At 45.0% G+C, this 72,089-nt stretch overlaps 1 protein-coding gene across 1 annotated transcript; it reads right to left on the bottom strand.

The window, feature by feature from the left end:
- Positions 1-35,461: 35,461 nt before the first annotated feature.
- Positions 35,462-41,610, bottom strand: LOC149278084 (uncharacterized). The gene is made up of 2 exons (XM_089502439.1): positions 41,562-41,610; positions 35,462-36,622 (listed from the first exon to the last, which is right to left on the bottom strand). Exons 1-2 carry the CDS (start codon positions 41,593-41,595, stop codon positions 35,805-35,807), a joined length of 852 nt encoding a protein of 283 aa, XP_089358565.1. The 5' UTR covers positions 41,596-41,610; the 3' UTR covers positions 35,462-35,804.
- Between the last annotated feature and the right edge of the window lie 30,479 nt (positions 41,611-72,089).

Raw genomic sequence — 72,089 nt, 5'->3', positions numbered from 1 at the left:
AAGGAAGCCAGCCCTACTCAAGCCTGCTGACATACCCTTTTTTGCAACCCAGATACCTCATCCCAAGCCGCCTTCTTCTCAGCCTTTCCAAACCAGAAGAAACAGAGTGCGTCACCCCAAAACGACAACTCTCTATTCTGGGCCAGCTTTGACCATGGAGAAGATTTGGAGGCCTACCTGCAGATCTTCCTCACCCCCAGCCAGAAGAAGTGACCTTCTCCCTGTTGACCCTCCTCCATCTCCCCCCTAGAAAGGGGACACCTTCATCCCATGGAGGACACCCCCTCCTGACCTGGAGGTCTCCAAGCCCATCACGGAGGAGCAGTGGCCCAACCGAGAGAAGATGAAGCACCAGGCCCAGAGGGAGAGGGCAGAGGCGGCCTGCTGGACCAAGCTGGGCAGTGACAGGTTTAGGGAAAGGGAGAAAGAAATGGCGATTGCCGACCACTACGGCTACCCTTAGGCTGAGGACTCTTAAAACTAAAAGAACTCTATTTAGGCACTGAATAGCTTCCCACTCTACAATTAGGGAGACATTAGTTCATTTGTGGTCAACTGTCATCAAGTCAACTTCGACTTATGGGGACCCTATAAATGACAGACCTCCAAATCTCACCTTCTTTATCAATCACCTTGCTTAGGTCCTGCAGGCTCAGGGCAACCGTGATTGAGTCTATCCTTTCATTCATAATCTTGGGAAATTATCCTGCCTTTAGTTTCATTAGTATTCTTAAAACATATTCTTATTTATTTATTTATTTATTTCCAATAAAATATATATTTTCCTATTTTTTATTTGTTGCCTTGATTGTTACCTTTAAGGTTACTTCCCATTGGAATGATAGTACCAGGGAATGTCTGAATTCGTGGCTGAGGTTGCAATCCAGGGCTTGCTTAAGTAGGAGTAGGTCCCATTGGCCTTACAAGAACTGATATCCATTATATCAGTGCTTCCCAAACCTTGGCCCTCCTAGTGTTTTGGACTTCAGCTTCCAGAAGCACCCACCAATTTGGTCCAAAGTCAGGAATTCTGGGAGCTGAAGTCCAAAACATCTGGAGGAACAAAGTTTGGGAACCACTGCATTATAGGATGGCTCAGTAAAGGTTCATTACAGTGTGCAGGGATGGGAGGTGAATTTTGATCACTTGCCTTCAGTAGTGGGTTTCAAAAAATTATATTATTTCATATATATATATATATATATATATATATATATATATATATTGCACTGTTGAACATTTCCTCTGGTTCTGATGCTCATTTGTCACATAACTGGGTTCAATTGTACTTTTACCTTTAGCTGCTAGATAGTTAATAGTACAGTAGTGGAAATCAGGAAATGTATTAAACGTCATCTCATGGTATGTAAGAATATGGAACTTTGCTCTATTGGAAAAGTTAACACAAACAGTCAAGGAACTGAATGAAAAGTACATTTTCTGCAGAGGGAGTTTGAATAGATGCAATTTTGCATGGAGGGCTTTAAAGGTTATAACCAACACCTTGTACTGGAACTTGGTGAAAAATAACACTTGAGATCTGTGTAAGTATGTGAATATCTGAATATATAAAATTATGTTGTGATAGATAAGATTTAAAAGGTATACAAAGAAAGATATGCAAAATAAATTAAATAACAAGAAATGTTAATGGTGAAGTAATTTAGGGGGTTAGATAGACTGAGATAATGTAATACGATAGACTGCGATATAGATTTCGACTTCAGATACATACATACATATATATGATCAAGGATAAGGACATAGAAGTATAGATTAATATGTATGTATATAAGGAAATAAAGGAATAATAGATATAAAATAAAGTAAGGAAATATAAAAACCACCTTTTTAAGACATATATATGCAAAACAAATTTTTTATTATGAATAAGGTTTATATAAAAGCCAGTATACATAAATATAAGAACCAACAGAGAGGAGTGGAAGTGATATATTTCCATGGTATTAGTGTGTTTTATTTGTATGTTTGTTGTCTGATGAGTTCAGTTTTATGTTTATTGTTTCTGACTTTTAATAAAAAATATATTTTTTAAAAATACTGATGTTCCATAATTAATGCTGTCTTTCACAGATTCAAGATATGAAACGAAGAATGAGAATGCTTCAGTTAATGCAAAGGTTTATTGAATGTCCCTATAAGGGCAATACTTTTAAACCAACAATTTTGTAGCAGAAGTAGTATAAATGAAGATTGCAATAGACCTTTACAAAATACAACAAAATATATGAAGGCTGCTTCTCCAAAAAAGTATTTTCAACCACTAACATTTGCACACTTTGTCCCTAATGTGGATTTTTGCATGCCTCTAAAAGTGTAACTTCTGAGAAAAACTTTTTCCACAGTCTTTCTTTTCTATAGCTTCTCTTCTATATGAATGCTATGGTGGTGTGTAAGGTTGGTACCTGAATCAAAACACTTGGCACACTCCTGGCATTTGGATGGTTTCTCTCCTGTGTGGTGGACCCTTTGATGTCTCAAAAGGTCTGACTTCTAAGCAAAGCATTTTCCACACTGCTGGCATTTGTAAAGTTTCTCTTCTGTGTGGACTCTCTGATGTTCCATAAGGTGAGTTCTGAGGAAATCATTTCCCACACTCCTGGCATTTGGATGGTTTCTCTCCTGTGTGGACTCTTTGATGCCTGAAAAGTGTTGACTTGCAAGCAAAGCATTTTCCACACAGCTGGCATTTGTGTGGTTTCTTTCCTTTGTGGACTCTCTGATGTAAAACAAGGTGAAACCTCCAAGCTATTCATTTTCCACACTGCTGGCATTTGTATGGTTTCTCCAGAATGTCGATTCTCTGGTGAGCCACAACTTCTTCTACAAAGAAGAGGAAAGACAGAAAATACTCATCTCAGCATCATGAGAGGAGAGGTCTCTGGAATCTACAATGGATCTAAGCAAGCTCTACTATGAAAAGAAACAAGAGAGATAACGGATATTTTGTGTTCCCTTTCCCTGCCCTCATAGATATGAGTCATAATTGCTACATGGAATACCTTAAAATGTCTCAAAACAAGGATTTGAGCTGGTTCCCACCAGTTTACTTGTTTAGTTGTTAGTTTTTCAGATTCATGGCTGCCTGACAATACTCTTGTAGCTGTTTTATGGACACCTCTTCTGGCTCTATTGAGGGCTTTCCCTGAGTTACTTTCCTGTCCAAACAGAGCTAGACTTTGGCCTTCTTCCCAAGAGGATACTGGAGGCCTCTCCAGAACATAGAAACACTGAAACACAGATCAAAAAGGCCTCAAACCTTGCTAAGGGATGTAATGAAGAGCATTTGGGGCCAAAAGATATCAAGTGCCATGGTTCTTTCCTAGGATATCCTAGGATTTGCAGTTTAGCAAAGGGCATTTACAATGATAACTAGAGAGCTCTATTGGCTCCGTAAAGTAAAGTACAAATCCCAAGATTCCCAGGATGTTGATTTGACCATTAAAGTGGAACCATAGAGCCATGTATGTAACATTCAAGGCCCCCTGTTCTGAAGGAAGAGCAATGGATCCACGTTCCTTTCCCAGAGAGGAGACATTTCCATAGGTTTCCATCATCACCTCATTGTACAGAAACTTCTGCTCTGGACTCAAGAGTGGCCCTTCCTCCTCAGAGAAGAAGCCTTCCACGTCTGGAAAGGAGATCTGCAACAGAAGATAGCCCTCATCCAGAGACTGACTGAGCAAAAGGGGAGGAAGAACACAGAGCATCCCAAATATGATTGATCCCTTCAGAATATCAACAGAGTGGGATATATTTTGATATCCTCCCTTCCCTTTTCCTTGGCTCCTTGGATCTTCATGAATGGTGAGAGAGGGGAAGACAAGGCTGCAATCTTGGTCCCTGATCCTCTAGATTTCTCCTTGATGGAGACTGTGTTTAGCAATGGAGGTTCTTCCCTGGAGGTCTTCCCAATCTGCTTCACTGAACTGACAGAAGTCTAGGGCAGCCTTTATTATCCATTGATTTATGTCTGTGTTTGATTTCTATTCTGTCTGGAGGTCAAGTTCTCCTTGGATCCAAGGCAGAGAGCACTCCAGGGCCCTCTTCCCTTCCCTGGGAATAGAAATAGGAAGACCACTATTCAGTCATTAGGAATGGCTTCCTTTCATCATGGCTCCAAAACCAGGAGCCTCACTGCATCAAAATGGAGGACCAGCCCTGTCTCAAAGCCATGGCTTCAATGCTGTTCTAGGAAGTCCTCCTGAGGACACTCTGAGGGCTGCCATTGGCTGGAATCCCAGTCCCTCCCACCATCCCTGGCCCTGATTGGCTGGAATCCCACATCCAACACAGAATGACATCACTGCTACGGAAGGCTCTCTTGACCAATCAGAGAGCAAGATAAAGGTCCTTCTGGAAGCTTCCGTGAGAAGGAGATATAAGGCCTGAGAGACCAAGAGACAGTTGGGGGAATTGTGTCGGTTGGAGATCGAGAGAGAGAGAGTTAAAGAGCGGATCTTGGAAGTTAGTCTCAGAATTGGACACTTAGGTTTATTTATTTTTAATAGCTTGTATGAACTGAACATTATATATTTACAAATATTGTACCTGAAAGATTCTTAGTATCTTGTAGGACTTATATTTCAGTTATATTTTGTTATTTATAATAATCATCTCCTTAGAGTATCTACTACTCAGGCAGAGGCTGCCATTTTGTGTTCTGGCGGCCATTTTGTGCTGCTTGTGACTGTTGGGAACAATGTTCCAGAACCTTCTCTGAGGCTTCAGTTGAACCAAGGCTCCTCTTTCTCTCCTGAGGCTCCAGAGAGAGAAGGAGGCCAGGCTCCTTGGACCAAAAGGGAGGAAGTGTGTCTCTTTGTGCCTCTGGCCCTCCATTTTGGAGTGAATGAAGGAAGGGCGGAAGGAAGGAAGGAAGGAAGGAAGGAAGGAAGGAAGGAAGGAAGGAAGGAATTAGGCCTGTGGGGTCTGAGGAAGGGAGGCAGGGGACCCAGGGCCAGTGGGGAGCCTGGGCTTTGGGGGCTGGGAGAGAGGTGGGAAAAAGACCCTCCCTTTGGGCCCTAGCTGGGGAGGGTCCCACCGGTCCTTGCCTCCCCCTTTGCGAAAGGGGACCCCCTCAGCCCCCTGGACTAACTCCTGCCACTCATTCCTAGAATGGCTGGAACTCAGAGGAGTTTCCTAGGCATTGTCACCTTCTGCCCTCCATGGCCATTGGCACTGACCTTTCCCCATTGCCTTCCCTCCCTCAGCCCTGTGGACCTCCTCCTCCTTCGCACTCAGAGCAACCCTTCTCTACGGCTGAGGAAACGGACTCTGACCCAGGGAAGCTACGGCCATAAAGGACTGCAGAAGAGCCCTTCCTAGGGCTGCAGGAATCAGGGTCTTTGTACTGAAGGTAGGCCTTTATTCATGGAGAAGGAAGAGGACCTTTGTTTAAAGGTTTCAGTCCAGGATTGTGTGGAAAGGTTGCAGCTGAGAGACTGAGCCCATGCTTTGCAGGCATAAAGCCCCAAATTGAATGTCTAGCAGCATTGTCTTCCCAGAAGGTGGAAGTGAGATTTCCAGACCCAGACACACAGTGCACCAGTGAGTCCTTTTTATGGGGACTGTGTGTATGTGTTGTTTACTAGAGATTTGTGAGATATTTGTTTCACTGTGTTTACAAAATGAATTTACATAGCTCTTCACTTCCAAAAAATGAGCATAATCCAGGCTGCAATCTTCACTTATAAACCTATACATTTATAGATTTTTGTTGTATAAGTGCAACATATTCAGCAGTGTAAATATACAAAGAAAAGTGAAGATATTGTGATATTGACAATAGATCCATTCAGAAAGAATGCACACAAATGTACATGCCTCAATTTCTGTGTGGCTTTAGCAAGCAGAGGGAGGAGGTACATACCTCATGCTCCTGCTATGACTGACACACACATATTTTGTAATTATCAATTTGTAAACTGCTTTGATCTTTTTGGAAAGGTGGTATATACATAAATTTTTATTATTATTATGTTATTATTATATTATAAACACAGCAGTTAAGCTCAGAGATTTGTCTCATTTGGAAAAATGAAATGATTATTTTCACCAGTGTCTAAATGGGGAAGGGGGCGTAATGAGGGGAGGCCATTGGTCAGATCATTGAAGTAATACAGGTTTTATCCAGCCAAGGGGCCGGAGTTTCTCCATCTGGGAGATAAATCATAGAATCATACAGTTGGAGGAGACCTCAAGAGCCATCCAGTCCAATCCCATTCTGCCATGCAGGAACTCTCAATCAAAGCATCCCTGACAGATGGCCATCCAGCCTCTGCTTAAAGACCTCAAAGGAAGGAGACTCCACTATACTCCGAGGAAGGAGTCTGTTCCACTGTCAAACAGACCTTACTGTCAGGAAGTTCCTGCTAATGTTGAGCTGGAATTCCCTTCATCTATCAGGGTCATCTATAGAGATTAGATTTGTCTGGCATGACTTGTTTCTCTGAAAACCATGTTGACTTTTTGTGATGGTGGCATTGCCTTCTAGATGTTCACAGACTCTCTTTTTAATGATCTGGTATAGAAGCTTTCCATAAAGAAGGTGGTCTTCCACCTCCTCCTCCTCCTCCTCCTGCTCTACATGAAAAGAAATCAGATTATCATCAGTGATGATGACATAGCATGGAAAAATTAACACTCCTGCATTTAAAGTTTTTTTAAAAAATATTTTTTATTGAAACTAAAGTCCATACAATGAATTTTATACAATGCATAATTACATTCTATTGCAACTTATCTGAATATAAAGTCTGAGGAGGCCTGAATCCTGTTGGTTAACCCTAGCATAGACCCACTGAACCCATAATTGACTGGTGAGTCAATCTATAGGTAAATCCAAGAGACTGAGTGATTCTACTCTGATCGGGACTAAGTATAGGATAGGATACAGGCTAAGATTTAGTCCTACGTGTGGCTAGAACAGGACATTCCCAAGGCAAGATGGCCAGGCAACAGTGTGGAAAATAGGCACTCTCCACATGGGCAGAGACACTGTCAGAATTGTGACTTCTCTGCATGCAGAAGGTTGCCATGGGAATTGGTTGTTCCCTTCCCATCAGCTCAATCCTCTGGTGCCCCCCGCTCCCTGATCCTGGGAGGAGGGCTGGATCCCATGGAAGGGGGGCAACCAGAGAAGATAGAGCTCCTTTCCTGCCCTGCTTGACTGGGGAACTCCCTGGGGGATGGAGGGCAACTGCTTTGGCCAATGGGAGAATGGGAGGCCACAAGACCAGAAAGCCTGACCCAGCAGAACCCTCTATGCTCCAGTGTTGTTCCATGTGGAATCGGGCTAGGAAGCAAATGCCCTCCTCTGCATTGGCCCAATGAAGGCATATGTCATCTGCGTGTGTCACCAGCAGGATGCTGTTCTCTGTCTCTGAGTGCTGTAGGGTTTCTTGCCAAGCCAATCCTAACCTTGGGCCCTTTTCTCAGGACCTTCTTCTCAGCCTACTTGTACACAGCTTTGGGGCCTCTCTTTCTGGAAGTGACCAAAGTTCAGGACCACCAGGACCCCCTGCTCACCTGATGGCCAACACAGAGGCCAACCGGAGGGAGTTGGGCTCCAAGAGAAGGAGGCTGCCGAGGTACAACAACTCTTTGGTGAGTCACTATTCTATTAGCTTCATCTGGGTCACTGCTGGGCCAGTTTATGAAAGGAAGCAAATAAAGTACTGTCCAAGTTTGGCAGAGACAGTCCTGGTTAATCCTCTGTCATCCCAATATTTCGAGGGCTTTTAAAATGTCCTGGTTTCTCTCTTCTCCTCCCACTTTCCCAATTCTTCAGCTCATTTCAATTTCTGCATAATGATTGCCAAGGAGTTTGCAGCCCATCAACTCAAAAGTGGGGGTTGGAGAAGAAAGAAGGGGGCAGGGACTTGCCCTTGCTAGGAGTCTGAGGCAAAAACAAACTGTTGTGCCCTTTCCCACTTCTGTGATCTTCTTCATAAACAACATTGTCCATCTTCACCACTTTCTGCTGTTGCTTTTTAAAAATGACATTCGCCTCTGAAATTTGGCAACAAATGGCTAAATGCACTATAATCTTTGGAGGCTAAATGTACTATACGCATCGGGATAGTCAGTATTCTAATCTATCATTAATATCCCAGCCATGGCCTAAATTATATTGTATATTACATTGAAAGAATTCGAGACAAACTGGATCTCAAAGGCAGTAGCTTTTTTCTTGCTAACAGCAATTAAAGTTTATTTTCTGGACTAAATTCTGAGGACATCAAATAATTTTTGGGATGCATCATGTGCTTCTCCCTCCCTTTTTATTAGTCATTCTCTGGATGAGGGCTATTTTCTATTGCAGGTGACCTTTGCAGAAGTGGCGGTATATTTCACTGTGGAGGAATGGAAACTGCTGACGAAGAAGCAGAGACTTATGTACAATGATGTGATGATGGAGAATTACGAGAATGTGGCCTCTGTGGGTAAGGAAGCTGAATTCATTGCCCTTACTATGAAGACTGAGGGCCCTTTCATTCTACATTATCATGGCACTATGATTCCACTTTAGAATTATAGAATCGAAGACTTTAAACAGATAACAAGGACCATCTAGTTCAACCCCTTGCCATGCAGGAAACACATTGAAAGCTTCACCAGCAGATGGCCACCTAGCCTTTGTTTAAAGACCTTTAAGGACCTTTAAAGACCTTCAAAGAAGGAGCGCTTTAGAAATTAATAATAATAATAATAACAACAACAATAACAATAACAACAACAACCATAATAAGATTCTACTATGCTCTGAGGGAGTATATTCCACTGCTGAATAGCTCTTACTGTCAGGAAGTTCCTCCTAATGTTTAGGTAGAACCTCTTTTCTTGTGGCTTGCGTCCATTGTTCTGTGTCCTTTGCTCTAGAGCAGCAGAAAGGAAGCTTGCTCCATCCTCAGTATCTCTTCAAATATTTGAACAGGGCTATCATATCCACTCTTAACCTTCTCTTCTCCAGGCTAAACATTCCCAGATCCCTAAACCAATCCTCATAGGCCTTGATGTTTTCCAGACCCTTCACCATTTTCATTGCTCTCCTTTGGACACACTCCAGATTCTCAACATCCACTTTGAATTGTGGTGACCAGAAGTGGACACAGTATTCCAAGTGAAGGCCTGACCAAAGCAGAATAGAGTTCTTCTCTTAATCTATAACAGAATAGAGTACTTCCCTTAATCTATAAAATGGAATCATAAAGTTGAAAGAAACTAAAAGAGCCATCCAGTCCAACCCTCTGGCAGAATACTATACTCGCATTCATGAAGCCTAGAATCACATTGGCCTTTATAGTGGCTGCATCACACAGTTGGCCCATGTTCACCTTGTGGTCTACTAGGAGTCCTAGATCCCTTTCAAGCATAGTTTAATTGCGATAGCAACATCCTGTAGAATATTTGAATTTGTAGTTTAGTGAGGCACTATTGCTCTCCATTTTCAAAGGATTCTAAATATCATATTTTAAAACTGTCAATTCTAGGATTTTGTGGGAAGGAACCATGGAGAAAAATGTTTTTTTGGCTCCAAATGCTCCTCAGCCCATCCCTGACCAATTTTGCTCCCTTTTTTGGCCCCTCCTTCAGCGTTTTGAGACTCTGGAGAGGCTTCTTGTGTAAAATGGCTCCCTTGTCCCTGCAATGGCTCAGAGAAGAGGGGCAAAAGGGATGCTGTCAGATATTGAGGGGCAAAAAATTATTTATCCATCCTCAATGGATGGATAATTGCAGGTGACCTTTGCGGATGTGGGGCAATGTGACCCCCCAATCCCCAAGAGTAGTCCATCCCTTTCCTAGAGATGTCTAGGCTGTTTTAAGGGTGGTCTCCGATCCTAGATCCCCACCAAAATTGGAGTCCAGGTTCCAATCCCCCTTGCTCTGCCTTTCCCAATGAGTTAAGTGTATATTGATTATCCTGCTTTTCTCAACAAATGGGCCTCAAAGTGTCCCTTTTATGCCTCACACACACTCTGTGTTTGTGATAGAGAGATGGAAGGAATGTGAAAAACAGAAAGGCCGGGAAGAGATGCTGAAGGTGAAATGGTAAAGCTGTGCAGATGGCCAAGAGGGAAGGTTGGAGAGCAGAAGGAGAAAGGGAAGGGGATGAGGCCTCGGGAGCCAGGAGGGGAAGGCAGGAGCAAAGCCAGGATGCCTAGCTCTGTGCGGAGAGGAAGGCACCTTGGGAAGGGCCAGGAGAGGGGCCCTGGGGATTGTGAGGCAGCCACCAACCTGACAGATTTTAAGAACTGGACTGAGTGAACTGGTGAGAACACGGGTCAGGCACTTGTTTTCAGACATATTTAGGGGTTCCATTTACCAATTATGTATAATATCTATGAAGGTAGGAATGGAGACACAAAACCTGCTTGTTCTCTAATGTTTCTTTTCCTACCTGAACTTGCTTAGTTTCATGGTTGATTCCAGAGGCCCTTTGTTATCCAAAATGCTGGAGTCTGGGGAGGATACCTGCTAGTGCTATGCTTTTAGGGGAATTTAATATTTAGCTGAAAAGAGATATATAGTTTGGTTGGGGCAAGAGAGACCTCGGTATTCAGCCCAACTATGCCAGGTCCGGAAGCACACAGAACTCCAAACGCATTTGAAATAGGTTTTATGTTTTATTTAGGGCAAAAGCAAAATACACACATGCACGCGCACACACACACACACACACACACACGTTCACATACATGCACAAGAACTTGAAGGTGGGATAACAGATGGGAGTGGTCAAGAGATGTAAGACCTTCATAATGGTAATACTTTACCTAGGCAGATCTGGATTCCAATTGCTGAGGGTTCAAAATGGGAAGAGAAGTCAGGAGCTCCTGTGAGAAGTGGGGTTGGTGAGTGCATTGAGGTGCTTAGCCATGTAAACAAATAGACTGTCTGTCTCTAATTGGACTGACATCAAAGTACAGCCAGCCAGGGCAGATATTTATCCTATAATTGTTGCTTGGGGGCAAGAAACATAGAGTTGGAAGAGACCGCAAGGGCCATTCAGTCCAACCTCCTACCATGCAGGAAATCCAAATCAAAGCATCCCTGATAGATGGTCATCCAGCCTCTGTTTAAAGGCCTCGAAGGAGGAAGATTCCACTACAATCCGAGAGAGTGTGTTTCACTGTCAATTGAGGAGGAATCTCTAATGTTGAGGTGGAATCTCCTTTCCTGGAGCTTGCATTCATTGCTCCAGGTCCTAGTCTCTGGAGCAGTAGAAAACAAGCTAGCTCCCTCCTCAATATGACATCCCTTTGAATATTTAAACAGGGCTATCACATCACCTCTTAACTTTCACTTCTCCAGGCTAAACATACCCAGCTCCCTAAGTCATTCCTCATAGGACATGGCTTCTAGACCCTTCACCATTTTGGTCCCCCTCCTTTGGACCCACTCCAGTTTCTCAACATCCTTTTTAGATTGTGGTACCCAGAACTGGACACAATATTCCAGGTGGGATCTGACCAAAGCAGAATAGAGTGGCACTATTGCTTCCCTTGATCTGGACACTATACTTCTATTGATGCAGCCTAAAATCGCATTGGCCTTTTTACCTGCTGCATCACACTGTTGGCTCATGTTCAACTTGTGGTCTACTTGGACTCCTAGATCCCTTTCACATGTAGTCTCGTTCAGCCGGGTGTCACCCATCTGATATCTGTGCATTTCATTTTTCCGCCCTCAGTGTAGTACCTTACATTTCTCTGTTATGAAATTCACTTTCTAATCTATTAAGGTCATTCTGAAGTTTGATCCAGTTCTAAGGGGTATTAGCTACTCCTTCTAATTTGGTGTCATCTGCAAATTTGATAAGTATACTCCCAATTCTGTCATCCAGGTCATTGATAAAGATGTTGAACAGCACTGGGCCCAGTACAAAACCCTGTGGGACCCCACTGGTCACTTCTCTCCAGGATGAAAAGGAGCCATTATTTTATTTATTTATTTAGGTATTTATATCCCACCCTTCAGCCCTAATGGCTCTCAGGGCGGCTTACAATTATTATTTTTAATCAGACAGTTCCCCGCCCTCAGGCTTACAATCTAAAAGACACGAAACAAAAGGAGAAGGGAATGATGGAGGGAAAGGGGATGAGGTCCAGTAGTTCTTCTCTCCCTCTGAGGCCTGGACCGAGGCAGATGGATTGGAGGGAGGGCTTATTGAGCACCCTTTGGGTTCAGCCAGTCAACCACTTACAAATCCATGTAACCGAGTGTTCAAAAAGGTTTAAATCACTTTAGAATGTTTCCTGTGGGAGAAAAATGGTCTGAAACCAAATTGAATGCAATGGGTCCTTCGTGCAAAAATCTCAGACAAAAATGATTAGCACACTGGCTCTCGGGTCCTTCTTGGCTCTAAATTTTGATTGCGTTCAAAAGCCAGTACACACTGAGGGTGACACTCCCAGATGCAGATCAGCAATAGCATAGTAGAATAAGGAAGCAAATATCCAGATATATAGATATCGGCAATGCACTGACCACTTTTCACACTTAAAAATAAGACACAAACACAGTTGATTTCATCGAAATCATTGGAGATTCTCTATCTTGAGTTGCAAAATAATACAAATATTTGCAAGCTCTCCTCTCCGACTTCCATCAACTTCACCTTTCCTTGTACACATAACTCCAATCCAATCCACACTAATACGCATGCAAGCTGTATACTGTATTGGTTGTGAGTCATCTCCTGGAGTTAGCTTGCATCATGCCTTGGGCTCTGACTCAGCACTCTGTGGCAGTCTCACAGGATATGATGACACCTGTCAATCAAAGTATTTTTGCACATGGTTAATAGAATATCCTTCGTCTCACTGATTCCCTCAGGGCAGTCCCCATTCTTTGCTAGCTCCTATAAGTAAGGATACGATTGTTCCATTGATTTAGGGGCATAAGCAGCAGGGTCATGCTTGGGTTACTCACAGAATTTTTCTTAATTTAATCCCTAATAAGGAGGGGTTAATGAGGGCTAAATCATGGGGCAATACCCTCCTCTCTTAACTCTGATTTTCAGTCTCATCTGTCATTGTCCTTCTTTACAGAAAAACATCTGAGTCATGAGAGAGTCCAAACAGGAAAGAAATCACATAAATGTCAGCATTGTGGGAAATATTTCTCTTTGAAGTCACACTTAGTGATACATCAGAGAGTCCACACAGGAGAGAAGCCATACAAATGCCAGCATTGTGGGAAATGTTTTTCTGGGAAGGCAGACCTAGTGAGACATCAGAGAGTCCACACAGGAGAGAAGCCATACAAATGCCAGCATTGTGGGAAATGTTTTGCCTACAAGTCAGTCCTTGTCATGCATCGAAGAGTCCACACTGGACAGAAGCCACACAACTGCCAGCATTGTGGGAAATGTTTTCCTCAGAAGTCACACCTAGTGAGACATCAGAGAGTCCACACTGGAGAGAAGCCATACAAATGCCAGCATTGTGGGAAATGTTTTTCTCAGAAGTCAGACCTAGTGACACATCAGAGAGTCCACACAGGAGAGAAGCCATACAAATGCCGGCATTGTGGAAAATGTTTTTCTTTGAAGGGAGACTTATTGAGACACCAGAGAATCCACACAGGAGAGAAGCCATACAAATGCCAGCATTGTGGGAAATGTTTTTCTGGGAAGTCAGACCTAGTGAGACATCAGAGAGTCCACACAGGAGAGAAGCCACACAAATCCTAGTAGTGATCTAATATTTTTTTGTCAATTAGTAATACAAAAATTATATTTTCCATCCAGTCGTGCTAAGAAAAGGTCCTTGTGATTTTGCTTGTAAGGTTTGTCTGTCCATATGTCTGTTTATGTTTTAAGGCTGTATTTTGTTAAATTTAGGTTTTCATTGCTAATTGTATAGCTAATCACTTTCGGTTGTCTATTTGGCTGACGATTGTGGGTTGTGGTATAGGTTAGGTAGACGGGGGGTTGGGATTTGTTGCAGCTGGCTTTATTAGTTATGGGAATGATAGCTTTTGCAATGTGTGGGATGTTGGCTGAAGAAAGTTGGAGGCCGTATTAACAAAAAGAGCTAGTTTGTGGGAATGGCAAAGGGGGTCTTGTTTCTTGTGGGGCATAGACTGTGGGAATTGGAGGTGGGGGCTAGATTTGGAAGAGGGTGGAGTTTTAGGTTTTGGGGTTTTAATGTATTGTTTGGAGTGGGCAGTTCTGGCTTAAACATTGAATTTCTATGTGTTCTCAATAAAGTTCTTTGCTGTTTCAACACACTGGACTCTTTGATGCACAGAAGTTCTGAATTTGCCCAAAACTGACCCTTTCTTCTCTCCTCAGTCCTCAGCTCCATTCCCAGCCATAAGAAAAGCAGAGGCAAACACACACACATACACACACACAAACATACAGGATACACAGAGACAGCTATATTTCCAAACTAGAACCTTCCTTTCCTGCCTTTCCCTCCTGAGTCCAGCTCTGCACCTTGGGCTCCATTGCGGTCTCCTCAAAGGAAGAAAGGAGGGAAGGAGAGGCCACTGAACCCCCAGCACATACTTTACTTTCCCGCAAAGTCCACCAGCAGAATAAGCAGCAGCAGCTAGGCCCTGTCAATTCCTGTGCATGATGAGGAGGGGCCTTGGGGGCATCTGTGCATGCACAGTCTCAACCCCTGAAGCCATGGCTGCCTTCACAGTCTATTCTGAGGGAGGGATGGAAGTGGGAGAGCCCTTGTTCATTCAGATTAATGGCTGGAGGGTCTTCTGGGGGCCCTTGGGGGGTTATAAGAAGGAATGAAGCCCCTCTTCTCCGCCCAAGGAAAGGCAGGGGGCCTGCCAGGCCTCCTCTCCCTCTTTCCTTCCCTGACCCCTCCTCGGGGGAGTTCTTGGGGCCCAGGTACATGGGGGTTATTATGAGAAGAGAGGGCAGGGGGGACCCTTGGAGAGAGGGTCCCCATCCAGAACTGGCTGATATAACTCCATTCCCGGATTAGGGCTCCCTATTACAAGTTCCTCCGTTTACCTGAATTCAATTTGAGTTTGTTTTCCCTCATCCAGTCCATTACTGCATTAAGATAGCCATTCAGAGGAGAGACGCCATCCTTAGTCACTGCATCAGTTTGAGACATAGAGAAATATGTTTGGGTGTTATCAGCATATTGATAACATCCCACCCTATGTCTCCAGATGATCTCACCCAGCAGCTTCAGGTAAATGTTGAATAGCATTGGGGTCAGAATCACGCCTTAAGGGACGCCTTACTTGAGCTCCCTCTTGGACGAACAACTGTCCCCAAGCGACAGCATCTGGAATCTGCCGCAGATGTAGGACCTGAACCATTGGAAAGCAGTGCCCCTAAAACCCAACTCTCCCAGGCGTTCCAGAAGGATACCGTGGTCAATGGTATCGAAGGCCTGTGAGCACCAGCAGGATCCCACTTCCCCCTATCAAAGAGCTATCGACGCCCAAATGGAGATTATCGACTGAGGCGACCATGGCGGTCTCAACTCTGTAACCTGCCTTAAATCCGGTTTGAAATGGATCTAGAAAATCCGTTTCTTCCAAGACTGCTTGGAGTTGAATGGCGACTGCCCTCTCGATTCCCTTGCCTAAGAATGGTAAGAGCCAAACTGGCCTGTAATTGTTTCTGTCCAGGGGGTCAAGGGAAGGCTTTTTTAGAAGTGGTTTAACCACTGCCTCTTTGAGGCAAGATGGAAGACAGCCTTCCCTGAAAGTGCATAAATTATATTTCTTAAGTAGCATCTTGATGGTATCTCCCCCCTGGACAGCCAGCCAAGACAGGCAAGGATCGCGAGAGCAAGTCGTCTTTTTCATACTCCTGAGGAGCTTGTCCACATCCTCTGTACTAACTCAAACTGATCCAGAAGAACAGTATAGGCAGAGGCCCTGGATACCTCTCCTGTCGCCTCTGTCATAAAGCCAGCATCCAAATCGGCTCTTATCTGAGAGATTTTGTCTGCGAAGTAGTTATTAAAAGCATCAGAGCAGGCTTTTGTAGGTTCTAATAAAGAGTTATAATAAAGGGGGACATTTGAGTCAAGTTCCTTACCACCCTGAATAGCTCTGCAGGACAAGACTTTGCAGACACAATAGATGCAGAGTACAAGGACTTCTTAGCTGCATCTATTGCCACTGCATAGGATTTAAAAAAAACCCTTATCAGGTATGAGTCGATATTTCTGCCAGTGGCGCTCTAGCCATTGTCCCTTCATCATTTTGAGATCTTTAGTATACCATGAATTGCGATTGAAGTGGGTTGGAAGGGGCGTTTGGGAGCGATAGTGTCTATAGCTCTGGTCAGACCATTGTTCCAAGTATTGACCAGAGCTTCAACAGAATCGCCGGCATTACCAGCCATCAATCCCTCTAAGGCCTCTGGGAACCTAGTGGGTTCCATCAACCTTCGAGGGTGGACCATTTTAATAGGTCCTCCACCCCCGACGGGGGAAATAGTGGCCTTCAGCTGGGCCTTGACCAGGAAATGATCCACGGATGTGCCTGTTCTGTACAGAAGATCACATCGAGAGTATGACCTGCACAGTGCCTGGGCTCAGAGACTATCTGGGAAAGGCCCATGTTTGTCATGCTGACCATGGACTCCCGATCTGCACCAGGTACGTTCGTTAAACCGGCCTTGAGGGGGATGTTGAAGTCGCCCAGGACTAAAAGCCTAGGCGACTCCAGCAGCAGCTTCAAGACCAGTTGTGTCTGCTCCGCTAGGGAGTCTGTTAAGCAACGGGGTGGACATTAAACCAACAGAATCCCCAGACTTTCCCTAGTCTTTAAGCTGAGGCAAATACATTCGATGTGCTCCATTGTCTTTAGGGACCAATGTGACGTCCCATTACCTGCTCACTGAGGGAGAACCTGGCTGGTAAGGCCTGAGCCCAGGTGGCTGAGCTCTCATCACCCAGCCAGGTCTCCGTGAAACAAGCCAGGTCAGCCTCTTCGTCCAGTAGGAGATCATGGACTATCTGCGTTGCATTTTTGACTGACCTGGCATTACACAAGAGCAGGAAAAGGTTCTGTGGTTGGTTTGGTATGCTCTCCAGCTCTTTTGGGATAGCAGGGTGAATGGAAGGGGAGACAGATATTAAACATCAATCTCTCCTTCCGCCGTGAAGACATTTCACCCCGTTAGCGACCATGCACTCCTTGTATAGCCGCTCCACAGTCAATATCTCTCCCCCCCAAATCCGCCACCTCAATCATATTCTCCTTGCCCATGCCCATCTCCCTCCAAGTGTCCCACCACAAATGTGTCCAAGTACATATGAAATAAAAGTACACAAGGAAAAAAGTACCAGCCAGTTGGCATCATCTGTCCTCGGACGGGTGAGGGTTGTTCCCAGGGCAGACTGAAGGGACTCTTTAAAGTGGCACCCACAGCCTCACCCTCCATTCACCACTGCGTCCCTGACACTGGGAGCCAGGGATGTTAAGGGAGAAGGCTGTCTCCTGGCTGGCGTCCTCTGGATCCGGGAGGGATCTAAAGTCCTGGCCATTCCCCTCTCACTGCTGCCTTGCCTCTGCTGCCTTCCTTGGCACCTGGAGGAATTGGGGGAGCGAAAGGGTTGCTTCTGGCTTAGCTCAGTCTCTGCCTGGTTGGCTGGAGGTGAAAGGAAGGAAGGAAGGAAGGAAGGAAGGAAGGAAGGAAGGAGTGAAAGTGCCAAGTGAAGAGAAGCATAATGGGACTATTGGAGCGAGGTGGGGGTATCTTGGACCAGACTGATGTACCCACCCCCCAGGACCCATTGTAAGAGCTGTCACAGCTCACTGTGATGCTTTAAATCAGGGTTCTCAAACTCCAGCCCTCCAGGTGTTTTGGACTTCATCTCCCAGAAGCCTCAGCCAATCACTATCCACATGCAAATTTCCTTCCTACCTCAGTAGTCTACAGTCAATCTGAATAGACTTACAGAGCCCCACAAAGGCTTCTCCTTCCTCTTTGTCCCTCAGGCAATCACCATCCACATGCAAATTTCCTTCCTACCTCATAATGCCCTCCCTGACAGCTTGGCCAATGATTTGAGATTCTGGGAATTGGGGATTGGGGGCAATACGTTGCGGTGGTTCTGGTCCTATCTCTCAAGCAGATTCCAGATGGAGATGCTTGGGGACAGTTGCTCCAATAAAAGGGGGCTTAAATCTGGCGTTCCTCGGGGCGTCATCCTGTCACTAATGCTGTTTTTTCTTAAACCTTAAAAACCAGCTTCAAAACTTCAAGGTCACATGGGATGTAAAAGGTCAACATTACATAAAAACAGGGATGGACTCAGAAGACAGAGATACCTTCTTTGCACCAATTCAGACATCGAAAGGGAATCAGATTACAAAGGCCCTCTTCTGCTCCAGTGTTGTTGAGATCAGATATAAGTGGGACCATCGTTCTTCAAAAGGCAGAGGAAGATTCCACCCCAAAACCTTCTAGATTGATCAGTGAGCTTTTCCATAAACCAAAAATCCCCAAATGGAGACCACTAATCAGTCATATTGACCTTTCCAGTTTTCCCAGCCCTGGCAATTTCAGTCCTAGCCAATGCCAACAAAAATGCAACAATATCTTTATTGTGTAATGTCTTGTTTTCATTAATAAACACTGAAAGCAATAAAAGTTCTGGAGAAGGGACAATCTTTTGATCACTGATTTCTGAAACTAAGTTAACTACTGAATGCCAAAATGCAAATACACTTGGACAATCGGACCACATGTGCAGGAAGGTACCTCTAGTATTACATCCTCTCCAACAGCATAGGTGGGGCTCTTAGTAAGGCCTGCAAGTTGTATGGTGTGAGGTACCATCTATGCACAACTTCAAGAATGCTTTCTTTCAATGCTGTTTAACATCTACATGAAACCGCTGCGAGAGATCATCCAGAGGCATGGGGCGGGTGCTATCAGTATCCTCATGACACCCAGAGATATCTCAGCGTCAACTAAGGAAGGCATCTCCCCTCTGAATGAATGTCTTGGGGCAGTAATGGGCTGGATGAGGAAAAACCGATTGAAACTGAATCCAGATAAAACGGAAGTGCTGATTGTTTGAGGTCCTAATCCAGGTATGGAGGTTTGCCAACCGGTCCTAAACTGAGGTGGAATGTACACTAAGGCAAGTTGTCCAAAAACCCTTAAGTACTTTAGGTTCGGTGCTCGACCATAAAACAAAAAATAAGGAGTTTGGTTTATCACACTGCACCATGACCTGTTCATAATGTGACAAGCAGTTCTTGTGGCTTCTCCCCACAAATTTGCTGGTGCTCCAGAATCCTCCAACATACAATCCCTTATTTGATTTAACATACCAATCCTGCATTGAGCCAAACCATCTTCCACAGGACATCCGGGATTTGTAGTTTTGTGTTGGATTCCTTTCTGCCCAAACCACTGCTGCAAGTTATTACAAAGAAATTCCCCACCTCTGTCTGTCACAATAGTGCCAATCTTGTAGGGAAACTTTTTTTCAACAGAATTAACCCATCTTTTGATCATGTCAGCAGCCTCATTTTTGGTTTTGAGCATCATCGCAAATGTAAATCAGGTATGCCTGTCTACCATTAGTAGGGTAAACTTGCATCCTCCTAAACTCTTTACTTGATGTGGCCCTGATAAGTCTGCATGTGCCACCTGAAAAGGCTTCTGGGTAATGCATTTACTCACCTTCGCCACGGGGTAAGCCTTGACTTTGACCCTTTTGCACAAAGCACAGTCAAGGTAACTATTACAGCCCTCTACTCTGAACTCTGGGCAAATCTCTTCTAGATTTTTCAAACCCTTGAAGCTTATGTGGCCCATAACTCTATGGAAGTCATGAGCACACCCATCATTCAGTGATTTGTTTAACTCTATGGAAGTCATGAGCACACCCATCATTCAGTGATTTGTTTGTTACTTTCCCTCATTGCACCTGTTTCACCATGTGGTAAGTGTGATTTTTCTTTAAGGCTTTACCACACATTGCTCCTTCCTTGGATATAATCCCCAAATCTTTTCTGAAAACGATTTCATATCCATCATCAGTAAGAGATGCCACACTTACAAGGTTATTTAGCAGTTTTGGTGCACACAGTACATTATGAAAAACCTTTTTTTCAAACCTGGGATTAACACAGACCCTTGTACTTCCACATTGCCAGAGTCACCATCTGCAAACACAGCAGTGTCCACTGGTGCTGGCCTTGGGCTCTGTAGTTCATCCCTGTTAGGGGTCATGTGGTGAGAACACCCACTGTCCAAAATCCAGACAGACTGGTCCTTTTTCCCACTCCCTCCACAGAAGCAGCAAACCCCCTCCCATCCTGGGGCTTCTTCTTATGTGACGTTTGTCCTTTCTTTGCCGCAGAGACCTTTGGACAGTTCTTTCTCAGATGCCCGGTCTCTCCACAGGAATAACATCTCCGTGTCCTGCAGACGGCAGCACTCCCCTCCTTGGGCAAGGACGTAGTTTGGTTGGTTGGTTGTTGTCTCCAGCTGGTCGCTCCCTTGAAGCTCTCCTCAGAGTCTCTCCATTGTACTTCTTCCAGTATTCTGGATGCCACAAGACCCACAGTTAAATCAGCTTCAGCTACTCCCTGGAGATTGCACATCAAAAACTCCCAGTCACTGCTTAAACTACTAAGTAGTATATGGGCCTTCTGGGTTTCCTCAATCTGGATGCCACACTCACTGCACTCTGCAAAGTTTTCTTGCATCCTTTTTAAGTGTATAATTACAGATTCACCTTCCTGCTGTGTACAACAATATAGCCTTCTGCTGCACAGCATTTTAGACAAGGCTCCAGCTGGATGGTTAACTGCCTCAAGAGCTTTCCAAGCTTCAAACACTGACCTCTTATTTCTAATATGATTTAGCTGGCTTGACTCTATAGCTAAAACAATTGTTGCTCTAGTTTTTTCTTCACCAGCTAGCTGGTCTTCATCAGTAGCATCTGGCTGTTTCTTTATATAGTCCCATAAGTCCTACTTTACCAGTAAAGCTTGCATATAAATTTTCCATGAAGTATAATTCTTCTCGGACAGTTTCTCAAACTTGACAGCCGCTTCCATGTTTACACTGAGTCTGCGACTTAAACAGCTGCAAACAAACACTCTGATATTGATAACAGTCTGGGCAGGTTGCCAGACAAGAATTAGCTTTCAAAAACAAACTGATAACGACAGACTTTTCTCTTCAGCCCTCTAGTAATCCAAACACAGCTCACCAATTGGAGAACTAGATCTCCCACAGCTTCTTTAGCGTTGTCCACGCGGCCACTGGGCCCATAACCCTTGTTGGAGCATAGAAAGATGCGCTGTGTCCACCACGACCACCTGCAGAGTTGAACCACGTTGACAGGACGCCAGGGAGAAGGAATCTGAAGAGATGTCTACAAAGGTATTCAGGCCAAGAAGGAAAATATTTCTTCACCACTGCAAACGGCTTGAGAAATAACGACAAGGGCACTTCAAGCTTTCACTCTACACAAGGGCTTTAATAAATAAGTTACTTTACCAACTAAACAACCATAACAACAAAACAGAGAGGCAGTTACTCTAACACCAACTGTCATAACCGACACTCTCTCTCAGAAGGAGTGACTGCATCAACATTCCATAATACAAGTGTCAGCTGTCAAATCTCACTGGAACTTTAATAGGTCCGCTACAGCTCCATCTTGTGGTCACATACATGTCATTTCCTAACAACTCCCTCCGCCGCTGACCTAAGCTTGTCAGTCTCAACCCATCTGTATGATTCACAGAGACCACGGAGAAGAAGGACAGGTTGCTTGCCTGTAATGGTATTTCTTTGAGTGGTCATCTGCGAATACATACAAATCCCGCCCATCCTCTCCTCAGTGTCCTGCTCTTCATTGGCTCATTCTCATGTCAATCTCGGAACTGGGGAAAGAGCTGGAACGCAGGGGCTTTATAAGGGATGGGCGGAGCTACCACCAAACAGTTGCTAAAAGTTGCAAAGTAAATTTTGCCCAGTGATTCCAGAAGGTTCCAGACAGCACTGAGCAGGCGCAGTACAACCCATTTGTATGTATTCACAGATGACCACTCGAAAAAATACAGTTACAGGTAAGCAACCTGTCCATATTTATGTGTGTGTATGACCCCATTAATCCCAATCTAATATGATACCATGTGAACATATAATAAGCATAAACCCATTAACAACATAATACAATATAAAAATATCAATGACTCTCTATTTTCCCCTCCTTTTACAAAGACCAGTCTTTTAAACTCAATCCTCTGTTAGAAGGGTGATTCCCACACATTCCAATCCTAGCAAACAAGGGCATTCTTTAGCCATGATCTTTCTACCTCTTTCTAGTATCTACTATTAAAGCACATATTAAAACATATTAATTTAACCCACTATAATTCCCATCTATCTTAACTCTAACCTAAACCTATAACCCATATGGCATGAATCCCTAAATGAATAGATGCATGAATAAAGGGATTCATGACATATTGTGACTTCAGGATGATGCTCCTTGCCTGAAGCATTCAGACTGGCCCAATTTGAACTCAGGCTCATGCTCCTTTCCTGATGGATTGATACTGGCCCATTGTGACTACAGGCTGATGCTCCTTACCTGAAAGACTGAGACTGTCTCATTGGGACTTTATGCTGATGTTACTTGCCTGAAAGATTGAGATGGGAGAATTGTCACTTCAGACTGGTGCTGTATACCTGAAGGATAGAGAATGGCCCATTGCATGTCAGAACTAGTGTATAAGAGTTCTGTCATAAAGGGTAAAAATATTAGGGTTTGGTTAGTAAAGTAGGAGTTATAGTTGTAATTCAAAGTAGGTAGTGTAGAGTGATGGGTTATAGAAAGCACTAATGGAAAATGATAGAAAGACAGATGGAGTGGCTTTTAGATGAGGGAGGGTGTTTGGAGAGGGGATGGGGTTGCAGCTGTAGATGGTTATCAAGGAGGAGTGAAGCTGGCTTGGGAACAGCGCTCTTCAAGGTGAGGCTGTCTGGGAGAAGGGAAGGGAAGTATAGACAACCTTGGTATCTATGCACCCTCCGCTTGTGTTGCTTTAGCTTGGGAATTGGGGGCTGGCTTAGGGAGGGATTGAGCAAGTTCCTTTGGACTTCAGACTTTGCAAGAAGGTGTTAATGAGTGTTTCTGCCTGAATTCATCAATAAAGCTTATTTTGTTTCAAATGAGTTTTATTTTTTGAGCACAGGACTGACTCCAGATCTCACCGTTTGCAAAGTCTCACAGTTTTAACTCCAATGGAGACCCAGGAACAAGAAGAGTTCTTGGGGAACCCGGTGGTTCTGGAGATCCCGGTGGTGGAGGAGCAGGTGCCTTCTTCAGAGGAACTAGGGCCAAGCCCAAGACTGGGAAACCTCCTGAAGCTCACACCATCCAGGCCACCACTGGAGGATTTGGGTTTCCGGCCCCAGACTGGGGAAAGGAAGGCCGTCGGGGGCAGAGTGACAGCCTGGGACCTGGCAGTGGGGGAGTCGCTTGATAGCCGCCCCAGGACAGAAGAACCCCAGGTAGACATTTATCGAATGGAGGATGACATAAAGGAATTAAAGGACCTTATGAAGTGGATGGTGTTCAAGTTAAAGATGTGGAGGAGGAAGATGTCAGAGGCGAAGCGAGGGCAGCTGATGCTCCTTGCCTGAAGCATTGAGACTGTCCCTTTCTGGTTTCCAAATCTTTCTCCATTTTAGTTGCCTTACTTTGGACATGCTCCAGTTTCCCAACATCCTTTTTGAATTGTGGGGCTCAGAACTGGACACAATTTTTCAGGTGGGACCTGACCAGAGCAGAACAGAGTGGCACTATTACTTCCCTTGATCTAGACACTATACTTCTATTGATACAGCCTACAATCGAATTCGCCTTTTTAGCTGCCGCATCACACTATTGACTCATGTTCAACTTGTGATCTACTTGGACTCCTAGATCCCTTTCATTCATCCAGGTGACCCCCATCCTATATCTGTGCATTTCATTTTTCTGCCCTAAATGCAGTACCTTACATTTCTCCATGTTGAATTTCATTTTGTTAGCTTTGACCCAGCTTTCTAGTCTATTCAGGTCATTTTGAATTTTGATCCTGTCCTCTGGGGTATTATCTACTCCTCCTAATTTAGTGTCATCTGCAAATTTGATAAGTACACTCCCAAATCTGTCATCCAAGTCATTGATAAAGATGTTGAATAATATTGGGCCCTGGAGAGAACCCTGTTGAACACCCCATTTGGTCACTTCTCTCCAGGATGAAAAGGAGTCATTGTTGAGCGCCCTTTCTTTTTGGCCGGTCAACCAATTACAAATCCATGTAACAGTTTCCTTGTCTAGCTTGTTTCATGTTTTTGTTTTATATACTGTTTAATTTGGTTAACCTCTATTAGACAATTGCCAAGAGTGGCCACCAGATGGCACTCCAGGATAGAACTTGGTGAGAAGCCCAAGGAGGCTGCAGTGCCCTGAGTATCCACCAGAGGGCAGCGTTGTATTAGGAATGTTCTTCATTGATAAAACCAAAGTCTATGGGGACTAATGTGATTTTCCCATTGGCTCCCCATTCCTGAGGGGGCGTGGCCTCCTTCCCTTTACCTGGACCTTCCTCTGCTCCCATTGGCTCCCTATTCCCCCCCCCTCGGTTGCCCTGAAAGCAAAAGAACCACCGGAAGGAAATGGGGGGAATTGCAGCGCTGCATCATGGGAAATTTGCAACCGGGGGTTTTGCGGTGTTGAAGCAGAAGCAAAGCTGCATTCCACATCAGACCAATTCGGAGTGGAATCGGAGTGAGCTTGTTACCGATTTCGCCAAAATGAGGGGTCACTTTGGAATCACTGCGGAAGCCCCACGGAAGGAGCCCCCATGGAAAGGAATGGTGTGAGATAACACTCACGTTTTCGCCTGAATTCGCATCGTTGGCCCACAGTGGCTTCGGATCTGAGTTGCAAAGAGCTGCAAAAACCTCCGTGTGATAAACACAGTCTTTGAGATTTCACAAGACTCTGTGGTTTTGGGAACAAGACACTAATTATCATAATTGTTCTTGATAATAATAATAATAATAATATCCCTTTCTCCCTCATAAAGGGACACAACTGAAATTACAAGTTTAAGACAATAAACTCTCTTTCCCTGGAGTTTGCACCCATTGCTCCGTCTCCCTCCCTCCTCCGCTGGGAGGAGGGAGGGCGTGGAATTCTGGGAAAGGCTGGCAGTTGGCTTGGAGCCTGAATAGGGTTCTAGAAGGCTGGTGGCTTTGACCGTTGGCTGCTTAGGAAGAAGAAGCGCTCCTTCTGGGATTCCTTGGCAGGGAAGGCAAGGTGGGGGCCTCGAGATGGCGATGGGAGACCCCCAAATTTGGTTCCTCTGTGAGAAGGATGGCTGAGGGGAAGAGCCCCCATTTTGGAGCCAAGGGTGGGGGTCTGGAGGGTCTTCTGAAGGGAGGCAGCTTTGGGGGCTGGAAGCAAGGATGCCCCCTCCTCCTCCCCTCTTCTCCGGCTGCCAGGCCTCCTCTCCTCTCTTGGGAGTCTCTGTGGGGCCATGAGATTTTGGAGAGGGATCCAAGAGAATCAAAGGGAGGCTGGGACCAAGGAACCTCAGAATATGATCAAGATTGTAAGGTTCTTTCTGAGGAAGGAGAGGCAAACTAGGAGAGGCTGCAGCTGTTTGCTTTTGCCTGAGCCTCTGGGAAGGGCCCCTCTTCTCCTTTCTCCTTGGCTGTCTTCATGGAGGGCAGACTCATTTTGCCCTTTAGACTCAGTTTGCAGCAGTGGCAGTGAGCTCAAGGGAAGGGGAGAAATGTCAGGAGGAGGAGGAAACTGTGGCCTTTAAAGAGCAGCTGAAAAGGTGGGAGGGCAGAGGATGAACCAGGGGAGGGTCCCTGACAAACTGGGAGAGTTGGAGGGCATTCAGAAGGAGCTGGGCCTGGAATTGGAGGAGGAGAAGGGGACTTCTAAAATGACCTCCGTGGATGAGGAAGCTGGGCCAAGTCCATGACATACAATGGCCCAGTGAGACGATGTCCATCTTGTAGGAGCCAGTGTGGCCTAGTGGTTTGAGCATAGTGGAACTATGACTCTGGAGATCAGTGTTTGAATCCCAGCTCCAGCATAGAAACTCACTGGGTGACTGGGCAAGTCACACTCTCTCAGCCTTAGGGGAAGGCATTGGGGAACATTAAATATAGACATTTAAATATTGCAGTTGCTATGGTTGTTGTTATTGGGTTATCGTTGTTGTTATTGCTGCCTATCTATACATTATGATTTTATGTAGATTATTGCAAGAAAAAATAGACCCATTAAAATCAATCAGACCCATGAGTCCTACCCAGCCCTCCTCCTATTGACATCTTTGGAGTGATGAAGCCTGGGGCCAACACTAGGACTCCAATCCTAGCCCCATTTTCTGGAAATTAAGGGGATGTACAGGCCACCCCTTTTAGCGCCAGATCAGGGCCATGGCAAACACACTGCTTTTTGCAGCTCCTTTTTGCACTATGATAAGGCTACGCTGTCGCCCTGATATGGCTTTTCCGTAGTACAAAAAGGAGCTCCTTTCTGCACTGGGGAAAAAGTGCCATATCCGCCAACAATGCGGCTTTTTTGCACTCCTTTGGCACTGCGTCATCTGGATGTAGCGCCAGAGGAATGCCGTGTCATCACATGCGATGTGGTGCAATGAGCAGCATCACACCGGCATGCGGGAAGAGTCAGGGAGTGTGCTGTGCAGACGCCATCTTCGCCCTCATGCCGGCTAAGGATGCTGGTCTCTACACCCCAAAAGGCCCAGTGAACTGTCTTAGTCTTCCAGCATTCACAAGAGTCTCTCTCTGAGGGTTTGGAGGCAAGACTAATAATAGTAATAATAATAATATCATCACTAATTTATATCCTGCTTTCCAACGCATTTATTTTGAATTTTAGGGAAGGTTCAGGTTTGATTTGCCCTTAGCGCTGTTGAATTGTATTTTCGGTGGTCCGTGAAAGATTGCATAAATGTGTGCACATAAAAACACTTTGTATTTTCTGCAGGTGTGGAAAGAACCAAGATGCTTCCAAAGGAAGGGAGAGAAGAGAAAGGACCCTCAATTCCTCCTTTGTGGAAGAAACTGGAGGAAAGAAGACCTCCGGACAGGTTAGTGTCCAGACCTCCTTTTTTGTGGTGGAGCCATTGGGAATTTGACTGACTAGGATGCAATGGGGCTGTTATTTACAATCCTCTGTCTTTCAGCAAAGGCTGTTTTCTATTGCAGATTACCTTTTGAGATGTGGCAGTGTTCTTCACAGAGGAGGAATGGCCACTCTTGAGTCCAAAGCAGAAATATCTGTACAATGAGGTGATGATGGAAACCTATGAAAATGTGTCCTCTGTGGGTAAGGACCCATTGCCTTCCTATAGAATGGGGGCAAGTGCTCTAGAACACTACATTGCATGCAACACTGGCTCCAGTTTCATTTTTATAGCAACATCCTGTGAAATCATGGAATTTGTCGTTTGTAGTTTCTAGAACTGCCCACATTACACCGCATCTTAAATCCCTCCATTGGCTGCCCATTAGTGTCTGGGCAAGATACAAGGTGTTGGTTATAACCTTTAAAGCCCTACATGGTTTGGGTCCTGACTACTTGCGGGAGTGCCTTCTTCCACACAATCCTCCCTGCACTGGAAAAAGTCTCCTAAAGCCTTGGAAGACTAGATTGTCTATAACAACCCAGAGGACCTTTCTTCTGCCGCTCCTAGGCTTTGGAATGCCTTCTGGAAGAGATCAGTCACATCACCACCTTTGAAGCCTTTAAAAAGTCTGTTAAAATGGATCTGTTTAGGCAGGCCTTTCCAGATTAGGGCTTTTCACTGTCACTGACACTGTTATTGATACTGATACCCAGCTACCTTGCATTTATAGAAGTTCTCCCCTCAGTCTCTCCACCCTAATTTTAGCCCATTTTTTCTTTCTCTTATCTGTATTGTAATTTATCTTACTTAGATCCCATACAGACAGGCCAAAATAAAGCTGCTTCGGGTCACTTTGGAGGTATGCTATTTAAATGATGCATGTGTCCTAAGAGGCTGGAAGCCATGCCAAAGCCATGCTACAGTCCTAAGGACTGGAGTGCAGCTTTGGTGCAGCTTCTGGCCTCTTAAGATGCATGTGTCTCTGAACAGCATACTTCCAAAGTGACAGGAAGCTGCTTTATTTTGGCCTGTCTGTTCAGGCCCATAATTTACTTTTATAATTAGGACTGGGGTGCGGGAGGGAGGGCTAGGGTTTGGCTATTATTTTAAATGTATATTTTACACATATTGTATTTTGTTACTCTTTCTTGTAACCCACCTTGATTCCTTCAGGAAAATAAATTATATTATTATTATTATTATTATTATTATTATTATTATTATATTCACCCAGAGTTAGAGGGCATAAGAGTGGAGTGGAGTCATCACTGTTGTATATAATGATGCAGAAATATATCAGTCAGCCTTCAAAGGAGATAGAAGGAGATGACATTGTAGATTCTTTTCTGTGTATTAACTGTGCTTTGGATAGAGTAGAAGAATGTAAATTGAGTAACAGGATAGAAGTGTAGTAGTAAAGTAAATATGAAATAGAGAAAGAAAGGAAAGTTATGATCCATGGTAAAGTATAGAATAAATTAGAAGTGAGGAAGCTGAAATGAGATCTTCTTTCCTATTCTTCTAGAAGTGAGAAAGAAAGGGAGTAAGAAGATAGAGGTGGTAAAAAGAGAGTTAGGTATGTAGTTGAAGGTGTGTGTAAGTGTAGAAGGTAAAGGTTACAGTTGGGTAGAGTGTAATGATGAGAAATAGAGTGGTACAGTTATGAAGGAGAGAGAAAGAAAGGAGGAGAGAGGTGGAAAGAATGAGAAAGAAGGGAGTAGGAAGGTAGGATGACATGCTGTTTAAAGAATAGAGGAGGTAGGAAGGAGAAAGATGTAGATGGAAGAAGTAGATGGTAATAATGAGAACAAAAATAAGAACAAGTGTGATGCATGTTTGAATTGTAATTTTATTGATTGTATGGTTGTTTATTCTGAAAATAAAAAGCATTTGAACATTATTTACAGTGTGACCTCAGTATCTGCTGAGGTTTGGTTTCAGGACCCCACTTAGTAACCCAAATCCATGGATGTTCAAGTCCTATTACAAACAATGGGGTTGTAGTATGATATGCCTTACATAAAATGGCAAAATCAAGGCTGGCTTTTTGGGGATATATTGAAATGCAGAATCTGTGGATACTGAGAGCTGACTGTGAAATGTTAAAATTCAGTTGAAATCATCTTATTAAGAAAAAGGTAACCCATGTCATTGGACTCATGGAGAAGTGGTCAGATGGAACCAAGGAGAATGTGTTTCTTTGGTTGGTTTCCCTGGAAAGAACTGAGAATCTTGGCCAAAGTGGGAGTTGAGTCAGTTGAGGCTGAGAGAAGGAGGAGAGACCTCAGGACAAGAGCATTTCTCTGGGTTAGTTTGCCTGTTTCCTATTTTACGGCCTGTTACAGACAGCCAAAATAAAGCTGCTTCGAGTCACTTTGGAGGTATGGTATTTCAATGATGCATGAGCCCTACGGGTCTGGAAGCTTCACCAAAGCTGCACTCCAGTCCTTAGGACTGGAGCATGGCTTTGGTGCGGCCTTTGGACTCTTAGGACGCATGTATCATTGAAATACCATACCTTCAAAGTGACTCGAAGCAGCTTTATTTTGGCTGTCTGTAACAGGCCTATGTTAGTGTTTAGAGTACTGTCTTTCTTACAGTGGAACCTACTCCTGCTTTGTGAAGGCATCACAAGTTGGACTGGTTGATCTCACCTGAAAGCATCCTTCTTATTCATTCATTCCTATTGTACGTTCCTTGAACTGTATGGTTGTGTTATTTATTAAATTTCATCCCACCTTTCTCCCATGGATGGGTCTCAAGGTGGCTTAGAATACAAAGTGTAGAATGAACAAAAGCATTTCTTAAAAATGAACACATGCTACTAAAATAAGGATACTGCTATTTCTTCAGTTGAAAGTTCATTCTCCAAGATCTGCAAGGGATAATCTTCAAATGTTAACTGGGAGGGAAAGAGGACATTGGAGGGCAATGGCTTGGAGTTATATCACATAGACAGTAGTGAATGGAGACTTCCATGTTAGTGGTTTGGTGAATCTGCTCTGTCTTTTAGTCTGAGCTCTCTCTGGTGCTGACTCTATTTTGGAAATGGGCTCCAGCCCCATGGATGAAAACCTGGAGGAAATTCAATGCCCCAATAATATGGAAGTCACAGTCTGTCAAAGTTTACATGAACTGTGTGAAATGTGGTTTTTGTGTTGCTGTTGTCTGTCCTGAATTTCCCATCTCCACTAAATGACCCCAAGATCAAGCAAGAAGAGAGAAGGAGAAAACTGTGTCTCCTTCCACTTTCTCAACCCCATTTAGAAATGTATGAACCTCTTCCATGGCAATGCTTAGACACAGTTTTGCTCCTTAAAAAACACAAGGCTTGTAATCTTTCACAGAAGACATATTATTTGGGAGGCAGTTCAAGAAAAATCCTACCAGGAAGGTGTCCTCAATTTCTTTTCTAGGCATAGAGGCTGGTGGGCTTTTTCATCCACAGTTTTATGGTGGAGATGGCCTATGACAAACCTCCTTTGAACACAGACTAATGAAGAACTGCCTTCAACTTGACCACTAGTGAACCTGTTAAAAGGTTACATGATGAAGAGAGTTCTGCCTGATATATCCTATGATACTTCTTCTCAGTTTCACTTAATTTGCTGAAGTAAAATTGTATTTATTTCTTACACTGTTCTTATCATTTTTTTAAAAATATTCTTCTCCAGATAAAGGACATGGAAAGAAGAAAAGTCCCTCCACAAAATTGTCTGGCCTGAAGATGAATGACAAAGGCATCATGCGAAATGAAGAAGAGACGGCGATCGTGAACCAGACAGTTCTTTCTGACCCAGAGGAAGGGAGCCAAGTGAGTCTGGGACACTTTTATGCAATAGGTTCTTGGCCTTAGGAGAAAAGCCGCAATATGGAAAAGGGGCACCACCTCCTCTTTCTACTCTTTGTTCAAATGGACAGGTTTTCTCTGACCTACGGAGTCAAAGCAGCCCATTTGGATGTTGAATGCGGATTGGAGGATGACTCACATTTGCCGCTGGGATCTTACTGGCATGGCTACAGGAACATGGATCTCATAGAATCAGAGGACGACCTGGAGCTAACTGACAAGGTACAGAATAAGCCTCATGCTCTTTCCATGGTGTTTTAGAGTTGGGCAGTGTGTTTGCATCTGGCTGTCTTGCAAAGAGAGTTAGTTATTCCTCCTCACTGAGAATTTATCCTTAAAGTAACGGAGGTCAGGGCAGAGGAACATTAAATCCACTCTAAACTTTTTACTGAACTTTCTTCCCCCCAATGAATTCAATGCCTTGGACAGTCAAGATTAAAACCAACATGGATTCACTGTACCACTAGGATGGAAGCCACTAAGGGGCTTAGACATAATGGGACACAGACCTTTGTCTTTAGTGAGAGCCATTCAATGAGTTTTACGAGGCAAGTCAGGTCAGATCTAGGAGTCCAAGTAGACAACAAATTGAACATGAGTTGACAATGCAATGTGGCAGTTAAAAAGGCCAATGTAATTTTAGGCTGCATCAATAGAAGTATAGTTAGAAATTAAGAGGTGATATGATAGCCCTGTTTAAATACTTGAAGGGATGTCATATTGAGGAAGGAGGAAGCTTGTCTTCTGATGCTCCAGAGACTAGGACCCAGAACAATGGATGCAAGCTACAGGAAAAGAGATTCCAGCTCAACTTTAGGAGGAACTTCCTGACAGTAAGGTCTGTTCAACAGTGGAACACACTCCTTCCTTGGAGTATAGTGGAGTCTCCTTCCTTGGAGGTCTTCAAACAGAGGCTGGATGGCCATCTGTCGGGGATGCTTTGATTGAGATTTCCTGCATGGCAGAATGAGGTTGGACTGGAGGGCCCTTGGGGTTTCTTCCAACTCTATGATTCTATGAATCCCCTTAACTCTTCCATCATTTTGATCTAGTCCATTACTTTGTCCCATTCTACCAGTCTTATTAAATAATGTACCCTATTCCAGTATTTTTTCACTTTGACACAGGACCACAAGAGATGGGAAAATGTGCCCTTTTCATTTCCGCATATCCAGCACCCATCAGAACTATTCTTAGATATTTTATGCATATTTTCAGGATTAAAATAATATATAAAAATACTTTGTAGTAGTTTTCCCTCAGGGCTTGGGAAGCTGTGTATTTTATCCTCCTTTTCCAGGTTAACTCCCATCTCAATATTGTGTCCAAGATTTCTTGGCCATTGAACCATGTTTTCTTTAACCACCTCAGATTCCATAAAATGTTTTAACAGGATTGTATACAGTCTCCCCACAAGTGAACCTTTCCCGATAGCAATCACATTTCCTAGTATTTCTGTACTATTTCTATTCCATCTGTTTTCATATCCAACAAAAACCTCTCTCTTATTTGCCTGAAAATAAGCCAATGACATTGTTTACCTTCTTCTCTTAGTTCCTCTAACATTTTTAATTTAATCATATTGCCTTGGTTATTTATCATGGTATTATTATTATTATTACTATTTATATATTGCTTCTCCAAATAGAAAAAAAAATCAGTAAAATGCAATAGCAACTTATCATCGTTGTGTCCAAAACTCTCCCAATTCCTCCCATCCACATTAAAATACAATTAAATTCTTAAACAGTTATTAAAACAATTATAAAAAATAGAGCAGAGGCAGTTAGAACAATTGTTGAACAATTTATTAAATTAATAGGAGATTGCTGTAATGTTAATCTGGAAAGGCCTGCCGGAAGATGTACGTCTTGATCGCCTTTTTAAAGCCTTCAAGACGGGTGATATATCAGACCTCTTCTGGAGGCTATTCTATAAACTGGGAGCAGCAGAAGAGAAGGTCCTCTGGGTAACTGCAGAGAGCCTTGTTATGGTTGGCTTCAGTAAGCTTTTACTAGAGGACCTCAATGTGTGGGGCAGATTGTATGGGAAAAGGACATCCCGTAAGTAAGCTGGACCCAAGCCATGAAGGGCTTTAAAGGTTATAACCAACACCTTGTACTGTCCCCAGAAATTAATGAGCATCCAGTGAAAAGACATTAGTATAGATGTGATATGGTCACCTCTAGATCTTCCAGTGACCACTCTGGCTGCCATAATTTGGATTAGTTGAAGTTTCCAGACTTGATAGAAGGGTAGCCCTATGTAGAGCACATTACAGAAGTCAAGACGTGAGGTTACCAGCGCATGCACCATAGTTTTTAGGCCTTCAGGTTCCAGGAAGGGAGGCAGTTGGTGTATCAATCAAAGATGATAACAGGCACTCTTGGCCATCGCATCTATCTGATCTGACAACTGGATAGATGGATCCAGGAGCACCCCCAAACTGCAAACACAGTCCTTTAGGGGAAGTGTGACTCCATCCAGGACCGGTTGACAGACCTCCATACCCAGAATAGGACCCCCAACAATACACACCTCCGTTTCATCTGAATTCAGTTTCAATCTGTTTTTCCTCATCCAGCCCACTACTGCCTGAAGACATTCATTCAGATGGAGATGCCTTCTTTAGTTGACACTGAGATATCTCTGGATGTCATGAGCATACAGATAGCATGCAGATAGCACCCGCCCCATGTCTTCGGATGACTCTCTTGGCGGTTTCATGTAGATGTTGAATAGCATTGGGGATAGGAAGGCGCCTTGGAGAATGCTGGATTTAAGATCCCTTTTAGAGGAGCAACTGTCCCCAAGCGTCTCCATCTGGAATCTGCTTGAGAAATAGGACCGGAACCATTGCAATGCATTGGCCCCTATCCCCAATTCCCTCAGGCATTCCAGAAGGATGCCATGGTCAATAGTATCAAAAGCCACTGAGAGGTCCAAAAGCATCAACAGGGTCACACTTCCCCTGTCAATACTCAAGTGGAGATGATCTAAGGTGAGCATAGCAATCTTGACTCCGTATCCCATCCTGAAGCCAGGTTGAAATGGATCTAGGTAATCTGTTTCATCCAAGACCATTTGGAGTTGAAGAGAAATGAAAGACGGGAGACCGCTCTGTAATTCTTCATGTCCAAGGGATCTGGGGAGGGCTTTTTCAGAAGCAGCCGTATCACTGCTTCTTTTAAGCAAGATGGAAAATAGCCCTCCCTAAGCGATGCATCTATGATATATCTCAGGTGAGTCCTCAAAGCATCTCCTCCTTGGAAGATCAGCCATGAAGGGCAAGGGTCGAGGGGGCAAGTTGTCTTCTTCACACTTCCATGGATCAGGTCCACATCCTCGGTACTCACAGATTCACACTGATCCAGTATGATCTTATTCACAGAGTCACTGGACACCTCACCTATAGCCTCTATAATTTTAATCAAATGTTTTTACTGTTTTACTGTTTTTATTGTTGAGGAATGGAGCAGCATTGAAAATGTTCAGATGTGGCAGAGAAGCTCATGGACACTCGCTGCTCTTAACCAGGAATTGGTTGCAGCTGTGGCTCCAGACAGCAGGTGATTGTCCAAGATTGTGGCGGAGAGTGCCAGAGAGCGCATAGCACTTATGGAAATATGCTGTGTTATCTGGAATGGTGGACAGTAATCCAGGTAACACAGGAAATTGTACAGGAAGGGGTTGAGCTAGATTGCCACATGGCAAAAGTGTATATAAGCTCAAATCATCATTGTACAGTGTGGGTTTTGTAATTGGTGGATGGTGTTGGTCTAGCTCTCGTGTATGTTTTGCAACCAAAAATAAACAGTGCCTCTTTGGAGAAAAGCCAGCCTACGATGCTTTAATCTAGCAGCTGTGTTTCCTGGCAAAGCTCCAGTCTGCCAGTTTGTCTATCTACTCACAAGCTTCCAAGATTACTCTAAGTTCATCTCTGCATTTTCTCCCAACATCATTTATACTGTCATTGTTTAATCCAGTTTTAGTACTGGGATGGGAAGGGGGTAGGCATAGGGATTGATTTCTATGGGATTTTATTGTAACGATGTATTTTATTGTTATAACCAGCCCAGTTTCTCCTTCATAGAGTGGGATAGAAATAAATCTTTTCTTATTATATTATGCTGGCATCCAAGTCGGCTCGTATCTCGTGTGTGTGTTTGCCTTTGCTGTTCTTATGGCTGGGAATGGAGCTGAGGACTGAGGAGAGAAGAAAGTGTGAGTTTTGTGCAAATTCACAACTTCTGTGCATCAAAGAGTCCAGTGTGTTGAAATAGCAAAGAACTTTATTGAAAACACATAGTATTTAAGCCAGAACTGCCCTCCCCAAACCAAAGAATATATTGAAACCCCCAAACCTAAAACTCCATCTTGTACCAAACCTAGCCCCTACCTACAATCCCCACCATCTATACTCCACTATTAACCAGCCCCACTTTGACATCCTTCTCACATGCACAATCTCTCCCTGCCCCATACATTTGAAGAAACTAGATCCCTTTCTGTTGCTACCGGTCCCCAACTTTCTTCAGCCAACATCCCACAAATACTGAATGATATCATTGCTATTCTAGCTAACTCCAAGAAATCCCAGCCCCCAATTTAGCTAACCTAAACCATGACCCATAATCCCCAGCCAAATTTATAACCCAAAGCAATTATATATACTAGTAGCAATTAAAACCTAAACTTAATAAAACATAACTTTAAAACATAAACAGACGTATGGACAGAAGAACCATACAAATAAATTCATAAGGGTTTTTTAGCACCTCTGGATTCACTTCTTGGATTTGTGTGTCTTCTCTCCTGTATTGCCTCTCTGGTGACTGAATAGGCCTGACCTCCAAGAAAAGCATTTTCCACACTGCTCGCATTTGTATGACTTCTCTCCTGTGTGGACTCTCTGGTGTATCAGTAGGCTTAACTGCTGAGAAAAACATTTCCCACAATGGTGGCATTTGTATGGCTTCTCTCCTGTGTGGACTCTCTGGTGTATCAGTAGTTCTGACAGCCAAGAAAAACAGTTCCCACAATGCTGGCATTTGTATGGCTTCTCTCCAGTGTGACTTTTCTGATGTGTCATTAGGTATGACTTCGAATAAAAACATTTCCCACAATGCTGGCATTTGTATGGCTTCTCTCCTGTGTGGATTCTCTGGTGTGTCAGTAGGTTTGACTGCCGGGAAAAACATTTGCCACAATGCTGGCATTTGTATGGCTTCTCTCCTGTGTGGACTCTCCGATGTCTCACTAAGTCTCCCTTCAAAGAAAAACAGTCCCCACAATGCTGGCATTTGTATGGCTTCTCTCCTGTGTGGACTCTCTGATGCATCACAAGGATTGACTTGTATGCAAAATGTTTCCCACATTGCTGACAGTTGTATGGCTTCTCTCCTGTGTGGACTCTCTGATGTCTCGCTAGGTTTGACCTCCGAGAATAACATTTCCCACAATGCTGGCATTTGTATGGATTCTCTCCTGTGTGGACTCTCTGATGTGTCACTAGGATTGACTTTAAACAAAAACATTTCCCACAATGCTGGCATTTGTATGGCTTCTCTCCGGTGTGGACTCTCTCATGTCTGACAAGTTCTTCTGTAAAGAAGGAAAATAATACTGAATATCAGAGTTAAGAGAGGAAAGTGTTAGCTCAAGATTTTGCCCTACGTTCAAGCCTCCCTATTTGAGATTATATTAATAAAGTTGGAGTGGGTGACCTGAGCATGACCCTGTTGCAGATGCCTCAAATCCATGAAATGATTATATCCTTACTCACAGGAGCTGGCAAAGAAGAGATTGTGGGGGAACTACCTTGAGGTAATCAGTAGAAGCAGATAGTCATACAGACTGTTGAAAAAAGATTCTTTTAAACATGTGCAAAATATTTTGATTGAAAAGTGGCATCATATCATGTGAGACGGCCAGAGAGAGATGAGTCAGAGCACATGGCATGATGCAAGCTAACTGCAGAGGACACTTCCTGCTGTGTGGCACCAGGAGGTGAATCACAACCAATACAGTATACAGGACACATGTGGATTGTTGTGGATAGGACTGGATTGGAGTTGTTTATAGAAGAGATGGTGAACATGATGGAAGTCAGAGAGGAGAGCTTGCAAATATTTTTATTATAGTGCAACTCAAGATAGAGAACCTCCAAAGATTCGGATGAAATCAACTGTGTCTGTGACTTATTTTTAAGTGTGAAATGTGGTCAGTGCATTGCCAATACCTATATCTGGAGATTTGCTTCTGTTCTTGATGTGTTATTGTTGAGCTCTGGGAGTGTCGCCTTCAGACTGTGCTATACATTGGCTTTGAATGGGACCAGAATTCAAAGCCAAGAAGGACCTGAGAGCTGGTGTGGTAATCCTTTTTGGCTGAAGTATTTCCACCAAACACCCATTTCATTTAATTCAGTTTAAGACAATTTTTTCCCAATGCAAAAAACTTTCTAAAGCAATTTAAACCTTTGTGAATGCTCAGTTTCTGCCCCCAAGCAACAATTTTAGTATAAATATCAGCCCCAACTGGCTGTTCTTCAGCATCAGTCCAGTTGCAGACAGACCCTCTGTTGATTTACATTGCTAAACACCTCTCTTCACTCACCAGCCCCACTTGCCATTGAAGTTACTGTCTTCTCTCCCCATTCTGGACCCACAGCAATTGGATTCGAGCTCCATCTAGGTTATGTATTACCATAAGCAAAGCCTAACATCTATTCACCACTCCTACCTTTGTTAGCTAGTTCTTGTGTGTTTTTGTGAACACCTATATGTGTGTGCATGCATGTACAGTGCACCTGTGTCATATGCGGGCACGCCTTATGTGGATTTCAGCATACACTAAAAGCCACACTGTGAAAAGGGGTGACATGCCCCATAAGGGTTAATGGTGCCTGTGTCTGTGGCAGGAGCGGCTGCTCCACTGGCGGAGTGCCATTCATTTAAATAGGACCCAAGAATAAACAAATTCCCCTAAAGCTGGGGGGAGAGTCCGGAACGGGATGACTCCCAAGGTTGCTTGGGCCCAGAGTACTTGAGGGAACGCCTTCTTCCCTATTGTCCGTCCCACACACTAAGGTCCTCTGGAAGAAATCTACTACAGCCAAAAAAATCTAGGCTAACATCAGTCTCCCAGAGGGGCTTTTCTATTACTGCTCCAAAACTATGGAACGACTGTCAGAAGAGATCTGTCACATTCCCACTCTGACAGCTTTTAAGAAAGCACTCAAGACGGATCTCTTCCGGCAGGACTTTCCAACCTAGTTATCCTCCCCAGATATAGAGATATTTGTCCCCTCATCTGTCTACTCTTCCCCGCCTATGTTTCTACCTATTTTTTAAAATGTCTTTAATGTTTTTTAATGTTTTTACTGTTTTTATAGTATTACTGTTTAATCCTGTTTTAATAATGGGAATGGGGGGGGGGGGTAGGTCAAGGTTTTTTTTTAAATTCTATTGTAATTTGATCTATTTTATTGTTGTAACCCACCCGGATTCTTCATATTGGGTGGGCTAGAAATAAATTATTATTATTATTATTATTATTATTATTATTATTATTCTCTGGCTTTGCTTCGTGAACGAAGATTCAGGAAGGACTCATCCTGCACTTTGTACAAGCGCGTTGGTGACTAAAAAGGCCAATTCGGGATAAGCAGATCCGGTTGCAGAAAGCACAGCAGAAAGTCTCCTTGGGTGATGTTTCCAGGTTGCGGTTCTTTCTGCGTTGTCGTTTCTCCTCTAGGCTCATTCGGCGTGAGCTTTCAAAGAAGGCTGCAGCGTCATGGATAGTGCGTCTCCATGTCTCCCGATGCAAGGCCAGGGAAGACCATTGTTGGTGATCTATCTGGCCAAGCCTGAGATGTTGTTTTAGGGAGTCCTTGTATCTCTTCTTTGGGGCGCCCCTCTTACGCTGACCTGTGGCAAGTTCACCATAGAATACTATTTTGGGGAGGCGATGGTCCTTCATCCTAGAAATGTGTCCTGCCCAGCGCAGTTGCATCCTCAATAGCATGGCCTCAATGCTGGTGATCCCTGCTTGCTCAAGGGCAGCAACATTTGTCACCTAGTCAGTCCAGTGTATATTTAGAATTGTGCATAAACAGCGCTGATGAAAGCGTTCAAGGAGTCGTAGGTGTTGGCGATAAGTGACCCATGTTTCAGTCCCATAGAGGAGAATAGACAGTACAATGGCTCTATACATACTGATTTTTGTGCTTTGCCTCAAGTTTGTTACTCCAGACTCTTTTGTGAAGCCTTCCGAATGCGCTATGTGCCTTTGCCAGTTTGTTATCGATCACTTTATCATCATCATCATTATTATTATATATTGCTGTTGCCCCAATATTTCCTTTGAGCTAAGTATGAAATTCCCCTGAAAGCATAGCACTTGTGAGTGTCCTCCCCAGACTCCAGCATTTCGGGTAACAAAGGGCCTCTGGAATCAACCATGGAGAGAAAAAGGAATTTTTCTGTCGCCCTTTCCTCTCTTCATAGACATTGCTCATAATTTCTAAATGGAACCCCCTAATATGTTTGAAAACAAGGACCTGAGCTGGTTCTCACCAGTTCAGTTTTTAAAATCTGTCAGGTTGGTGGCTGCCTCCCAATCCCCAAGGCCCCTCTCCTGGCCCTTCCCAGAAGTCCCTGCCTCTCCGCACAGAGCTAGGAGATTCTGGCTTTGCTCTTGCCTTCCCCTCCTGGCTCCCATCTGCCAGATCTCCTTTCCTTTCACCCTCCGCTCTCCAACCTCCCTTCTTGCCCATCTGCACCGCTTCAGCATCTCATTTTCAGCCTCTCTTCCCTGCCTTTCTATTTTTCACTTTCCCTTCATCTCTCTATTACAGACACAAACCCACAGAGTGTGATGCATAAAAGGGATCATAGAGTCATAGAGCTGGAAGAAGCCGCAAGGGCCATACAGTCCAACCGCCTGCCATGCAGCAACTCTCAATCAAAGCATCCCCAACAGATGGCCATCCAGCCGCTGCTTGAAGACCTCCAAGGAAGGAGACTCCACTACACTCCGAGGAAGGATTTTGTTCCACTGACAACCAGCCCTTACTGTCAGGAAGTTCCTCCTAATGTTGAGGTGGAATCTCTTTTCCTGGAGCTTACATCCATTGCTCTAGTTCCTAGTCTCTGGAGCAGCTGAAAACAAGTGTGCTGCATCCTCAGAATGACATCCCTTTTAGGCCCATTTGTTGAGAAAGGCAGGATAATCAATATACAAATAATTCATTGGCAACGGGAGAGCAAGGGGGCTGGGATCTGGACTCCAATTTTGGTGAGGGTCAAGCACCAGGGAGGAGCCTTAAAACATCTGTAAGACAGGCATGGACTACTGATGGGGTTTGGAGAAGATCTCAGGGACAACCCCACATTGTATTGCTGGGGGGGGGGGGAGATGAAATAATATTTTGCCCCTCAATATTCCAAAACATCCCTTTGGGGAAGTGGAGGTCATTTTGCCACTGTTGGGCCCTCTCTAAACCATTGCAGGCCCAAGGGAGAGCTTTCTCCTAATAAGACTCTCCAGAGCCTTAAAAGGATGGAAGAAGGGCCAAAAGAGGTAGGAAACATGCTCGCGGATGTGCTGAGTACAATTTGGGTGAGAAAAGCATTAATCTCTATGGCTTCTTCCCATAAAATCCTAGAATTGGCAGTTTAGGATGGGTTTTTTAGAATCCTTAGAACCTGGAGAGCAATAGTGCCTCACTGAACTACAGATTCAAATATTCTATAGGATGTTGCTATCACAATTAAAATACGCTTGAAATGGATCGAGGACTCCTAGTAGACTGCAAGTTGAACATGTGCCAACATTGTGATGAGGCAGCTAAAAAGGCAGCTAAATGTGATGCTAGGCTGCATCAATACAAGAATAGTTTCTAGAACAAGGGAAGTAATAGTGCCACTCTATTCTGCTTTGGTCAAGGCTCACTTGGAATAATGCTGTGTCCAGTTCTGGGCCCCACAATTCAAAAAGGATGTTGACAAATTGGAGCATATCCAAAGGAGGGCAACCAAAGTGGTGAAGGGTCTGGAAACCATCAAGCTCTATGAGGAGCAGCTTAGAGAGCTGGTTATGTTTGGCCTGGAGAAAAGAAGATAAAGAGTTGATATGATATCCATGTTTAAATATTTGAAAGGATGTCATGTTTCGCAAGGAGCAGACTTGCTTTTTGCTGCTACAGAGAAAAGGATACAAGCCACAGTGAAAGAGGTTCCACCTAAACATTAGGAGGAATTTTGTGACAGGAAGAGCTCTTTGACAGTGGAATATACTCCCTTAGAGTTTGGTGGAGTCCTCTTCTTTGGAGGCCTTCAAAGAGAGGCTGGATGTCCATCTCTTGGGGGTGATTTGAATATGTATTCTTGCATGGCAGAAGGGGGTTGAACTGGATGGCCCTTGTGGTCTATTCCAACTCTATGACTCTATAATTCTAGTGGAACCATAGCAACATGATAATGTAGTATGAAAGGGCCCCCAGTCTTTATAGAAAGAGCCATGGATTCAGGTTCCTTACCTACAGAAGCCACATTCTCATAATTGTCCATCATTACATAATTGTACAAAAGTTTCTGTTTCTTCGTCAATAGTTTCCATTCGTCCTCTGAGAAATATACTGCCACATCCGCAAAGGATGTATAAGCAAAAGGGGAGGAAAGGACATGGTGCATCCAAATATTATTTCATCACTTTACAATTCAGTCCAGGAAATAAATTTTAAATTCTGTTAGGAAGCAAAAAGCTACTGCCTTTGAGATCAGTTTGTCTTGAATCCTTTCAATATAATATACAATATAATAAAAAATATAATTTAGGCCATGGCTGGGATATTGAGGATGGATTAGGATACTGACTATCCAAAAACATAAGAGTACATTTAGCCACAAAAGAATTATGGTGTATTTAGCCATTTCTTGCCAAATTTCAGAGGCAAACGTCATTTTAAAAAAAACAGTTCTGGGGAGCACTCTGGACTTGAGAGCCACTGGGCCCACCCCCAATTTAGATCCAGAGTTGGTCTCCCATATCCCTAACATTTCATAGACAGGAAAAGCAAGGCACATGTGTGCAAGCAACACCAGAAGGTGGTCATGATGGCCAAAGTTGTTTATGAGGAAGATCACACAAGCTAGGAATGGCACAGCAGTTTGCTTTTGGCTCAGCCTCATGGCAAGGGAAGACCCTGGCAACTTCTCTCCTCTCCTCTCCCCCCTTTTCAGTTGATGAGGTACAAACTCCTTGGAAGTCATTTTGCAGCAACCCAAGAGAGCGGAGGAGAAGGGGGAAAGTGGGAGGAGGAGAGGGAAACCGGGACATTTTAAAAGCCTCTGAAAAGTGGGGTGACCGAGAATTAACCAGGACTTTCTCTGCCAAACTGGGACAATATGTTCTCCACTTGCTTTCATGAGCTGGCCCAGCAATTACACAAATGAAACTAATAGTCAGGATGGCGACTCACCAAAGAGTTGTACTTCGACAGCCTCTTTCTCTTGGAGCCCAACTCCCTCTGCTTGGCCTCTGTGTTGGCCATTAGGTGGGCAATGGGGGTCCTGGTGGCCCTGCACTTGGGTCTCTTCCAGCAAAATATGCCCCAAAGGTGTGTAAAAGGAGACTGAGATGAGGTTCCTGAGAAAAGAGACGAGGGTTAGGCTTGGTTTGTCAAGAAATCCTGCATCACTCAAAGACACAGAGAACAGCATGCTGCTAGTGAGATACGCAGGTGCCATATGCCTCCTTTGGGCCAATGCAGAGATGGGTATCTCTTTCCTCCCTCTGCACCAAACAAAGCCCCCTGGACCTAGCATAGATTCACTGCAGCTCCCCTACACAACAGGTACTCCATGTTAAAACGCTTTTGACGTTGCTATGTTGCACAGCACATGAAGCTAAACGTTAATGTATGGCGCCAGATTCTCCACCTTGACTGTAGTCAGTAGCCTATGAGCTGAAGAAACACCTGTCGCTTTCTCAGTGAGCAAAGAGACCCTGTAATCTTCTCTCAGATGAGGCTTTTATTCCTATAAGAAGTTCCACTGTGTACAACACTATATACATCGACAACCTCCACCATCCACACCAGTAACAACCCACTCTGAGGCACACACTGTCTGACTCTTCCTCAGTGACAGTTGAGAATGACAGTTGACAGTTGCATCAACATTCCAATGATGCACTGTTTAAATGCTGACACATCTAACTGCCACTAGAGCTGTCAATGACTTCCACAACAGCTCCATCTAGTGGCCACATGCATGTCATTTCCTGAGACCTGTTCACCATGGTCCTGACACTCCATGCCTTGTGAGAGTGGAGGGGGGTCAGGGGATGGGGAACTGGAAAGGACCCTGGCTATGTCCCTGTAGCTAGATGTGAAATGAGCGCATCATCTGCTGAAACCTCCTGACCTCCCCAGTGACCCTCAGAGGAGAATGCCTTCCTTTGGCTTCTGGCTAGAGAAACACAGCTGGAGGCTTCTCCAATGCCTCGCACCCAACACTCTCATCAGGCATGGAATGACCATGGAGCATGGCTTCCACAATTCCCATTTTGCATTTTGTATTCCTTCTAATTTCACATCTATTTTAAACCTCTCCCTCATTTGACGATAAAGATACCAGTGACAATCTAGGCCAGATTCTTTAAGTTCTTCTTGTGTTTTGATCTCTAGTTTTCCTTGCGATTCTTTCAGTACATCCTTGTATCTCAACCATTTAGTTTTCTGGATACCTTTCCTCCCGAAAAGAGCCTCATGCGGCAAACACCATAAAAGTATTTTTGGACATATTCTACACTTGTTTTCCCCAGATCTTCAATAGAGCTTTTCTTACGAAATGATTTGTGCTTTCTTTATGAACTTTCTCTTTACCGTAAATTAGGTATCCATGCCACCCAAATCTTAAATGTTCTCCCTCCAGAGATAACAATTGTTCATTCTCTATCATAACCCATTCTCTAATCCAGACTAAACAATAAGCAGCATAATAAAGTTTTAAGTTTGGTAAACCCAGCCCTCCTCTACTTTTGTCATCACAAAGTATTTTCGTTTTTATCCTGGCTCTTTTTTTTATTCCAGATACATTTTGAGATTTCCTTTTGCCATAGATTCAAGGGTTTTTCATTCTGGATGATGGGTATCGCTTGGAACAGAAACAGTATTTCAGGAAGTAAACTCCTTTGGATCAGTGATATTTTTCCTAATAGCCATAAGTGTAATTTCCCCCATTTTTCTAGGTCTTTTCTGATTTCCTTCCATGTGTCTCATAGTTATTGTGAAATGGATATGAGTTTTTATTTGTTATATTTATTCCTAGATAATTAACTTTCTTTCCCACTTTAAATCCACTAATTTCTTCCAGGATTTGTTCTTCCTTTTCCCCATATTTTTTGTTATTAATATTGTTTTGTCTCTCTTTACTTTTAGTCCTGAATCATATTTCAATTCCACTATTACATCCATCAATTGTCTTAGGCTCTTTTCTGGGTTCTCCAGGGAATACAAATGTCGTCTGAGAAGACTCTCATTTTAAACTCGGTTGTTTTTAATTTTTATTCCATTAATCTTATTTTCTAATCTTATACTATTATTCTGTGCTTCAAGGATCAGAATGAACAAAAGGGGTGAAAGTGGGAAAGCTTGCTATTTACCTTTAGAAATCTCAAATTCCCCTGTTTTTTATAGTTAACAATTAGTTTGGCTCTTTGATCTTTATACATTGCCTTTATCCATCTTAAATAAGAAGCTCCTATTTCGATTTTTTGAAGTGGCTCAAATAACATATTCCATCCTAAGTTATCGAAGGCTTTTTCTAAATCGATAAAAATAAGTGCAAGTTATTTTTTATAAACCCAGTGAAACAAACACCTCACAAAGCTCTAGTAAACAACATGTACACATAGTCCCCATACAAAGCACACACTTGCGCACTGTGTGTCTGGGGTCTGGAAATCTCACTTTCTAGGAAGACAATGCTGCCAGAGACTGGATTTGGGGCTTTATGCCTGCAAAGCATGGGCTCAGTCTCTCAGCTGCAACCCTTCCACACAATCCTGGACTGAAACATTTAAACAAAGGTCCTCTTCCAGCTCCAGGAATAAAGGCCTACCTTCAGCACAAAGACCCTGATTCCTGCAGCCCCAGAAAGGGCTCTTCTGTAGTCCTTTATGGCCGGAGCTTCCCTGGGTCAGAGGCCGTCTCCTCAGCCGTAGAGAAGGGTTGCTCTGAGTGCGAAGGAGGAGGAGGTCCACAGGGCTGAGGGAGGGAAGGCAATGGGGGAAAGGTCAGTGCCAATGGCCATGGAGGGCAGAAGGTGACAATGCCTAGGAAACTCCTCTGAGTCCCAGCCATTCTAGGAATGAGTGGCAGGAGTGAGTCCACGGGGCTGAGGGGGTCTCCTTTCCCAAAGGGGGAGGCAAGGACTGGTGGGACCCTCCCCAGTTAGGGCCCAAAGGGAGGGTCTCTTTCCCCACCTCTCTCTCCCAGACCCCAAAGCACAGCCTCCCCACTGGCCCTAGCTCCCTTCCTTAGACCCCCACAGGCCCGCCCCTTCCTTCCTTCCTTCCTTCCTTCCTTCCTTCCTTCCTTCCTTCCTTGCTTCTTCCCAAAATGGAAGACCAGAGGCACCAAGAGACACACTTCCTCTCTTTTGACCCAAGGAGCCTGGCCTCCTTCTCTCTTTGGACCCTCAGGAGAGAAAGAGAAGCCTCTGTTCAACTGAGGCCTCAGAGAAGGTTCTGGAACATTATTCCCAACAGTCACAAGCAGCACAAAATGGCCTCCAGAACACAAAATGGCTGCTGGCTCTTGGTCCTCCTTTGCTTTCAAATACAGTGGGCCCCTGGTATACACGGGGGATACTTTCCAGACCCCCCCGCATATACTAAAATCTGTGTATGCTCAAGTGCACGCGTGCCGACATTGGGACCAAAAGTCCCTCTCCTGGGAAAAGACAAGGCCACAATCTTTTTTCCTGGTCATCTAGATGTCTTGTGTGATGGGATTATTTGTTTAGCAATGAAAGCTCTTCCCTGGAGATCTTTCCAATCTGCTTTACTACACTGACAGAAGTCTATGGCAGCGTCACCTAATCAGCAGATTTATTTATTTATTTATTTATTTGATTTTTAGTATTTCTGGAGGTCAAGTTCTAGAGGGCCCTCTTCCTATACTTGACAATAGAAATAGGAAGACCACATATTCAGCCACTAGGAATGGCTTCCTTTCATGGTGGCTCTAAACCAGGTGTCTCATTGCATCAAAATGGAGGACCAACCCTGTCTCAAAGCCATGGGTTCAATGCTCTTTTAGGAACAGAAGAAGTCCTCCTGAGGACACTCTGAGGGATGCCATTGGCTGGAGTCCCAGTCCCTCCCACATCCCACAGAGAATGACATCACTGCTACGGAAGGCTCTCTTGACCAATCAGAGAGCAAGATAAAGGTTCTTCTGGAAGCTTCCATGAGAAGGAGATACAAGGCCTGAGAGACCAAGAGACAGTTGGGGGAATTGTGTCGGTTGGAGATCGAGAGAGAGAGAGTTAAAGAGCGGATCTTGGAAGTTAGTCTCAGAATTGGACGCTTACGTCTATTTATTAGATTGTATGAATTGAATATTATATACTTACAAATATTGTACCTGCAAGATTCTTAATATCTTGCATGACTGATATTTTAGTTATATTTTATTATCTATAGTAACTATCACCTTGGAGTATCTACTACTCGACGCTCCTTTTACAAGTGTCTTGGCTCGGTTGATGCTTGGAAAGATCAGTAAAGAAGTAGAAATAAGGTTCCTTAACTGGTCCCAGTGTAGGTTAAGGGAAACCCTTTTATAATTCACTGGATGATGGCAGCGTGATTTCAGGAAGTTAAGGGTCTGCTGTGCTAAGAGCCATAATGTCTAAATGTCTAATAACAATTTGTAATCCACTCTGATAGCCTTTTGGCTGAAGAGAGGGGTATAAAATTGTTGTTGTTGTTGTTGTTGTTGTTGTTATTATTCCAGGGCCGCAGTTTGGCTGCTTGGACCACCGGAGATCTTCACAGTGAGTCAGTTGGAAAAGCCCATCTCACTCCAGAAAATAAAAGTACTTGAGGAGTTTGCACTCTACGTCTTTCTGTAATAATAGCTACAAAACTGACAATAGCTTTTGGGACATTTAGTCTTTTATAAACAAATATGGCAGATTTAAATGCTGCTTTAAAACCTCTTTCCATCTGCCAGCTTTGTGCTGGTTTTGGGGGGAAATGCCCTGGCCCAGTGCTAGGGAATCCTGGGAAATGGAGTTTCTTGTGGCACCAGAGCTCTCTAACAGAGATGGCTCAATGTCTCACAAAACTACATTTCCCAGAATTCCCTAGCACTGAGCCAGGGCAGTTAAAGCAGTCTCAGACTGGATTATTGCTACAGTGTGTATTGTACCTAGGTGAGCCTTGGCAAGTTACACTCTCTCAGCCTCAGAGGATGGCAATGGCAACCCCTCTCTGAAGAAACCTGCCAAGAAAACCCATGGTAAGGTTGCCTTAGGGTTGCCATAAGTTGGAAGTGAACTGAAGACACACATGAAGAAAAGAAAAAAGTCTGCAATTATTTCTCAGGTTGTACATGGGAATGGGAGGCAGTGTGGTGCAGTGGTTTGAGTGTTGGGTTACAACTCTGGAGGCCATGATCCACTCCTCCATGAAACCAGCTGGGTCCCTTGGGCAAGAAGTCACACTCTCTCAGCCTCAGGGAAGGCAATGGCAAACCTCCTCTGAACAACTCTTGCCAACGAAACCCCAGGAGAGGCTCCCCAGAAGTCGGCAATGACTTGGAGCCACTCCACAAAATACGACAAAGACTCAAGAAAGAGACAGTGTGGTTCAGTGGCTGGAGCATTGGACTATGACCCAGGAGCCCAGGGTTCAAATGCCCTTTTGGCCATGGAAACCCACTGAGTGACCTTAGGCAAGAAGTCACACTCTCTAAGCCTCAGAGGGAGGCACTTGCAAAACCACTTCTGGACAAATCTTGCCAAGAAAAGCCTGCAAGGGCTTTCTTTAGGGTTGCCATAAGTCAGAAACAACTTTAAAGCACACAGTGACAAAAGAGAAGTAACACCACTAACACAAGGCAGCTAGGGAGAAAGAAAGAAAGAAAGAAAGAAAGAAAGAAAGAAAGAAGACGTGGGAGTTGTAGTCCTTGTTTATGAGTGTCATGGCCAGCCAAGATCAGCTCTCGGAGGATGAGGAGGAGGATGAGCCTCCTCCAGAGCAAGGGCTGATTGAGGCAACGCCAGGTGCTGTTCCTGCCCTGCCAGGTCCCAGCTGTGATCCTCCAGCCCCAGAGGAGGAGATTCAACCAGGTCCTAGTGCCGAAGAGAGGCCTTCTTTGGTACCACTGCCTAGTGGGGACTCTGGGGACGAAGCTTGCATGCAGGTGCCTTCTTTCAAAGAGAGAAGAGCCGAGAGTGCTTGCAGGCGCAGATCACAGAGAATTGCCGAGAGGCAATTAGCCAACCAGCCTCAGGTGGCACGAGGGAGAGTTTCCCTTACTTAAGTGGGAGAGAGACTAATGCTGGTTGCTAGAGTTTATTGCATGATCTCTCGGCGTGATTGCTGCTAGCACTAGCTCCTAGTGTTTGGATTCTTTGTTACCTTGACCTTGGACCGGACTTGGTTATCTCTTGGCTGTTTGACCTTGGACTGTTTGATCAACGTTGTTTCTCGGTATCCTGACTTCGGCTTGACTCTCGGAACGTTTGGACTTCTGGAATACTGAACTCGGCTTGTTTTCTCGGACTGCTCTCAGACTGATTCCTTGCAAGGTCTGCTTTACTTTCACTTCCACTGTGCTAAGGCTCTGTTATCAGCTACTGTCAAGTGTCTGCTGGCAGCATTCCCGGACAATGAGGGACTGGAGGGGCCTTACTGCAGTGCAGGGCCCCCTCCTCTTTCTGGCCCTGTGGATTCTGGGAGATCAAGTCCAGGAAATAAACTGTAAATCCCATTGGCAAGAGAAAACGCTGCTACTGCCTTTCAGATCCAGTTTGCCCCAAATCCTTTATGAGGCCAGAAACCCCTTTTTAGGAATTGAACACCGAATATCTCAGGAAGGCTCTCTATCTCCCAAGACCCCCTCCCTCCAGGACCTCCTTCCACTCTTCCCTCAGTCTCTCTCTCTCTCTCCCCTGAAGGCCGCCAACTGCCAAGCGCTGAGGCAGAGGCAGCCATTTTGTGTTCTGGCAGCCATTTTGTGTTCCAGCGACCATTTTGTGTTCTGGCAGCGCTTTTGTGTTCTGGTGGCCATTTTGTGGTGCTTGTGACTGTGGGGAATAATGTTCCAGAACCTTCTCTGTGGCCTCAGTTGAACAGAGGCTTCTCTTTCTCTCCTGAGGCTCCAGAGCGAGAAGGAGGCCAGGCTCCAAGGGCAAAAGGAAAGAAGTGTGTCCCTTTGTGCCTCTGACTCTCCATTTTGGGGCAAAGGAAGGAAGGAGGGAAGGGGCCTGTGGGGTCTGAGGAAGGGGAGGCAGGGACTCAGGGCCAGTGGGGAGGCTGGACTTTGTGTGCTGGAGGAGAGAGGTGGAAAAGAGACCCTCCCTTTGGGCCCTAGCTGGAGAGGGTCCACCGTAGGGTTGCCATAAGTGAGGACCTCCAAACCGGGACAAATGTAGGACAAATGCAGGACAACGTTTTCAAATGTAGGACACATTTTATAAAAATGGAGGACACTCAAAAATTGAGGCTTTTTTTAGAAATGTTAATATAAATCCATGTTTCTTAGGCATGATCAAAATGGAGGACATTTTGACATTATTCGTAGACAGATCACGGAAATGTACTTCCCTTTCTGGCCACCCCCCTCTCCCCATTCCAAACAGCACATTTGAGCATTGAACATGGCTTTATTTTAACATTGCCTCTTGCATATTTCAGAGGCTTATTCCACAACCAAACCCTTTGGTCAAGGGACTTTGGTTTTTCTTCATTTTGACTTGTTTTGTCTGTATTCCTCCCCACTAAATAAAGGAGACATGAAATGGAGTTAATGGGTACAAGTTGTTCAACAAAAAAGTCTTGTGAGACTCTGTAGGCAAGAGGTGCACCATGTTAAGAACTGCATTAAGCACACTTAGGCTGCTGCCACACTGCTTTCACTCTCATCACTCCATCCTATGGAATCCTGGGATTTGTAGTTTGTTGTGGTGCCAGGGCTGGGCTTTGAAATCTCAGGCATAAGAGAGGCAAAAGGCTTGGGCTGCATCTACACTGGAGAAATAATCTGGTTTGAGACCACTTTAACTGTCTTGGCTGAATGCTGTGCAATTCTGGGAATGGTGGTCTGTTCCAGCACCACAGCAGAATGGCAGTTAAACCCCTGGAAAGCTCTCTGACCAAGGTGACCAATGCCCTCACCCCAAAATGTAGGGCACCCAAGCAAAAATATGTAGGACATGGCCAAAAATAAAAGCTAAAAACACCCATGTAATTATAAATCCATGCTTCTTAGCCATGATCCAAATGGAGGACATTTTGAAATGTGACAGAAGAGGACATGTCCTGGAAAAGGAGGAGGATGCCTGGTCACCTTGTCTCTGGTCCAAAACACACTGCAGAAATAAAACAATGCTGGACTGAAATGCCCAGAGTTCCTCACCAAAGCTGCATCCACACTGAGGAAATAATCCAGTTTGATAGTGACTTAACTGTCCTGGGTTACTGCTGGGGAATGCTGGGAATTGTAGTACATTGTGGCCCCAGAGCTATCTCTAACAGGGAGTCCCATAACCCTCCAAACGTAGTTGAACTGCAGTGCCCAGAATGCCTCCCCAGGTGCATCCACACTGAGGAAATGGTCCAGTTTGAGACTGCTCAGTGCTGGGGAATCCTGGGAATTGTAGTCTATTGTGGCCTCAGAGCCATCACTGACAGAGAAGTCTCAATGTCTCCCAAACACTAGCATTCCCAGGATTCCCTAGCACTGAGTTAAAGCAGTCTCAAAGCGGGTTATTATTCCTGCAGTGTGTGTGAGAGATATAAAAGCTAGGGACTGGATTCATTTGGAGGATCTCTGTGTCCAAAACACACTGCTTGGACTGCCAGGGCTCAGTGCTATGGATTCCTGGGAATTGTAGTTTATTGTGGCATTGAGCTTTGGCAGTTAAAGGGGTCTCAAAGTGCAGAGGGGGGGGGGGAGAGAAAAGCCAGGGAGTGTGAATGAGCTCTGAGAGGAGGAGGAGGAGGAGGAGGAGGAGGGAGGGAGCCAAGGGAAGTGGCCAGGACCACCAGAGGAGCCCCTGCTTTTCCTCATCATCGCAGCCTTCTCACTGCTGGCAAGAGGCTCTGCCCCCAGCCAGGCAACGCCTCCATTCAGTCTCCTTTTGTCAAAAGAGCTCTGGTGCCACAAGAAACTACAATTCCAAGAATCCCATAGCACTGAGACATGGATGTTTAAGGGGGGGGTCAAACTAATTCTGCAGCCTTTGCTACCCCAAAGCCTTCTATTATTTACCAGCAACTTGCAAGGCAAAATCTCTTCCTTCCAAGCCCTTGAAAACCAACCCAAGGGGAGGGGGGCTGATTGCTTCTTTCCCATTGGTCAGCTTCGGGAGAAATTTGCATATTACAAGGAAAGGTGTTTAGGGCCTCAAAAACGACCCTGTGATAAAGAATTACAACAATACTGAGTGCTATACATTTAAAAGATGAGGCATTTAGACTCCCAGGGAAACAGGAACGATTGATGGCCTTTTTTTCTTTGCTCACTGTAACCTGAAAGTAATGCCTTTTGCAGGGTATATATACCAAGTGGGCTGGCAATAGCTCTGAGTGGCAGATGTCTTGAAGCCCTGCTCTCTAGGCTAAGCCAGGCAGGGAGGCAGGGAGGGTGGCACACAGCCATGGGGAGGGCTGGAGCTGCCTCCAGGGCCTTGCTGGGGGGGAGGTCCCGGGGGAGGGGCTAAACTGGGGCGGGACCATGTGGCCCCGCCCCAAACCGGGAAAGTCCTGCCCCCAGGCGGGATATGGCAAGCCTAGTCCACTGGTCCTTGCCTCCCCCTTTGGGAAAGGAGACCCCTCAGCCCCCTGGACTCCCTCCTGCCTCTCATTCCTAGAATGGCTGGGACTCAGAGGAGTTTCCTAGGCATTGTCACCTTCTGCCCTCCATGGCCATTGGCACTGACCTTTTCCCATTGCCTTCCCTCCCTCACCCCTTGGACCTCCTCCTCCTTCGCACTCAGAGCAACCCTTCCCTACAGCTGAGGAGACGGCCTCTGAATAGGGTTGCCATAAGTCAGGACCTCCAAACCGTAGGACAATATATTCAAATGTAGGACAAGTTTTATACAAAATGGAGGACATGCGAAAAAAATTGATGATTTTTTTAAAATGTTAAAATAAATGCATGTTTCTTAGGCATGATCGAAATGGAGGACATTTTGGTATTATTCCTAGACAGATGGCACAAATGTACTTCCCTTTCTGTCCACCCCGCTCCCCCATTCCCAAACATACACGAAGCACATTTGGGCATTTTTAAACTGACTCACACAGCTAGCTCTTTGCATGCTAATAATAATAATAATAATAATATTGATAATCATGGAAGGTCCCTTTGCAAACTGACTCACACAGCTAGGTCTTTGCATAATAATAATAACAACAACAATAATGATGATGATTATGATAATCATGGAAGGTCCCTTTGCAAACTGACTCACACAGCTAGGTCTTTGCATAACAACAACAACAACAACAATAATAGGTCCCTTTGCAAACTGAATCCAGGCCCGTAGCTAGGCCTTTAGGGGCCCTGGGGCAGAAAGTACATTTGGGGCCCCTATGTTTTTTAATGTCTCGAGTCCTACTGCGCACCGCGGGCACCATCTTGGCACACCACTGTTTACATGGGGTGTGTGTCGATGACGTGACTCGTGCGGCTCCTTTGGGGTAGGGTTGCCATAATTCTCTACCACCAAACTGGGGAAAATGTAGGGAAAATATAATTATAATTATAATTATTATCCCACCTCTCTTATGGATCAAGGCGGGTTCCATAAAATAATCCATAACAGTTACATCAAACGAAAATCATAAAATCACAATGCCCAACCCAAAATTTCTAGGACAATATGTAGACCAAAATGTAGGTCAAATGCTGGACAAAATTTACCCAAAAAGTTGGGCATTCAATAAAAATGGAGGCCATAACCAATTAAAAGCTAAAAATATTAACATTTTTTTTAAAAAAAAACATTAATATAAATCCTTATGTTATAGAGATCTTGTTGCATCTGTGAGACTAAATGCATCTGAGGAAGTAGGCTTTAGGAAAGCTCATGATGCCAACTTCTTTCTTTCAGATAATAATAATAATAATAGAATTCAAAGACAGAGATTTTGGATCACCTGTGAGACTAAATGCATCTGAGGAAGCATGCTTTGGGAAAGCTCATGCTGCCAACTTCTTTCTTTCAAATAATAATAAAACTGAATTCAAAGACATGGAGATTTTGGATCACCTCTGAGGTTAAATGCATCTCAGGAAGTGCAGCAGGAGGCATTGGTGGAGGAGGCCCTGGGTGCAATCCCTTGCTTGGGCATTAAAAAACCCCACTGGGCTAGTCACACTCTCTGTCTTAAGGGAAGGTGAAGGCAAACCCCCTCTGAAAACCTTTGAGATAGTCACACACTCTCAGCCTCAGAAGAAGGCAAAGGTAAACCCTCTCTGAACAAACCTCCCAAGAAAACCCCTTGAAGGCGCATGCACACACACACACTCTCGCATACACTCAAGTCACACTGTCTCAGCCTCAGAGGAAGGCAATGGCAAAGCTTGCCACTAAAACCACCTGATGATGAAATGACAACACAGGAGGTGTCTGACACTTGAGAAGAGCCTCCCCAGGGGTCTTGCTGGAGGGAGCCATCTTGGGGCAAAGTGGGGGGGAGAAGAGCAGGGCCCCAACAGACGGAAGGGCTCTGGGCCTCCTCTAGCCAGTGGCGGAAGGCAGTGGCACCCACCCAAGGCAAACCCCAGAAAGCCCTCCACACTACAGCACACACACACACACACACACCGGGAGGAGAAGGAGGACGAGGACAAGGAAGAAGAGAAGCAGGAAAAGAAGGAGAAAGGAGGGGAAGAAGGAGAGGACCAAGAAAATCCCAGAATAGGGTTGCCTTGGTCCAAAACGACTTGAAGGCAAACAACAACAACAACAACAACAAAGGAATGAATTGCTGGAGCTTGGCTTCAAGAGATGCCATCTCCCTCCCTCCCTGCTGCTGCATGTTTTTTAGGCAACCCTACCTTTGGCTGGGGGCCCTGGGGCAGAGCTCTCTTGCCCTCCCCTAAGGGGCTGGGGGAGGGGAGGGATGCCCAATGTTTTCGGCATCCCTCAGTGTGAGTCAGTCAGGCCCTGAGGGATGCCAAAAACGTTCCCCCCTTCCCCAGCCCCTTTGGTCTTCTCCTCTGCTGCCTCGGTGGGCTCAGTCCCTGGCTGGCCCACATGGCTGCAGGAAGTAAACAGAGGATAGACTCCTGAAGCAGGGAAAGGACTGTTCTGCTATTGGCCAGCCTGCCAGCCAATAGGAGGAGCTCCAGCCTCCAACAGACAGAGCCCAACAGGCAGCCAAGGCACAGTAACAAAGAGCAGCCAAGGCAAGAGCAGCCAAGGCACGGTAACAAAGCCCAGGAGCGGGGGAAGACCTGGGAGAAACGCCAAACCGTACCGTGACCGTGCAGAACAGTCCAAAAACGGGAAATGCACGCCCCCCACCGGGTTATGGCAACCCTACACAGAGACTCCCAAGAAAGGAGAGGACTAGACACACAAAGAGACACACTTCCTTCCTTTTGGCCCAAGGAGCCTGGCCTCCTTCTCTCTCTGGAGCCTCAGGGAGAGAAAGAGATACCTCTGTTCAACTGGGGCCTCAGAGAAGGTTCTGGAACATTCTCCATAGTCACAAACAGCACAAAATGGCCCCAGAACACAAAATGGCTTCCTCTGCCTGAGCTCTTGGCAGTTGGCAGTTTGAGGCCTTCAGAGGAGAGAGAGAGACTGAGGGGAAGAGTGGAAGGGGGTCCTGGAGGGAGGGGGCCTTGGGAGATATTGTCAGAACCTGTTATTGAGATCAGTTATAATGCTGTATATATTCAGTTCCTATATAATCACTTCATGTATGTCTTGAGATATCTGACCTATATTGTTCTGTTAGCTAAGATGGTGGGTGGTGGGTGGGTGGGGGTGGAGAGTATATGGGTAGAATATTAAAGTTGGTGTTAGTTTCTAAGTGGGGCTCCATTAACTGCTTTGGAGTGTTGTCTTAGACAACTAGCTGGCAATGTTGCAAATGTCTTGAGTGAGGCTGGGTTGTGATGGGGACCTGGCTAAGTGTGTCTGGGGTGGGGAACTAGCAGGGGGCGTTTTTGTATGTACAACGCTGTGTAAATTTATAGCGCTTTGTAAATAAAGGTTGATAATAATAATAATAATAATTTTAAAAGTGTACATTTTTCTCTGAAGCCTCAGACTCTGCAAAAAAGTGTTACAGATCACTACTGCAATGCTCTCACAATAGACTTTCTACTTTTGGTATAAGTTTGGTTGTGGACCATTGATCAGAGGATTCCAACCTCACAGATATAGAGCCTTCCTGAGATATTTGGTGTTCGCTTCCTAACAAAGGGGTTTTTGGCCTCATAAAGGATTTGGGTCAAAAGAGGAGGGGTCTCTAATAGGAGGGCCACTGAGACGACGATTGTCCCCCAAACTACGCCAAAAGTAGCTCCTTTGGGAGGTGTTAAAATCAAGTGAATGTACATGAACTGAAAAGATATAACCTTATAACTGATCTTAATAACAGGTTCTGACACCTAGTGAGACATCAGAGAGTAGTAGTAGCCTTTTCTCTTGCCAATGGGATTTACAGTGCATTCCCTGGACTGGATCTCCCAGCATCCACAGGGCCAGAGAGAGGAGGGCCCTGCCCTGCATAGGGCTGCCATTTCATGGGTCTTAGGCTCTGGGAATGTGTGCCTTTGGCCAGTGTCCGTGTGGCTGGGGCTCCAGGGTCCCTCAGTCCCTCCTGCCTTGTTCCATATTAACTGCAGGAGGAGCCTGTGAGGGTGGGGCGGGGCTTCCATTTCCTCTGCCCTCATTGGCCAGACTGAAGAAGGGGAGGAGCTTCTGCCTCACAGAGAGTGAGAAGGGGACAGAGAGAGAGACAGACAGACAGACAAGGAAAGAAGGAGAAAGGGGAGTGGAGAGGGACAAGGCCAGGAAACGGTGAGGCCTGCAACTGCCAAGCGCTGAGACAGAGGCAGCCATTTTGTGTTCCAGCAGCCATTTTGTGCTGCTTGTGACTGTGGGGAATAATGTTCCAGAACCTTCTCTGAGCCTCAGTTGAACAGAGGCTTCTCTTTCTCTCCTGAGGCTCCAGGGTCAGAAGGAGGCCAGGCTCCTTGGGCCAAAAGGAAGGAAGTGTGTCCCTTTGTGTGTCTTTTGTGTATATCTTCTGAGAGGGTTTTCTTATTACACAGCTCTGCTCCTTCTGGGGAACATGAGTTTTAAAAGGGATCAGAAATGGGGAGGACAGTTTTAATACAAGCCTTATTATTATTATTATTATTATTCACAAACATTGTGCTTTCGCTACTATCCCTGTTTTTAATAACTGTTTCAATAACTGTCCAGTAATTTAATGGTATTTTATTTTGGATGGGAGGGTTAGGGTTTGGGAGATCATGAAACATATTTTTATTCTATTGTATGGATCTTTTTATTGTAAGCTGCTAAAAGGTGGCCATTCTTGTGTAGTAATTGTCTTGTGATTAACTCCCACAACAGCCTTGTAAGGTAGCCTTCATAGGCTCTAGAGCTGGAAGGGAGCCCCAAGGGCCAAACAATCAGCCCCATTCTATCCTCCAAGTCCTCTGAAGAGATGGCCATCCAGCCAGAGACTCCTCCAATGCTCTTGGAGGCAGCGTCTCCCATAGATTTGCTCAGAGGTCATGGGCCCACAGTCCCATGGGAACCAGTCCTTACCACCCCACTTTGGGAAAGGAGACCCCCCTCAGCCCCCTGGACTATTTACTACCAGGAGTTACTATGGCTGGGACTCAGAGGAGTTTCCTAGGCATTGTCACCTTCTGCCCTCCATGGCCATTGGCACTGAACTTTCCCCCATTGCCTTCCCTCCCTCAGCCCTGTGGACCTCCTCCTCCTTCGCACTCAGAGCAACCCTTCTCTACAACTGAGGAGACGGCTCTGACCCAGGGAAGCTCCGGCCATAAAGGACTGCAGAAGAGGCTTTTCTGGGGCTGCAGGAATCAGGGTCTTTGTACTGAAGGTAGGTCTTTATTCCTGGAACTGAAATAGGACTCTTGTTTAAATGTTTCAGTCCAGGATTGTGTGGAAGGGCTGCAGCTGAGAGAGTGAGCCCATGCTTTGCAGGCATAAAGCCTCCAATTCAGTCTCTGGCAGCATTGTCTACCCAGAAGGTGAAAATTATATTTACAGACCCCAAACATACAGTGCACCAGTGAGTCCTTTTTATGGGGTCTGTGTGTACGTGTTGATTACTAGAGCTTTGTGAGATAAGATTTAGTCCTGCATGTGGCTAGAACAGGACATTCCCAAGCCAAGATGGCCAGGCAACAGTGTGGGCAGAGACACTCTCAGAATTGTGACTTCTCTGCATGCAGAAGGCTGCCATGGGAATTGGTTGTTCCCTTCCCATCAGCTCAATCCTCTGGTGCCCCTCCCCCGATCCTGGGAGGAGGGCTGGATCCCATGGAAGGGGGGCAACCAGAGAAGAGAGAGCTCCTTTCCTGCCCTGCCTGACCGAGGAATTCCCTGGGGGATGGAGGGCAACTGCTTTGGCCAATGGGACGCCACTAGGCCAGAAAGCCTGACCCAGCAGAACCCTCTATGTTCCAGTGTTGCTCCGTGTGGAATCGGGCTAGGAAGCAAATGCCCACCTCTGCATTGGCCCAACGGAGGCATATGTCATCTGCGTGTGTCACCAGCAGGACGCTGTTCTTTGTGTCTTTGAGTGCTGCAGGGTTTCTTGCCAAGCCAATCCTAACCCTGGGCCCTTTTCTCAGGACCTACATCTCGGCCTCCTTGTACACGGCTTTGGGGCCTATCTTTCTGGAAGTCACCCAAGTGCAGGACCACCAGGACCCCTGCCCACAGGATGGCCAACACAGAGGCCAAGCGGAGGGAGTTGGGCTCCAAGAGAAGGAAGCTGCCAAGGTACAACAACTCTTTGGTGAGTCACTATTCTATTAGCTTCATCTGGGTCACTGCTGGGCCAATTTATGAAAAGAAGCAAATAAAGTACTGTCCGAGTTTGGCAGAGACAGTCCTGGTTAATCCTCTATCATCCCAATATTTCAAGGGCTTTTAAAATGTCCTGGTTTCTCTCTTCTCCTCCCACTTTCCCAATTCTTCAGCTCATTTCAATTTCTGCATAATGACTGCCAAGAAGTTTGCAGCCCATCAACTCAAAAGTGGGGATTGGAGAAGAAAGAAGGAGGCAGGGACTTGCCCTTGCTAGGAGTCTGAGGCAAAAACAAACTGTTGTGCCCTTTCCCACTTGTGTGAACTTCTTCATAAACAACTTTGTCCATCTTCACCACTTTCTGCTGTTGCTTTTTAATAATGACATTCGCCTCTGAAATTTGGCAACAAATGGCTAAATGCACTATAATCTTTGGAGGCTAAATGTACTATACGTGTCGGGATAGTCAGTATTCTAATCCATCATTAATATCCCAGCCATGGCCTAAATTATATTGTATATTACATTGAAAGAATTTGAGACAAAGTGGACCTGAAAGGCAGTAGCTTTTTTCTTGCTAACAAAATTTAATGTTTATTTCCTGGACTAAATTCTGAGGTGATCAAATAGTTTTTGGGATGCATCATGTGCTTCTCCCTCCCCTTTTATTAGTCATTCTCTGGATGAGGGCTATTTTCTATTGCAGGTGACCTTTGCAGATGTGGCGGTATATTTCACTGAGGAGGAATGGAAACTGCTGACGAAGAAGCAGAGACTTATGTACAAGGATGTGATGATGGAGAATTACGAGAATGTGGCCTCTGTGGGTAAGGAAGCTGAATTCATTGCCCTTCCTATGAGGACTGAGGGCCCTTTCATTTTACATTATCATGGCACTATGATTCCACTTTAGAATTATAGAATCAAAGACTTTAAACAGATAACAAGGACCATCTAGTTCAACCCCTTGCCAGGCAGGAATACACATTGAAAGCATCACCAGCAGATGGCCACCTAGCCTTTGTTTAAAGACCTTTAAAGACCTTCAAAGAAGGAGCGCTTTAGAATCATGGAATCATAGAATCAATAGAGTTGGGAAAGACCACAAGGGCCATCCAGTCCAACCCCCTGCCATACAGGAAATCCAAATCAAAGCATCCCCGACAGATGGCTATTCAGCCTCTGCTTAAAGTCCTCCAAAAAAGGAGACTCTATCACCCCCCCCCCCCCCAATATCGAACAGCCCTTACTGTCAGGAAGTTCCTCCTAATATTTTGGTGGAACCTCTTTTCCTGTGGTTTGCATCCATTGTTCTGTGTCCTTTGCTCGAGAGCAGCAGAAAGCAAGCTTGCTCCATCCTCCGTATCTCTTCAAATATTTGAACAGGGCTATTCACGCTTAACCTTCTCTTCTCCAGGCTAAACATTCCCAGATCCCTAAACCACTCCTCAGAGGGCTTGATGGTTTCCAAACCCTTCACCATTTTTATTGCTCTCCTTTGGATAAACTCCAGCTTCTCAACACTCTTTTTGAATTGTGGTGACCAGAAATGGACACAGTATTCCAAGTGAGGGTCTGACCAAAGTAGAACAGAATTGCACTATTACTTCCCTTCAGCTACAACACAGAATCAAAGAGTTGAAAGAAACTAGAAAGGCCATCCAGTCCAACCCCTGCCATAACACTATACCCATATTTATGTAGCCTTGAATCACATTGGCCTTTTTAGCTGCTGCATCAAACTGTTGACCCAGGTTCAAGTTGTGGTCTACCAGGACTCCTAGATCCCTTTCACACATAGTTTGTCGTAGCAGCTATCTGTGAAATCTTGGAATTTGTAGTTTAGTGAGTGACTATTGCTCTCCACTTTCTAAGGATTCTAAATATCCTATCCTAAACTGTCAATTCTAGTATTTTGTGGGAAGGAACCATGGAGATAAATGCTTTTTGATTCCAAATGCTCCTCAGCCCATCCCTGGCCAAGTTTCCTGGCTTTTTTGGCCCCTCTTCAAGCCTTTTGAGACTCTGGAGAGACTTCTTGGGTAAAATCCCTCTGTTGGCCCTGCAATGGTTTAGACAACAATGGCAATGTTCTCTAATGTTTCTTTTCCTACCTGAGCTTGCTTAGTTCCATGGTTGGTTCAAGACGCCCTTTGTTACACAGAATGCTGGAGTCTGGGGAGGACACCCACAAGTGCTATGCTTTTAGGGGAATTTGTTACTTAGCTAAAAGGAGATATAAAGTTTGGTTGGGGCAAGAGCGTCCTTGGGATTCAGCTTAACTAGACCAGGCCTGGAAGCACAGAGAACTCCAAAGGCATATGAAATAGTTTTTTTGTTTTTTTTTATTGAGGAGAAAAGCATAATACACACACACACACACGTAAGTGTTCACACACACGCACAAGAACTAGATAACAGGTGGGAGTGGTCAAGAGATGTAAGACTTTCATAATGGTAATACTTACCTAGGTGTATCTTGATTCCAATTGCTGAGGGTTCGAAATGGGAAGAGAAGTCAGGAGCTCATGCGACAAGTGGGGCTGGCGACTGCATTGAGGTGCTTAGCCACGTAAACTAAAAGACTGTCTGTCTGTAATTGGACTGAAGTCAAAGAACAGCCAGTCAGGGCAGATATTTATACTGGAATTGTTGCTTGGGGGCAGAAACCGAGTGTCCAAAAGGGTTTAAATCGCTTTAGAATGTGTCCTGGGGGTAGAATGGTCTGAAACCAAATTGAATGCAATGGGTGCTTGGAGCAAATAAATCAGACAAAAAGAATTAGCACACTGGCTCTCAGTCCTTCTTGGCTCTGAATTCCTATCGTGTTCAGAAGCCAATATATAGCACAATCTGAGGGTGATACTCCCAGATGCAGCTCAACAATAACATAGCAGAGTACAGAAGCAAATATCCAGATATAGATATTGGCAATGCACTGACCACTTTTTACACTAAAAATCTATCTTGAGTAACAAAATAATACAAATATTTGCAAGCTCTCCTCTCCGAGTTCCTTCAACTTCACCATCTCTTGTACACACAACTCCAATCCAATCCACACCAATCTGCATGTGAGCTGTATACTGTATTGGTTGTGAGTCACATCCTGGTGCCAAACAGCATGAAGTGACCTCTGCTGTTGGTTTGCATCATGCCTTGGGCTCTGACTCAGCACTCTATGGCAGTCTCACAGGATATGATGCCAGCTGTCAATCAAAGTATATTTGCACATGTTTCATGGAATATTTTTTCAACAGTCCTTTGACTATCTGCTTCCACTGATTCCCTCAAGGCAGTCCCCATACAGGCTCTTCTTTGCTAGCTCCTATGAGTAAGGATACGATCATTCCATGCATTTAGGAGCATAAGCAGCAGGATCATGCTTGGGTTACTCACAGCAAATTTATTAATTTAATCTCAAATAAAGAGGTGTTAATGAGGGCTAAATCATGGGGTAACACCCTGCTCTCTTACCATATTTATGCTAAAAAGTTGGTCCGAAAATCCTGAGTCAACTTATAGACGGGAGAATATGGTAATGTGGCTGAGAAAAATGGCGACCGCAACTTTGCAGCCAAGGGGAAAGCAGAGGGTGTCCTGAAGGAAGTGCTGCCCAGGAGCCACGAGGGAGGGAGGTAGGCAATTGCTTTTGTCCGGGGAGGTTGTCTTGCAAAAGAAACTCTGCCCTCTCTCCCTTCCACACCTGGTTCCTTGCCTCGCTGCTGCAACTGTGGAGGTATCCCTGCTGGTCTCCTTGCCTCTCTCTCTCTCTCTCTGTGTGTGTGTGTGTGTGTGTGTGCGCTCCATGGGGACAAAAAAAGAGCCATCTCCCGTCTGTTCCTTTGCTTGTGTGTTTGGGCTCTATGTTAGGCGTTTCTTCCTCTGTAAGACAGAGGACCCTTCCCCTCTCCCCTTTTTCTCAAGACCTGGGAGAAGCTGGCTTGGCTTGGCTTGGCTGGCTGTTTTTAAAAAGGCAGACTGCAGCCCTCAAACATTTTTGGGGAAAGGAGACAAGGGGGAAATGTCTGCTCTTTGGCTGTTTTTAAGGGGGCAGAAACTAAGGAAATTATAGCAAACGTTATTGTTCCACTTTAAGTAATTTGACTGCCTTGTGTTGCATCCTGGGACTTGTAGTTTACAAAGGGGAATTGAGAGAGCTCAAGCAGTGGCTGAGAAAAGGAGAGAGGGGGAAAACTCTTTTTATCTGCTGTTTTTAAACCTAAGACTCACTGGAGCTGGAGAGTCTGACTTAGAGGGAGGGAGCCTCTCTTTAACTCTCCCCCCCCCCAAAATAAGAAAACAGCAGCTCCTTGAGCTAGATTTCCCAAATAAAGAATCAAAGGGATGGGGGGGGGGGAGAGAGAACTATGGGGATGTGGCAGCAGTGATGGTTCTTTGAGCACCTCACAGAGCACCATGAGCCAGGGAGACCAGGGCAGCAGCTCTAATGCCTCACTCAAAGGAGTGCCAAGAGACAAATGGAGCACAGGGGACAGGAAAAGAGATTCCACCTCAACATTAGGAGGAACTCCTGACAGTAAGGGCTGTTCCACAGTGAAACACACTCCCTCAGAGAGTGGTGGAATCTCCTTCCTTAGAGGTCTTTAAAAAGAGGCTGCATGGCCATCTGTCAGGGATGCTTTGACTGAGAGTTCCTGCATGGCAAAATGGGGTTGGATTGGATGGCTTTTGGGATCTTTTCCAACTCTATTATTCTGTGATGCAGAGGGAGTGGCTGCCCCCTCGATTTATCCACGGGTCTTATTAAAATCCATTATTTTTACCCCCAAACCTACCCTCGATTTATACATGAGGTCGACTTGTACATGAGTATATACGGTAACTCTGATTTTCAGTCTTATCTGTCATTGTCCTTCTGTACAGAAGAACATTTGAGTCATCAGAGACTACACACAGCAAAGACGTCACATAAATGCCAGCATTGTGGGAAACGTTTTGCTTACAAGTCAATCCTTGTCATACATCAAAGAATCCACACAGGAGCAAAGCCATACAAATGCCAGCCTTGTGGGAAATGTTTTTCTTCGAAGTCATACCTAGTGATACATCAGAGAGTCCACACAGGAGAGAAGCCATACAAATGCCAACATTGTGGGAAATGTTTTTTGTCGAAATCTTACCTAGTGACACATCAGAGAGTCCACACAGGAGAGAAGCCATACAAGTGCCAGCATTGTGGGAAATGTTTTTCTCGGCAGTCACACCTAGTGACACACAAGAGAATCCACACAGGAGAGAAGCCATACAAATGCCAGCCTTGTGGGAAATGTTTTTCTTCGAAGTCATACCTAGTGATACATCAGAGAGGTCACACTGGAGAGAATCCATACAAATGCCAACATTGTGGGAAATATTTTTTGTCGAAATCTTACCTAGTGATACATCAGAGAGTCCACACAGGAGAGAATCCATACAAATGCCAGCATTGTGGGAAATGTTTTTCGTCGAAATCCTACCTAGTGAGACATCAGAGAGTCCACATTGGAGAGAAGCCATACAAATGCCAACATTGTGGGAAATGTTTTTCTCAGAGGTCAAACCTAGTGAGACATGAGACGGGCCACACAGGAGCAAAGCCATACAAATGCCAGCATTGTGGGAAATGTTTTTCGTCGAAGTCAAACCTAGTGATACATCAGAGAGTCCACACTGGAGAGAATCCATACAAATGCCAGCATTGTGGGAAATGTTTTTCTCAGAGGTCAAACCTAGTGAGACATCAGAGACTCCACACTGGAGAGAAGCCACGCAAATCCGAGAAGTGAAATGACATCATTTTTCTCAAGAAGGAATACAAAGAATATATTTTCAATCCACTGGTGATAAGAAAAGGCCCTTGTGATTTTGTGTTAGGTTTGTCTGTCAATATATCTGTTTAAGTTTTAAAGTTATATTTCGTTAAGTTTAGGTTTTAATTCCTATTAGTATATTTCTTTGCTTTAGTTTATAAATTTGGCTGGGGATTATGGGTTGTGGAATAGGTTAGCTAGATAGAGGAGTGGGATTTGTTGCAGCTGGCTAGAATAGTTAAGGGAATGATAGCTTTTGGAATTTGTGGGATGTTAGATGAAGAAAGTTGGTAGTCGGTATTAACATAAAGAGGGCTAGTTTCTGGGCATGGCAAAGGGTGCTTTTTTACCTATGAGGCGTAGACTGTGGGAAATGGAGGTGGGGGCTAGGTTTGGAAGAGGTTGGAGTTTTTGGTTTTAGGGATTTAATGTATTCTTTGGCTTGGGGAGGGCAGCTCTGATTTAAAAGCTGAATTTCTCACTATGTGTTCTTAATAAAATTCTTTGCTGTTTCAACACACTGGACTCATTGATGGACAGAAGTTGTGAATTTGCACAAAATTGACTATTTTCTCCTCAGTCCTCAGCTCCATTCCCAGCCATAAGAACAGAGGCAAACAGACAAACATACACACAAACACACACTCACACTCAGAGAAACAGAGCTATATGTACAAAGCAGAGCCTTCCCAGCCTTTCTCTCCTGAGTCCAGCTCCGCTGGTTGGGCTCCATTCTGGAAGGAAGGAAAAAAGGACGGAAGGGCGTACTCCTTCCCTTCTTCCAAAGGCCGAGAGTGGAATAAGCAGCAGCAGCAGCAGCAGCAAGGGGCTTGCGATCCCTGCGCATACTCAGGAGGGGCCTATGGCTGCTAATGTGCATGCAGAGTTTCAGCCTCTGAAGCCATTGCTACCCTCACAGCCTGTTCTGAGGGAGGGAAGTGGAGGAGAGCCCTTGTTCGTTTGAAGGATTGACTGGAGGGTCTTCTAGGGAGGGGTCTGGGGAGTTGTAAGAAGGAATGAAACCCCAATCTCCCCCCAAAGAAAGGCAGGGGACCTGCCAGTCCGCCTCTCCCTCTTTCTTTCCCTACCCCCTCCTTCGGGGGGGTCCTTGGGGCCCAGGTACTTGGGAGGTTATTATGAGAAAAGAGGGCAGGGGGGACCCTTGGAGAGAGGCATGGCCATGGAGGGGAGGGGGATCTGATGGTAAAAAGGGGTTTGAGGAGCCCCCTTCCTGCTGGAAAGTGGGGCAGAGGAGAGACCCTCGCTTCTGATGCCTCACTTGGGGGAGATTTTTGTGCCAAATAAAGAACATCACACAGCATAGGCTTCAATAGCATTAGATCAATCAATCAATTTTTTTTTTATTAATGCTTAAGCCAAAGGCCATCCTCATGATTAAAATGTAAAATCCAAAACAGAAATTCAGAATTATAAAATGATCCATCAAATAACTAACATCCAAATTTTATACATTAAACATAATAAAATTCCATACATTTAAATAAAACAACATTAAAAAGAACTTCAAAGTTTAGATAAGATCATCCCCATGACAATCAACTGCTATGTCCACTATTATCCTTGCCCAAATTTTGATTGCTGCTGAGGCAAACAGTGAAACATAATAATAAATAAATAAATAAATAAATAAATAAATAAATAAATAAATAAAAATTTTATTTATATACCGCCCTTCTATATAACCAGGGCGGTGTACAGCATCATAAAATACATGGGATTACAAATATATTAAAACAATACAATTAAAAACATTCTAGCCAGCTTGCCACTGCTGACATAGAGGGGGGAGGAAAGAACTAGTTGGGGCCTGTATCAGGGAATGCTGATTTAAACAAGAAAGTCTTCAGCCCCTTTTTGAACTGGGCCAGGGAGATGGCCGAGCGGAGCTCAAAGGGCAGGGAATTCCAGAGGGTCGGGGCCGAGATGGTAAAAGTCCTATTAGTTGTGGAGGCTAATCTGGCCCCTGGAACCCTCAATAGCTGCTGCCCAGATGTTCTGAGAGTGCGGGGCGGATTGTATGGGGAGAGGCGGTCCTCAAGTTATCCTGGGCCCAAGCCATTTAGGGCTTTATAGGTAATAACCAACACCTTGTATTGCGCCCGGAAGCGAATAGGCAGCCAGTGCAGATCTTTTAGCACTGGTGTTATGTGACTGGCTCTGGATATGCCAGTAACCAGTCTGGCTGCCATATTCTGCACTAATTGTAGCTTCCGGGTATGGTACAAGGGTTGCCCCATGTAGAGCGCATTGCAGAAGTCCAAACGAGAGGTTACCAGAGCATGTACTACCGTTTCAAGGTCCCTCCGGTCCAGGTAGGGACACAGCTGGCGAATCAGCCGAAGCTGATAACAGGTGCTCTTGACTGTCGCATCCACCTGAGATGTGAGGTGGAGCGACGAGTCAAGAAGCACCCCCAAACTGCGTACCGAGTCCTTCACAGGAAGCGTGATCCCATTCAGGACAGGTGGAACCACCGCCATCCCTGGGCCAGGGGAACCTATCACGAGCACCTCCGTTTTCTCTGGATTCAGACTGAGTCGGTTTTCCCTCATCCAGTCCATTACTGACTCCAGACAGGCCACGAGAGGAGAGATGCCATCCCCAGTCACTGCATCAGTCGGAGACATAGAGAAGACTATTTGGGTGTCATCAGCGTACTGATAACCCCACGCCCCATGTCTCCGGATGATCTCTCCCAGCGGTTTCATGTAAATGTTAAAAAGCATGGGAGACAGAATGGCTCCTTGAGGGACCCCAGATATAAGGGCCCTCTTATCGGAGCACACGTCTCCCAGCTGCACCATCTGGAACCTCCCAGAGAGGTAGGATCGGAACCACTGGAGCGCAGTGCCACCGATTCCCACCTCTACCAGGCGCTCCAGAAGGATACCATGGTCTATGGTATCGAAAGCCGCTGAGATGTCCAAGAGCACCAACAGGGACACGCTTCCCCTGTCAATGCCCAGACGGAGATCATCGACCAAGGCGACCATGGCCGTCTCAACCCTGTAGCCTGCCCGAAAGCCGATTTGAAATGGGTCCAGATAATCCGTTTCATCCAAGATCAATTTAAGCTGGATTGCAACCGCCCTCTCGATCACCTTCCCCAAAAATGGCAGTAGCGAAACTGGCCGATAATTATTATGCATCAGGGGATCGAGGGAGGGCTTTTTGAGCAGCGGTTTTACTATGGCCAATTTTAAGCTGGATGGAAATTGCCCGTCCCTCAAAGATGTATTTATGATCCGGTGTAACAATGAAGTTACCACCGGTCCCCCCTGAGCCGCTAGCCATGAGGGACAGGGATCGAGAGAGCAGGTTGTCTTCTGAACGCTTCTAAGGATCTTGTCCACATCATCGGTACTAACCGACTCAAACCGATCCAGTTTAATGGAGTCCACGGAGGCTCTGGACACCTGTACGCTGGATTCTGCCCTAATGCCGGCGTTAAGACCCTCGCTTATCTGAGAGATTTTATCCGCGAAGAAGTTGTTAAATTGGTCCTAGCAGGCCTTAGAAGGTTCAAGGATCTGGTTCAGGGCAGGAGGGAGCTGAGTTAGCTCCCTAACTACCCTGAACAACTCTGCTGGACGCGACTCCGCGGACACGACACGAGCACCATAGAACGAATTCTTAGCTGTTCGTATCGTCTCTCCGTAGTCCTCCAAAAGGCGGCCTAGGAGAGCCTTGTCAGCTAAGCGTAGGTGTTTCCGGCAGCGATGCTCTAGCCGTCGCAGAACCCGCTTCCTCGCCCGGAGATCTTCCGTATACCAGGGCTTTCTTTTGGAAGCAGGCCTGAGAGGGCGCTTGGGAGCGATGCTGTGTATAGCCCTGGAAAGACCGGTATCCCAGATACCAGTCAGGGCATCAACAGAGTCGCCGTCATTTCCAACCATGTGCCCCTCTAAGGCTTCCTGGAACCTTTTGGGTTCCATCAGCCTTCGAGGGTGGACCATTCTAATAGGTCCACCACCCCTGGGGGGGATCTGGGTAGAAGCCCTGATTTTTGCCTCCACCAGGAAATGATCCGTCCATGGCAGGGCGGAAATATTAGTTATTTCCGCCCATGGATTTTCCACATCCGTGCAAAAGACCAAATCAAGTGTATTACCCACGAAATGCGTCGGACCCGAGACCAGTTGGGACAGGCCCATGGCCGCCATGGTATCCATGAATTCCCGAGCCGCACCGGGTGGAATATTATAAGTTACCTGAGAATCAATATCAGACAGGAGAAAAAAAACTTTTCAGATGTGGTATTACACTGTAAATTGGACAGAATAGATCCCATAAATTTAGTTCTTGGATCAGTATATAGTGAGCAAAAAAGCAGATAATGAGGCAAATCCTCAATTTCTGGAGCTCCACAAATACATAAACGGGAATCTGTAGGTCTGTGTGAATATCTACCATCGATCATGGCTGAAGGCATCGTTTGGAAACGAAGAGCTGTAAAAGCCTGGCTAAGCTTTGGGAATGTAAGCTTCCCTAAGTAAAAAACCCTCTGATGGTCCAATTTATATAATGTAAACCATTTGGAAGATTTCGAATTGTTAATAGCCAGTCTATCCAGATACACATCATGGTTAAAAATGTATTCATGAAGCTTCTCTCTTGAATTCTGGGTAGAAGGATTTTCAGTAAGAGCAGGATATGATTCAAGCAACCTATTGTATCTTAAACTCCAGACTTTGCAGCTTGGTAAATGTTGGAAACACAACTTAGAAAAAACCTTAACCGGAGAACCTATTACAGATCTCCAGGAGTTAAATAAAGTGAAATGAATATGAGCTCTGATGGAGGGGAGGCCAACCTCATCCCGAACCAAAGCTGCAGGTGTTTCAGGTGAAAGTAGAAGCAATTTATTGAAAAATGTGTTCTGGATGGCCTCCAGTTTCACCAATTGGGAATCATCCCATCCCCACACAGAGCGCCATATAGGATCCGAGCTATAACTTTACTCTGAAATATTTTTAGAGCTGGTGCGACCAGATGACCCCCTGCCTGGTTGTAGGATCTAAGGATTGCTCCAATAGGTCTCACAGCCATAGCTCTACTAGCTTCTATGTGGGACCATTTTAATAGGTCCTCTGCCCCCAACGGAGGGAATAGTGACCTTCAGCCCAACCTTGACCAGGAAACGATCCATGGTCCATGGCAATGTGAAGATATAGACTACCTCCACCCACGGATGTGCCTGTTCCGTACAGAAGACCACATTGAGAGTATGACCTGCACAATGCGTGGGATCAAAGATTGTGATGATCTCCTGGGGTCCAAGCAGCCCAACCACAGCCCTGTTATGGCTCTTAGCCCAGCAGACCCTTAAATTCCTTAAATCACGCTGCCTCCACCCAGTGAATTATAAAAGGATTTCCCTTAACCTACACTGGAACTGGTTAAGGAACCTTATTTCTACTTCTTTACTGATCTTCCCAAGCATCAACTGAACCAAAATACGTGTAAAAGGAGCGTCAAGTAGTAGATACTCCAAGGAGATATGTATTATAAATAATAAATATAAGTCATGCAAGATATTTCATACAAGGGATTAAAACAAATAAATAAACCTAAACGTCCAATTCTGAGACTAACTTCCAAGATCCGCTCTTTAACTCTCTCTCTCGATCTCCAACCGACACAATTCCCCCAACTGTCTCTTGGTCTCTCAGGCCTTATATCTCCTTCTTGCAGAAGCTTCCAGAAGAACCTTCATCTTGCTCTCTGATTGGTCAAGAAAGCCTTCCGTAGCAGTGATGTCATTCTGCATTTGCATAAACCTCCCTTTACTGCCTGAAGAAGACCTCGATTGACTGGACCCCTGTTATTACAACAACAACAACAACAACAACAACAACAACCCCTCTTTTTATTGGAAGACATTCACAACTATACCTTGTTTCCCGGTTGGGAAGAATAGGAGAATTCCTGAGGTTCCCATTTCCACTAAGATTAGGAGCTCCCAAATGTCCATGGAAGAGGTTTCCTAAGGCATGTGCCAGGACAGAGCAGGGAATGGGGGGGTTCATCGTGGGCGAATTACCATTTGTCAGCTGAACTTGGGGCTCAGGGTCCCTAAGAAGAGGAGGTGCCAGGACCCCCCAGAATCTCCTCTGAGCCTTCAGGAGAGCAAGACTCAGGGAAGGGACAGTCTGCCAGGGGCTGAGAGCCGCTTGGACCAAACCTTGAGGGCACTTTCCCAAAAGCTGGCCAGGATTGGTTTCAGGGGCTGGCATTTTCCTCTCAGAGGACCATCAGGGTCTCAAGGACCACTCCCCATTTTGGATTTTGTTTTTTGACTGTGCTGCCCTCAGTGGAGATTGCTTGCTCCTAAGGTGCCATGGAGGTGAGCATGGAACATACAGGGAAGATGGCTTTGGTAATCTTTTCCACCATTGAGCTTACCTTGTGTTGACTTCAAGGCTGTCAAAAGAGAGCAGGAAAGTAATCGGGAGGAGAAAGCAAAGTCCCACATTTGCTCCCATAAGCTCCCCTGAAGCTTTTTCCAGCATGCCCTAGTCCTCAGTCTCCCTCCCAGGTTCCACTGTTTCCTAGAGAGATGGAAACCTTCAAGGGAGAGTCCTTGGGGGTCAAGCCAAGCTCTCCTCTGCTTCCCCAAGGCCTCCTTCTCCATCCACTGCTGCTCTTTGGAAGGAAGACCTAGAGTGCTCTTGGGAAAGTTACTTTTGGGGGGACAGGGACTCCCAAAACCTCCCAGTCTGGCTCTAACATTAAGTATGTCAAATATCTGCAATTAACTGGGCCAAATGTTATGTCAGGAGTGGGGATCCTGTGGCCTTCGCTCTGTATCCCCATCAAGAAAAAGACTGAATCTCCATGACTGGTGCTATGTTTCATATTCTTGGGATGGGCAGCCAGGAAAACAGAATGCTTCAAAGAATTCAAAGGTTTATTGGATGGAGATAGAAGTGCAAGATGCCTTAAAATCATATGTTCTGAATCAAAGACAGCATCGAAGAGGCTCTAATAGTTTTAGAGGACAGAACCTGGATAGACACTTCCTCCAAACAAAAAGTATTTTGCTCTTCCACTTTCTCTCCTTTCTGGAAATGCTGATGCCTCAAGGGCTGGATCCTAAGCAAAACGAGAGATAAGGTTTGAACTGCTGTGCAGTTCAGATGTCAAGGTGCAATTGTATATGGTTTTTTCAAGGTGTAATTATATAAATAGTTTAATTTTAAAAAATAGTTATAATTTTAATACCTTTGCATTGTCATTAATTTGTACTGTATTAAATTTATTGTTAGACACCCTGAGTCCCTATATTGGGAGAAAGGATGGATGTACAGTGCGCCTGCATCATATGCGGGCGTGCTTTACGCGGCTTGAGCATACGCGCTCAAGCCGTGGGGCGCGCACGGGGCGGAAGGGGCGGCGCGTCCCATTCAATTGAATGGGCGCGCGCGCCCGTTGCACCCCCCGCACTGCCGCGCCGCTGTGCATGAGCCCCATTGTTTCCAATGGGGCTTGAGCATAGGCGGAAATCGCCTTACGCGGAGGGATCCGGAACGGATCCCGTCGTAAGGCGAGGACCCACTGTATATAAATAAACTAAATAAACTGGAGATCCTTTGAAGATCAATGGGTTTCTTGGTGTAAATAGCCCTCCACCAATAGAGACAGAGACTGAACAAGTCTGTCCAGAATTTCTATGGGTGTTTTTTGGCACCTGGGTTGTATGCGTATGGCGAGGTTCCACTGTACTAATATACTTTCCTGTGTAGAAATGAAGGGAGAAAATTTTAAAGGTCTGTTCCCAGATCAAGGGGAAATGAGAGAATTATTCTTTCTCACTTGCTTGGAGAGACAGGATAAAAAGTGTGAAGTCGAAGGCTTTCGTAGCCGGCTTCCATAGGTTTTTGTGGGTTTTTCGGGCTATGTGGTCACCTTCTAGGCTTCTTCTAATGTTTCACCAGCATCTGTGT

Source organism: Sceloporus occidentalis, unplaced genomic scaffold (assembly GCF_023333645.1).
Source record: "Sceloporus occidentalis isolate IW3139 unplaced genomic scaffold, rSceOcc1.0.p SCAF_202, whole genome shotgun sequence".
Classification (NCBI taxonomy): domain Eukaryota; kingdom Metazoa; phylum Chordata; class Lepidosauria; order Squamata; family Phrynosomatidae; genus Sceloporus; species Sceloporus occidentalis.
Note: the sequence above shows the minus strand (reverse complement) of the source record. Positions and strands in the feature narration are given on the sequence as shown.

Bases quoted from the DNA above. Each gene is read 5' to 3' on its own strand.
- LOC149278084 (XM_089502439.1), bottom strand. From the start codon at position 41,595: ATGATGGACAATTATGAGAATGTGGCTTCTGTAG. The intron at 36,623-41,561 runs GTAAGGAACCTG...CCTTCTTTACAG, and splicing joins TGAGAATGTGGCTTCTGTAG to AAGAACTTGTCAGACATGAG.